This window comes from Malurus melanocephalus, unplaced genomic scaffold (genome assembly GCF_030028575.1).
Source record: "Malurus melanocephalus ecotype Western Australia unplaced genomic scaffold, MMel_1.1 scaffold_839, whole genome shotgun sequence".
NCBI lineage: Eukaryota > Metazoa > Chordata > Aves > Passeriformes > Maluridae > Malurus > Malurus melanocephalus.
Window position 1 is genome coordinate 118,922 of NW_026624071.1, and position 69,890 is coordinate 188,811.

General features: G+C 40.0%; 3 protein-coding genes across 11 annotated transcripts in view; 1 reads left to right on the forward strand and 2 right to left on the reverse strand.

The window, feature by feature from the left end:
• MC5R (melanocortin 5 receptor) overlaps window positions 1-826 on the reverse strand; it is a 4,511-nt gene extending 3,685 nt beyond the window's left edge. Inside the window, exon 1 of one of the 2 annotated variants that reach the window (XM_057385540.1) lies at window positions 578-826. The gene's annotated coding sequence lies outside the window, so the exon portion shown is untranslated. Of the gene's footprint in view, window positions 1-569 lie in introns of both variants that reach the window. The other variant, XM_057385538.1, reaches the window with a different exon arrangement.
• A 22,832-nt stretch (window positions 827-23,658) lies between these two features.
• Window positions 23,659-37,955, reverse strand: RNMT (RNA guanine-7 methyltransferase). Its single transcript, XM_057385551.1, has 11 exons — window positions 37,689-37,955; window positions 37,596-37,598; window positions 35,433-35,565; window positions 33,848-33,970; window positions 32,695-32,810; window positions 30,907-31,088; window positions 30,168-30,332; window positions 28,925-29,042; window positions 27,961-28,062; window positions 26,665-26,698; window positions 23,659-25,454 (listed from the first exon to the last, which is right to left on the reverse strand). Exons 1-11 carry the CDS (start codon window positions 37,953-37,955, stop codon window positions 25,417-25,419), a joined length of 1,281 nt encoding a protein of 426 aa, XP_057241534.1. The 3' UTR covers window positions 23,659-25,416.
• A 1,929-nt stretch (window positions 37,956-39,884) lies between these two features.
• Window positions 39,885-59,187, forward strand: LOC130585170 (protein FAM210A). 8 transcript variants are annotated; one of them, XM_057385545.1, is made up of 7 exons: window positions 39,939-40,067; window positions 44,444-44,581; window positions 45,077-45,264; window positions 52,289-52,394; window positions 53,572-54,041; window positions 56,158-56,269; window positions 57,287-59,187. In XM_057385545.1, exons 5-7 carry the CDS (start codon window positions 53,593-53,595, stop codon window positions 57,551-57,553), a joined length of 828 nt encoding a protein of 275 aa, XP_057241528.1. In that variant the 5' UTR covers window positions 39,939-40,067; window positions 44,444-44,581; window positions 45,077-45,264; window positions 52,289-52,394; window positions 53,572-53,592; the 3' UTR covers window positions 57,554-59,187. The 8 variants fall into 8 exon arrangements, with proteins under 8 accessions (XP_057241533.1, XP_057241531.1, XP_057241528.1 ...); XM_057385544.1 differs by lacking the exon at window positions 45,077-45,264; XM_057385546.1 differs by lacking the exon at window positions 45,077-45,264 and having other exon boundaries at window positions 52,292-52,394.
• The last annotated feature ends 10,703 nt before the right edge of the window (window positions 59,188-69,890 follow it).

Genomic DNA, 69,890 nt, shown 5'->3' on the forward strand with positions numbered 1-69,890 from the left:
CTTCCCCAGAATGTCCTGGAAATTCTGCTGAAAAACAAACAATAAACAGTTTCCCCAGTYCCAGCTCTCAGACCCCAGAAGTGCAGGAGGATGTAGTATTAGGTCCTGCAAAAGCTGCTCACTTGAATGAAATATAAAGAAGTTTCTGTTATTGACACAATAAAGAATTGAACATTTTCAGCAAAAGATTTAAATGCTTTCCTGACCTTTGTACATTTAAGTTGGCATSAACTGTATTATAAGCAGCTTATCTGTGCAATACGAACATGCTCATTTAAAAGCATGGTATTAAACACTTAACCAAGGCAAATCCATATATTAAAGTTACAGAATTGGTCTAGGTAGAATTCTATTATAAAATAAGTTTTCCAGATCAAGAATATTTTATTCAGTGGCTTTCTGGTAGTAGCAATATTGAGGGAAAGTTGTAAGCCATTGGGTTTTTAACAAAGGGAACACTTAGAGCTGATTGTCAGTGACTTGTTGCAAATAAAATCCAAAGCACATCATGCTAAACAATTTCCAGTTCTAAAAAGTGGCTTTTTATTTGCAAACAAGAATAACTGTACCTATTTACCAGAGCTGCTCCTTCAGCTGTTCTTCCTCTTCATCGTCTGCAACCTCTCCTCCAGAGCGCTGAAGTTTCAGCCCCCCTGACGTCTGGGGCTGGGGACTCCTTGGTGGGCAAAGATGATAAAAAATAGAGGGAAAGGAATTAGCAAATCCATGGAGCCAAAGCTGACCACGTATAAATTACTTACTGTGCAACTGCCTTTTTATAGACTCCAAGCAATAATGACTTCAGTACTCAAACTGTGGCTCCTCCTCCCCTTCTTTGCCCCTCTGGACTTGTCTTTCCACAGATCTCGTAGCTAAAGGCTTGGGTTTTTACCACCATCTAGTGGCCTTCCCCTGTCTTTCTAACTGAACAGCGATTCTCATCTGAAATTTATTAGGAGCTTTCCATAATATTAACGGGGGAAAGGTACGAAACATACTCCTTTCCTTTTTTTTTGTTTGTTTTCTTTGCTGCTTCTAGTACACTTACAATAAGTTCATGCTGCAACAGTACTCCAAAAGAGGAGAGAAAACTGTTATTGAAATGAGTGGCTTATTACTGTTATAAACATTTTTCTTATACTCAGCTTTGTTGGGTTTTTTTTAAGAAATAAGAACCCCACTGTTACAAAACTCAGAGAACATACAGCCGAAACCACCACTCCACTAAGAAAAGATATATTGAAATATTTTGTATTTAAAAGATGGAACAAATAAACAGGTGTGTTCTGTCCCCCTTGGTAAAGTAGAGATTTCAGTGTAGAAATGGAAGCAGCAGATTTTACCATCCCAGGAGCCCGGGCTCCCCAAGATGGATGTGAATTCCCCCAGGGGCCTAGGAGCTGTTTAARTCAGTGCTCACTATTCCAGTGGCTGAACTTACTCTGTGTGTAGTTGATGTTCCTTCTGGGCCTTACCCAAACGGTGACAAAATCAGTCCAAGTCTTTAACAAATGGTCTCTGCTTGCAGGTGCAGACTGGGGAATGCAAAGCACACACCCTCCTTACTGACTGCCTTTATCAGCTGCTAACCAGACACTCAAATACCATGCAGGATTTGAAGTTAACTTGGTGCAGGAAGTCCCGGCTTCTCCAAATCACCACTTTTCCAATAATTGGTGGGTTGAAGTTTTTTTTGCAGTATATAACAGTTTCAAATGCTTATTTTTTACCTACAGCAGTTTTCTTAAGAATCACCACCAACAAACACTTTATTGTTATATCCTGTGCCACTTTTGTGTTTTCAGTGTTCAGCTAAGGTTTATCATTGAAAAGCAGATAAATCCCWATTTGTAATTACTGTATTCCACAGGAGGTTTCTCTATTGTTACCACTGGCCTCACTCTAATCCTTCACTCCAGGGATGCAGAAACAYCTGGGCCATTGTGTGAAATATTTTTATATACAGTCTCTGTACCAAGGGTGACAGGGRAAAACATTTTTTATTATTTTGAGTAAAATGGCTCTTTTAGCATTACACAGTTGTTTCCAGGAGATGAACTTTGCCTATYCCTTCTCCCCCACACTGGAAAGAGAATTTAGATTATCACAAACCAGAGATCACAAACTATGCGCAAGTGCAGCTGTTAACTCTGAGTATATAATGCCAGCTAGTGACCACACACATATTCCCTGCTGAATCTCACCTGTCTCTGTGCCAATTCTGCGTTCATAGGTTTTTGCTGTGCACTAAAGAAAAGACTTGAGAAAGATCATCTTCAGTTCTCTTTCTGTTCTTTAAAGCATGTGTTTAGTTTACTTACCTTAGTTATCTTTGGTTATCTTTTGCACAGCTTTTAATTTTTCTTTTGCAGATCCTGGAAATCAGATACCTAAGAGTAAAACTGTTGTACATGTTTCAGTGTTGTTATATCTAGCAAGAACTGTGCAGACRTGGTGCCTTTCTACTTCCAATTTCTTCTCTTGCAGTATCCCACTTGCTTTTTGTTGCTTATCACATTCTCTTGTAAAATTCTSTTCTTTCAATTTACAGATTCCTCTGTAGGTTCAGTTTAACAAAGATTTTCGCAGATCATCTTAGCAACAAAAGTTTTCACTGTACCTGGTAGGGCTCAGTAAACCAGCCAATTACAAGAAATAAATCACACATCAGACTGGATGGTTTGGCTGTTATTCCTTAGAGCAATGCCAAGTTTTTTATATATAAATTATGAACCAGCATTTGTATTCTTGTTCCACAAGCCAGACACTTCTGGTGTACAGCTTGGTGCAAGTGCCTATGCTTCACAAAAAAAAAAAAAAAAAACCCTCCCTTATTTACAAAGCTTGCGGAAAAATTGCCTGCCTGGAAACCAGGTAGAGGTATAGAGGTATAGATGTATTTTTTTAATGTTAGAAGATTACATGGAAAAATGCTTCCCTCGCTGCTCCTTACCCCCCAAAAAAGAGAGTTTTATAATTATATTGCTGCAGTAAGCAGGTCTTTAGTGTTACAGCTTGACAAGCAAGTCACTGAAGGGGCACCCAAACAGCAGTGAGAGGAGGCAGGCAAGTGAGTTACAAAGGTTTGAAGTAAAGGGGTATGGGAGCAGACCTTTGGATTTTCTTGGGAAGAATCCAAGAACAGCTTCCCAGCTGGAGGATTCCTGAATAAATAGTCTTGCCTTTCAGGTGTTCATGATCTCAATGTTCAGAGAATTTCTTTGGATTCCAGGAAAAGAGATTGAAAATGCTACAGAAAGATATCAGTGAATAGAAGAAAGAAGCAAAATAGGATTCCAGCAGAAAAAGAAGCGTCAGGGCCAATCTCTGTCCCATGCCATTCTTTTCAATTGTGAAGYGGTGAGAGGGAGCAGAAGCCACTCCAGACATGTGTCTGCCTCTCAGGCTTCATCAGTGACCAGACTGGGAGCTGTGACAATGTCACTGGCAGGAACAGCCGGGCTCTGCCTGCCATCAGCACCACCAGCAATCCCTGCCAGAGCTCCCCTTCACCCTGCACATCCACTGGAACTACASTGACACAAGTTAAATCATGTTAAAACAAGCAAGGAATTGCATGCCACGTTCATGACAGCAAGATACTGAGTTTATCAGTAAATGGAGAAATTAAGCCAATGGAAGAGTGTGCCCACAATGTTTCTGTAGAAGAGCCAGTTACACTCAGATGCATTCTGATATTAATCTGTGCTAATCTTAACAGGTYCAGAGAAAAGTGTTGGTGGTGTTAATAAAAATCTACCAATCTTGTCTAGTGTTAGGACATTTAAGCAATTCAATTCCAATGTCCTTCTGTAGCTCTTTTTATGTGTTTGATGAAAATATGTTTGTTCTTTATAAGGTAGCTTAGACTGGTGATCTTGGCCTATTTACAAAATCCCTCTTCTGTCTAATTCTTGCCTCTGCTGTTATTAGCATAATATTTCAAAGCCACAGAGGATCCTTCCAGACTGCTCTAAAAGATAACCTGTGGATGAACCAAAAGGGAAGATCATGGCCTTCTCTGCATTCAAAATCACRTAACAAATGTGTCTCAGACTGAGAAAACTATTTGTCTTGGCTCCTGTGCTGAGTAGCCTTGTGGGAGCCCCATCAAGGTCCTCAGCATTACAGCCAGTTAGCCTTTAGTAAAGACAGTCAATTAATAGAGATTTTTTCTTAAATGGCATCATTACTTCTTGTCCTTAAAAAACAGTTGGATGAAGTGATGATTGAGTGTTGGTTTTTCAATCCCTTGGCCTGTGCAGAGGATGTCTGAAAGCTTTAAAGTCAGGCTTTGCAGTAAGCAGAGGCATAATGAATACATCATGGCCCTAATCCTCAAATTAACATCTGATTATTTTTTTTTTCAGAAAGAAAAGGARGACTGAAAAAAGGGCATCAAAATATCAAGCAATATGTGCGCTGTTAAAGGGTAGAATCAGCCATATTTATTCTGAATGCACTAGCACTTTTGACCATCAGCTCTTCCATCTGAGTCCTTCAAAATGGTTTGAGATAGTCTCTGGCCACTCCCAGTACCTGTAAGTGGTGCTTCTTGCATCAGAGTAGAAAGCTGAGAAAGAAGCAGTACAGTGCAAAAGGTGTTTAAGAAAGGTATATCCTAATAAACWATAAAGGATGATGTGGTAACCAGCCTCTTAAACTGTAAAAGAGTAGTAAGTGGTGTAGTARCCCTCATTTTTATGTGCCCCTAACTGGAGCCAATTCCAGTAATGAATCAACCCCTGGCAGTTTGTCAGAGGATGGGTCAGCAGGGCAGACCTGGTCAATCACACAGAAGTGTCAGCTGCAGTCTCCACAAGGCAGGAGACTAGGAACTTTCTGACAGAAAAGAGGAAATTCAATAATCTTCAAACAGACTGGGATAAAAAAAAATAAATAAATAAAATTAAAAAAAACCAAACAAACCACTTGGCAGCTGCTGAATTGATAATTCTTTCTGGGAGGACTGGTTGATACCCCAGAGTAATGTGAAAATCTTTAAAGGACCTCAATAGGCTGGAGAGATGAGCAGAGAAGAACAGCCTGAAATACAACTCAGGCAAACACAGGCTCCTGCTAGCAAAGAGCAAACCTTCCAAGTACAGTGTGCTGTGCTTAGATCATCCTTCACACTTTGTTTAGTGCCAAGTATAAGCTCAAATCTACTTTATTTGAGTATAAAGACGCATGCATTCCTCAGAATGAGTGACAAAATTCTAATTTTTTGTAAACTACTGGTCTAAAGAGATCCCTTGAAGAGCTGCTCATTTGCATCTTCCTTCCTGCCAGATAAGCACAGCAGCACAGCATGAACCCTCCCCTGGGAGCACTGCGCTCTCCATCCTGGCCTGGCTGCCTGGTTTGAGCAGAGAGCCTTGACAACTCAGTGTCWCTTTGTCCTGTGCTGTCTCTCTAGTCAGGTTTTGGCATTTTGGCACAGCATGAATGTGAAAAGGTAGCAAACAAGCTGAAGGAAAATCTCAAGGAGATGCAAGAGTTTAATCATCATTAATTCTCTATCGCACAAAGAGCCATTGCTTCACACAGAAAACTGCAGAGGCAGTAATGTGTGCAGTAATGTGTGCTCCTACCAAAGCAGTGCAAATATCTCTGATTCCATGCACATCATAACTAAGCATGGATACACATGCTACACAGGCAATTTTCAAGAACAAGTCTGCTGACTTTTCTCCAGAGAAYAGATTTTCAGGAAGAGCAAGTTCACAAGCTCTTCTTCAAACAACAGAACAAAGGGAGCCTCATTTCCAGCAATGAGACAGCGACTTGGTCAGTATACATCTCAATTTTATGAACAGAATTAATATTGACCTGCAGGACCAACATTATCAAGTTCAATGACACCACCGCTTCTGAAAAGCAGGAAACACAAAGTATACTTTCCAATAGAACCCGAATTCAGGCTTATCAGTAGGGCAGTTGAAGCTTTGTCTAATACGCAGTGAGAAACAAACTAGAGAAAATCAATTATCTCCTTGAGCATGTTTCGTTAATTTGAAATTTGCAACAATGTGATGTTTTGGTGCTGAGTTTAAAATAACTGCTACTAATGCATAGCCATGAGAAAACAAAATGTTATGATATTGTCTTCTTTCCAGGTTTACCAAAGACTATTTTCAGCAGACTAAGCGATACTAGGGAAAAAAAACCCGAAATGATTCTCAATTACAAATAATACAATTAATTAAAATACAAAGACAAATTAAAGTTTAATAGTACAGAATTTAAAAGAGAAACAATTTAATCAATTAATGAAATTTTCACCTCTTYRTCTTCATTARTCCTTCTAAAAGGCAGTAAATTTGCCAGTAACTAGATGTAAGAAGCGTGTCTTTAATTAAAATTATTCTGAGATTAACACAGCAGGCTCATGAAGTGCAGCAGAATAACAAGGCCATGGGATTTGCTTGAGAAGACATGCTCCTGCAAGYTGGAAGATCAGTGAGAAGAAGTTCAGGACACCTGATTCTGTGGAAGGATTATATTTTTTTATCCTGGTGGTTTGTGCTGGATTTAGCACAGAGTGTAGAGTTTATGCCCTACAGTGGGATGATCAATGCCTGACCTGACACAGAGTTGGAATGGGGCAGACAGGCAATAAGCACTGCCCTAAAGAATGACCCTGCAAAGTCAAGTTATCAAAAATGCTTAGAGAAATTTGAACCAGCTGAATGTGTCTGTATTGCATCGAGCTTTGCAGCACAGCCAGATAACTAACAGAGGATCAGAACTTTAACTTTACTGTCATTTCAAACTGCAGCTCCTACATCCTTTCCAGCTGAGATTCTTGCCAATTTTAATATTGTGGGCTAAGGTGCCAACTATTTGCAATTGTGTTAATAAGGCTTTTTCCATCTAAATATCTGTTCATGACATACATATTGTTCATTCACAGTCAGTAAAACCAAAATGCATTGGATCTTTATCTTTTAGCCCTGTCTGATTTTTTTTTTTTGACTCTGCCAGCCCATTTTTCATTTTATTCTTAACTTGTGATTATTTATGTCTCTCGAAGTTGATCYACAAAACCACTGAAATTAATTCCTTTTTCTCTCCAAAAGGCACTTCAGAATAGACTTTCATTGACAGCAGAATGATTATTACTTTTGAGATTCAGGACTCATTCCGGACTAAGTATTGTCTTAAAGGCTGACTTAACCAAAGGAAAGCTGGGCCAAACCCCAGCCCTAGACCCCAGAACTACTCTGTTACCTTAAATGTTTCTCACAGACAACTAAAACAAATACAATTTACATTACTTGTTGATGTGTTTGGTAACAAACTTCATCTGTTAGCAGTAATACAGACACTTAGCAAATGCTTTTTCTATCTACCTAAAGACAGCCCATTAATGAGGGGAACAGTTCATTCAGATTAGTTGAGGGAGCCAAATAGTAGATGCAGGCATCGAGGTGACAACCCCCTGTTAGATGAAATTCTACTATTTGCCTTCAGTCAGGAGAAAAATTTAAGCATACAAGACTGAAGTAATTTGTTACCTTGAAAAACCACTGAAATCATATTGGGATTTTACTATTAAAATCCAGTAAGAAAGAAACTATAAGATTTTAAAACAAAATTTTCTGAGCTATGGTATATAGACATAGTTCTTAATACATTTACTCTAAGTTGTAGATTAGTAGCATGTCTAGTTCAACTGTTAATGGCAGAAAAAGCAGAGTGACCTATCCCCACACACCAAAATACTGATTGATTTTAGATAAAGCAATGGAAGCTCTCAGAATATCAACAAAGCTCAGCTCTAATGAAAATTCCAGCTTTTCACAGGAGCATTCTGCCCAATCTTTAAAGCAATTATGGGAATTCTAGCCATAAGTCATTCGAAACAATTTGTTTTCTAATATGACTTTTTCTCTTCTAGGGCATTTTGACCACAGATTGGGAAATTGTAAGTTTCAAGGAGCAGATTCAAACAGATAGAAGCCAAATATTGCACTGAATAGGTTGCTGTGACTTTGAGGTCTGAATGAAACCTTGTCCAGAGATTAAACCCCTTTGCCTGTCCCTCTTTCTTGGCTATTATTAAAGGTTACCACAGCAGTATTTTACCCACAGAAGTTACTGGAAGTTACCTTGGAAAACAGTTGTGGAAAGTTGCTCAAAACCACATTGAAGTTTTAAGTAAAGTYTGATATCCTTGAGTGCATGTGGCTGCCATTATTACAGTGTAGAACTGTACARTCAGATATTCTCTTCAGTAGTTGTTTGTTTTACTGGTTTCTTTTACTTGAAGAGCTAATACAGATCTTCTTCCTCATCTCCATTTTAGATTATATAATTTTGGGGGTTTAACCCCAGCTGGAAACTCAGCATCACACAGCTGCTTGCTCCCRATAGGACAGGGGAGAGAATCAAGAGATTAGAAATGAGAAATCTCATKAGTTGAGATARAGWCAGTTTAATAGGGAAAGCGAAAGCCACATGCACAGGGAACTCAATTCACCAGTTCCCAGGGTCATTCACCCCATCCCTTTGGTCAGCTGGGGTCAGCTTTCACAAGTCCTTTTCCCCCACCCTCCTGCTGGCAAGGGGGTAGGAGAAGCAGAGGAGGCCTTGACACGGTGCAAGTGTTCAGCAATAACGAAAATGTCCCTGAGCTATCAAACTGTTGCAACACACATTCAAAACATGTCCCCATACCTGCTGCTRTGAAGAGAATTAACTCTATCCCAGCCAAAACCAGCACAATAATCCACTGATTTTCTTCTCAGCAACTTCTAGTGAATAAATAAATGTAAAACAAAAAAATAATTGGCTGCTTTTGGTTTTTGGTTTTGTTTTTTTTTTTTCTCTTAGTTGTCCTTCTTTCTTTCTGTACATGTAAAAAAAGCTGATCCCAGCCTGGCCTAAAACTGCTTCTTCCAAAGTCAGCAGCAGAAAAAAAAAAAAATACATCTTTTCCTGAAGTTGGAATAGTAATGAGTAAAGAGGTATCAAGGACATATTTACTACAAAACTGCCTGTACCACTGAAGTTAGCATGGGACCCGCGTTACCAAGCTGACAAAAAAAACCCATCTAGGTTCTTCTCCAAGCATATCAAAGGCAAGAAACTAATTGGTACATTTCAAACAGCTACAGTAATTAGCACCTTTCCCATCCCCTGTTAATTTCCTCCACAAAAACAAGAGTCATAATCACGCTGCACTCCAACTTGTCACTTCGTTACACTAATTGCAATGCCACCAAATTTTGAAACTTGAAGTAATGAACTGATAAACAGAATCTTCACTATATGGCACAAGTGTTTAATTGGGTGTCAAAGAGGCAAAAACTTAAGCTGTGTAGCTGTGATGAAGGGGATCACTGTAATGACTACACGTACTAGAGAGGAGACACGCCTGCAGAAGCTGAGAAAAATCACGTATTWCTAGTCAGTGAGTAGAGCACAAATATGTAATATAAAGAAAGTCACCAGCAATAATCTTGTTTTCAGCTTTGCAACTAATAGACTTCCAAACTTGYTCATCTTGCTGTCATGTTACTCTTGTTTTGTGGTACACGGTGCTGTTCAAATATCCATGCCCACAAATAAGTTTAGCAGCTAATGGAAGTGGATTTCTATAGTCATTTTTACTTGCAAGATTTTAATAGGGATACAATTTTCAAGGACTGCCAAACAGGTCATCTTTAAAAATCCAGACCTGTTAATATTATTTGTAATAAGGTATCTTAAAACATGATTGCTAAAATCGGCAACTTTTAAAAATTCAGTTTTGCTGTACTCTGGTGGTTTGGCCCTGACTAGCCAAACCAAAAATCCAGCCTGATAYATGCACTACTCCCCTTTGCTGTGGTGTCTGGAGAAAATAACAGGAAGGTTAAAAGATTAATGGAGCAGGATAATGACAGTTTAATCTGAAAAGCAAGGCAAAGTAAAAAGATTCATTGACTGTTCCCACTGGCAGCCAGATGGTCAGCCTCTTACAGGAAAGGTGGGTCCCAGCATCCTCAAAGATTATTTGGGAAGACAAGCACCATAACAATCAGGACAACCACAAATATCATACTTTCTTCCTCTTTCCCTCAGCTCTTACTGTTCAGCCTGATGACAYATGGCATGGGACATTTCTTTGGTCAGATGGGTTCAACTGTCCCAGCTGYRTCCCCTCACACCTCTTGTCTGCCCCACCCTCTTTGGCCTTTGCAGGAGTGGTTTGGAAAGAAAGTCTGGGTGTTGTGATAGCAGTGGCCAAAACAATGGTGTGTTATCAACCCCATTTTTTGGTTTTTGTCACAAACACAAAGCACAGCATCAAATGGACGATATGAACTCCACCCCAGTGTGATAACAAGACTGATAACAATATGAGTGTGTTATTGTTTATGCTACACACACACACACCCCTTGCTGTCTCTGATGGGCAGTCTGATTCATCCTAAGATAAGGACATCAGGTGGGAATTGCCGAAGGAATGATCTGGATGATTGCACAATGAATATTTTCCAGAGGTGGGAGAGCTGAGATGATTGGCACACAACTGCCTGCAAAAGGTTACTGAAGTGTTACTGGACTTGGGGATAACTGGGCAAACTGGTTTCCYGAGGTTACAGGCACCTTCTGGTGGATATTCCCCTTGGCTGGGATGTCTGCAGGACACATCCAGCCTGAAGATGGGGAACAATCAGTTTTAGATGGGTGAGTAAAAGTTCTGAGATCTGATCACATGTGGAAATAAAATCCAAAAATAGTTTCACAGGTGCTTTGTTTGTGCATTATGCAAGGCCAAAGACTGTAAAATAGTACATTTCTACCTGAATCTGCTTTGATTATAATTCTCTAGACCTGCTTATATTAGAYGCTGCACTGGCAATATTTAGAACCTGTATTAGGAATAAAACAAATCATAAYCATCCATGTAATCTGTGTCATACTTCTCACAAGTGACCAAGACTCTTTCTTCTTTCTACCAGTCTGTAACACCCAGCAAGACCCTGCACAAATACTTTCCATAGTTGATTTCTCTAAAATTCCTRTAGACTTTGGCAATTCTGATTTATCTAGGTACACTTTGTACTATCCCATCTATTATTTTGTCATGTATGCTGATTGCAAGCCCAATGGGCAATGCARTTAACTCTTTTCTAATAAATAGGAAGTTAATGCCCTCAGAGTTCAGCCTATGTAGAAGAGGGATTATATTAAARTGATTTTGAATGCTTAATGCATTCCTTTGTACTTGGAAAATACCCTCATCCAAATCTAGAATATGTATTATAATGCTTTAGTACCACAGCCTAATTGTGTAACCAAACGCTGGATTTTTTTCTTTTAAGAGAAACCTAAATTATTATAGGTTTTAGTGCACTTTGATATTATTAATCCTTTGTCCACCTTTCTCTATCACCATTTGGGCTGATAAGAACTCTACCCCAGCCAGAACCCCTACCAGCACTTTCTTCTCTCAGGTAGCAAGGGACAGCACTACTTCAGTTTTAAAACTGACACTGCAGATGTCCAAAACTCTTCATTTGATTATGTAGTCACCATCATAAAACACACACCTTTAAAAAAAAAACAATAAAAACATTAATTTGTGTGAATAATAAAGTGCTTAAATCTTACTAGGAGGAGCATTACCACCTCACAAGGCTTAACACAGGTCACAAAGCACTTTTTCTCCCTCATTTAATAAACAATCATCTGTTAGTGCTCTGTRTTGCTCGGGGGTTTTTGTCAGGGTGACCTGGAGATCAGGAAAAAATTACCCTCTCCTAGGACAATGTAGCCTTGGGTCTTGGGCAGGGTAGAACTCTGATGCAAACCTGCTGTAAGGAAACCTGGCCCTGGTCTTGGGCTGACAAAGAAGGGATTGAATATAAAGAATTAATTCTGTCCTGGTGTCCTCAAGTTAATCACCTCTGGTTTTATCTTCACACGTGTGATACCACTCAGCAAAGGGACAAAGACAAGTGCCAAAACAGGACAAATCATGTGCTCAACGCTCACATCTGCAACCAGGCTCCTCAGAATTAATGTGATCACATGATGAGCCCGCATTCTGATCACATCCCATCTGTGCAAAATCAACACCAAGGAACAAGTTGAACTGTGAACTAGCTTGAGAGAATAATTGTGCAGGCTGATGAAAAAAAAAGAACAAAACCATAGCTAAAAACCACTTCCTTCAATTGTGAATTTCCCTCCTGGAAGAAGGTGTAGCAGCTCCACTAACAAGCCAAACACACTGAGAGTAGCAAAAATAGGCCACCTCCAGCACAAGAAATCTTGATTGCATCAGTATTTCACACGTATTTGTTTGGTAGCATCAAAAACAGGGAAGGACACTGACACCTTCAAACACAGAACACAAAGAGTCCCAATTGTCACCTACTCCTGCTTCCCAAAAGTACAACAAAACTTTATTATTTTTGCAGTATTTTCCACCCTGGACCCTACTGAAAACAGAATCTTAAAAGGAACCTAGAAAGGCTAGGGATGAAAAAATCATCATTTCTTTTGAACCAAAGGCACACCCTAGCCTCCCTGGAAATTCCCAGTCCCTCCTATTTGGGGAGATGAAGAGAGATATTACAGAAAATGGAGGATTCTTGCCTTAAAGAGTCTTTATGTTATTACATTCAAAATTCTGTACTTACAGTACAACAGAATAGACACACACARCCTAAATATCCAGTACTTACAGTGCTGCTGTTGCTATGAAAGGAAAAGGGACAACTCCAAATGTGATACTCTGAAGCCTTTTGAGCTAAATATCCTCCAGAACAGAAGCGATATGATACATGGACCACCCTGAGGATTTACACTTGAAAAATGGTCAAAGGTTTTCAGGTAATGAGTACCCCCAAAAGTAATTGTATCACCAGATGTGAATGGTGAATGCAAAAAGCGGAATTTAAAGATATATTGAACATGCTTTTAACAGCTGCAACAATCAAATATGTCTTCTACTAATAAAACCTATTACCAGATTGCTATTGTACCTTTCCAGGAACATCAATGTTCTGATATGATTAAGGAAATATCTGTTATTTTATGCTTGACTCATTTTCCTCTGTCAGACTGTAATTTGTCTGTATCACTAATGGGTTTGTGAATTACAGCTCCTGGCAAATTCTGCTTCTGAATTTGCCTGAAATTCCCACGTGATTTACGAAAACAGTTTCCAAGCGTTAAGGCATCATCTGGTTTCTAGCAACGGCAAGGAAAGGTAATGCCGAAATCAGCAAGGTGAGGGACCAGCTCACTTCTAAAAGTAGACAGCTAACAGTACAAAATGAACTTTCCAAAGTGTATGTTTTCAGTTTGGAATCAGGCACAACGAGCCCAATGTGGATATATCCAGGTTCTCCTGCACAGCAAAAGAGGGGCAAGTTACAAAATKTCTTTGGAAAACTCCCTCTGCCTGCAGTAGAGGTCAGACTGAAGCTTCCTCTTTGTCTCATGTGACTCTTCATCCCAATAGTATGTGCTAGATAAAGGTTTTCAGCAAGTTTGAGACGTAAGAATAAACAGGCTTAGAAGTTTCAGAAAAGCAAGTTGTTCACAGATGTCATACTTTCAGAACTGAACATTTTGGGACAGATCTGAGCAAAAATCAGAGTGTAAGATCAGGCTTACACTCTTTCCCTCAATAAAACTGTAGCTTGACCATAATTCTCCACGGTGCTGAGTACCAGGCACAACTCTGACACATTTATTTTGGCTCCACACCACTCTCATGGTTGTCACTACTTGGCACGGGGAACACTGCCTTCAAGCCTGCAACTACAGAAAAAGCCACACGCCAAATATCAAGGAAACATCCTCTCCCCTCTCTTCAACATGATCCTGCTGCCTTCACTTCTGCCATTTGAGGGTGTCTTGACTAAACGAGGGATTGTTTTTCCAAGCCAGAGGAGACTGCCCTGCTGCATTTACTCCACTTTTCTGTAACAAGCTGGAGATCTGCATATAAGCTTCAGCTGCACATAAAGTAGCTTGTGCTCCCTGAATCACCTCTCCTAGATTTATTTTTTTTCCCAAGCAAAGTAAAATTATAACTACCTTATGTCCTTCATTTAATAAAATGTTCATCAACTAAATAGATTAATGGTTCATAATTCATTACAAAATGTCTTTTAAAACTACTGATCATTTCCTCTTTACTTTTCTGGCTTCTGGAAACAAATGAAAGGACTAAAGAGGAAGCTTGGAAATAAAATTTTGTGAAAGCATGAAATAAATTTTTGGTGACTTCATTTTTTCCCTTTCCTACCCTGCTCTTATTCTGACTATCAAGACAGAACATGGTTTGCTAGCACTTTTTAGTGCAGATTTGAGCAAGAAAGACCCTGCTCAAAGGCTGCAATATTTCTGCTGAAAAATGGCTCTCTTGGCCTGACTCTCTGTCCAGGCATTGTCCAAAGAACAAAGTCAGAGACCTATGGCTTTGGGAAAATGAGAACAAAGGTATGTTGCAATTATATTCCATGGACAACTGGTTCTTTGAGAAACTCATTTTAGCAAAGAAGAGGAAATTTAGAGAAACACTATCAGTACTATATACTGCAGATGAATGCAATTGATGCATAGGAATAGGGCAGAAAGACAAGAACCAACCTGGATTTAGCAATGAGACAGTAATGGCTACAGGCAGAAAAAAATGTTATGTTATAAAAAAATGTTTTGTACTTTATGGTACAGGCAGAAAAAGAGTGTTAGATATGCATAAAAGCCAACAACCAGCAGTTAAAGCTGAATCAAATGGCTTTTAAATTATTCTCTGGCAGTGCTAAAACTCTACAGAGTAGCCCTGTTGCTTTCTACAAACTCATTTCTGGCTAAATCAGTCATCTTGACAGGAGAGCAGAAATATTTTTGTGTGSAACACAACACAGAGCCTTTGCTGAGTCACTCTTTTCTGTCTCTATCAGCATATCAATAGATATCAGAATTCAATTACTTATTCACGTAGTTGTATTAGCTCAGGATTTCCCAGACTCCTGAGCTCTTGCTGGTGGTCTGTGTGTCCACCCTGCATTCATGCTGCTGCCTACCATACCTCATTTTACCAACTGGCATAATTGCCCAGCAGAGCACTGCCTGGCATGTCTCATTAGCATTCTTTAATTACAGCAGGACTGAATGGCATCTCATTTACTTGTAAAAACTATTCACTGTATAATACAAAAGCTTAGAGATTATATGGTAATCTCTAAGCTCTGGCTTCAACTTGGACCTGACATTTTTATAGGCATCTAYACCTCATTCTGGTAGTTCATGACAGCACATCCCCATAACAAAGTTGTTGCCTGTTAATAAGCAATTTGCTCTAATTCGTTATCTCACACTTTATTAAGCATAGGTAAACAAGCAACTGGGAAATTCTTTTATTGCTTATTTGACTAGTTACTTAATGTTCATACCAATTTGAGCTACTTTCTCTGCTCCTCCTTTCTGATTCCAGTGACTCAAAGGAAATTTGTGTTTCAGCTGGAGTTATGCAAATTTTGTAGTACAAATACAAACTAACATGTTCTGCCTCAGTGTCGGTCCCTTCACCCGGGCTCTCTTGCTGTCTCTTCCCCTTGCAGAAAGTGATGACAATTAATCAACTCTGAAAAAAAATACTCTTTTAGACTATGCTTATTCTGTCCAACATAGTCTGAGTAAACACACTGGACTACGGTTCTGAAGAAGTCAGACACAGAAGAGGTAAAATTTGGGGCAAGCAAGAAAAACAGGACAGTTTGAGAAGAGGAGGAGGATTCTGTAAGAATTTGGAGTCTGCTGACCAGGCATGTAAGAATCATAATTTCAAATCCAAATGCTTAAAACTCCTCCTCAGTCCAGTTTCAGAAATTGAAATCCTCTGCATTACCAGCCATATTTATAATCCAGTGCCAAGCCAGCCAGTTAACAAGAACAAAGTTTTGCTTCACAGCACAAGGTTAAGTTGCAGAAAGTCTCAGTGATTGATTTACAAGCACCCCTGYCATTGCTGTCCACATGAATGTCACCACCTTAGTTGATCAAAGCAAATTATGTTTTTAGATCTAACATGCTGAAGTCTAAAAAGAGTTTCAAGGTGACAGAAGTAAAATAAATATTTTACTGTKCAAGTGCAAAGTCAAGATTAGCCAGGTTGGTTAGTTACTGAAAGAAAGAAAAATTACTACATCCTCTAGGGAATAAATGCCATTTTCTATTTACGCTGAGGAGAAATGTGGTTAGCCCCACTAGCTGAATAGAGAAATCCAGACTGTGAATTAGTTTTTCTCCACCACACTGAGCACAGCCATCTTTATACTGGACGAAGTGGGCAATATTAACACCCTCAATCAATCAGGATTTGGTTTCATGCCCACATGGAGGATTCYGCACACCAAGGGACTGAAAAGTGACCTTGTGAAAGATTCATTTTTCTTTTATAAGATATGCTTATAAGTGTCTAACTGCTAGATTGGTTCTAGAAAGGGCAGCTGTTAGAAGGAAAAACATGATAAGTAAAACCACAGATACTGTCTGGAGGCAAATGCATCATCAAGAAGGGAGGATAGACAATATTCACCTGATTTAAGACATTAATTTAAAGTGGAAATTGCTATTCAAAGTACAATGAGGTAATGTTCTCTGTGCCATTAAAGGCCTCTGGCCTTGAATCTGCAAGCAGAATGCAATCTTTTTCCCACTGTGGACAATTCATGGAAAATTCATTGCCTGCTAGACCCAGAATATTTACGTTGCTTCGTAATGCACATTTCCATAAAAATCTTACTTGTACTGGAGGATTCATGGTATTTTCCCACATGAAATGGATGTGTTTCATACAATAGGAATTGATTATTTTAGGCAGTGACCAGCAAAGGCTGAAATTCATTTCAAATAAAACAGAGGAAAGGGCACGGTTATTCTGCACCACAATTTGAAGGAACTGCCAAGCTGAAAAATGCATTTTATCAATAAATGTTCTTCTCTTCAAAATATTTTTACTGTAAAACTCTTAGTTACAATAATGGAACCGATCAACTCACAAAAGAAACTTGAAAGACATTATGCCATATGCGAAGCATTTGATAGAGGAATAGGGAACAATGGGGGAAAAGTAAACACAAAAAAAATTTAAACATATTCCTTTTTTTCTGTTTATTGAGAGGTGTACTGCCCTAGACTGTACAAAACATTATAAGGCAAAACCTAATTAAATTCGTTGCTGAGACAAAAAAATTCTACAGCAGGCTCCAACTGTGACTCATGCACAGGTGCACAGGCACTGCAGATGATCTTCATCAGTTCACTTAAGTTATACTTGAAGTTAGCACAAGTTGACAGCAGCAATGATGACTAAAATTAAAAGTTGTAAAAGTAAAGTTAGAATAAAGAAAATCAGATTAAGACCCTAATTTCTTCTTTCAGGCTGGCTATAGATGAAAGTGCCATGGTTTTAGTGCCATGGTTTTACTTAGTCCAATTTTTGGTGGTGGGGGGATGGGACTAAGAAACCACAAAGATGGCTCCTAGGAGGAAGTTCTAGAAACTTTCTCCTTCTTCTTCTTCTCCAGCAAAAGGAGCCCTACCCCCTKTGTTTTAGAGYSAATCCATTATGGCTCTGAGGTTGATGGACAGGCTGCCCATCAGGCCTGGGCCAATTGCACTGGTTGGTTACACCTCTGTGATGACGTATTGTCTTGTACTTAAGAAAGAATTCAGAACAAGATAGGCACGGCCACCATGTAGTTCTTAGGTTGTTAGCACGTAGTTTAATTTCGTGCACCGGGGAAAAAACAGACCAGGAGGGTGAGGAGATGTAAGAAGAAAAATGGAGACCCAAAGATCACAGTAAGGAGGAGATRGTAATGGCTTGCTGTGCTGTTGCTGTGGTTCTCGAGCATGGAGAAAATAAGTTGTTTTCGAAAGGACTATTTTCATCGATGAGAGACCTGTATAGAAAAGAGAGTGACCTTGCTCTGAGGAAAAAAAAAAACCTGGCCTTTGAGTACTGGACTTGAGAACTTAGCAGGAGCCAAAAAGGGGGAAGAGGCTTGGCCCACMCCCATGACGTTTGAAGCGAGTTGATGCTGTGAAGAAATTGTGTTCTGCGAGGAGGTGGAGATGCCCCYGCCCTACGTCTGAAGTAAGTGGATGCTTAGAAGAAGCTGTGCTCTGCCAGGAGGGTTGTGATAGTGGTCTTACGCCGCTGAAACAATGCAGTTTGGCCTTGAAAGACATTCTTTCTTTTCTCCTACGAGGTAAAGAAAATATTTCCTCGCCATCAGCAGTTATACACTGACTGTCTCTTGGGAAGAGAACTTCCACAGCTTGGAGCTGTAAGAACGCTTCTCCTATGATGCTGGACGACAACTGTAATGAGTRGTTTGATCTGTGTTAGACTTTCATTCCTGTCCCCTGTGTGTGCGGGAAAACATGGGGGGTGGAGAGGGAGGACCTGGGAAAGAAACGGGTCCTGGAAARGATAACAGGTGTCTTAAAATGTCCGTTTTTATTTTTCTTCTCCTTGTAAACTTGTCCCTAATCTTTGTTCCCCTCCCCAGTGCCGTAGTATTCCTAGTAGTTTGTAGTAATAAATCTATTTTGCAACWTAAGTTATTCAGCCTGTCTGACCATTCTCTGGAGCACATACTTATCTTTCTCTCAATTATGTTATGTTATCTGAAAGCCATAAATTTTTGTGTTAATTGGGCTTTTGCTCTCCCTTCTTCCTCTTCGGTGGGGGGAGGGKAGAGAAYGTCATGGGTGCAGTGCTTTTGGCTTTCAGCACAGTCTAAACCACAACAGAAAGTCAATTAAGAAAGCAACATTTTAGACAGTCTTTTAAAAGTGGCATTGCTATAAAACTCCATTTTGTCTTGAGATTACTAAACAATGCCGCAAGAACGACAAGTTACAAYGCTGCAGAATTAATGGACTTCTACCAGCGGGACATTCATCACTCTCTTCCCTACTCCTTATAAAAAAGGAGCACAATTTTGCTTGGCATATGAAAATAGTGAAGTCAGTGGCCAAATTGCACATTTCATTCCCATTTATCTCAGGAGTAGACAGAGACCTCTGAAAAAGGAACAACAGAAAACTTGCTTTTATGCCTTTTTTTCTAATATGTTGCTAGGGATTGGCAAAACACAATCCCATCTTCATCAGCAGTATAATTTAATAAAGCAAAAGTAATTTTACAATATGTRTTTCCACATATTCCAATTCTCCTTCTTCCTGTACTGCTTGAGAGGAGGAAGTATTCAGGTGTGATGTTGAGCCCAGGAAGAAAGAAGACATGGGGGGAAGCTATTGAAAGATTAAAKTTTTCTCATTATCTGATTGATTTCATTGGTAATAAATTCAATTAAGTTCCTCAAATCAAATCTGGTTTTGCCATGATGGTGACTGATCTCTCCCTGCTCTTTTCTTGACTCACAAGTCCTTCACTGTGTTTTCTCTCCCCCACCCAGCTGAGGAGGAAAACAATAGAGAGGCTTTGGTGGCCACCTGGCACCCGTCAGGATGAACTCACCACAAACATTCGATAAAATACTGTTGATTTGCTTGAARTCCTTTAGCCTGGARAAGGCTCCAGGGAGACATTATTAGGTCTTTCAGTACTCAAAGAGGGGTAATAAATAGGTGGAATGAGTTTTTTATCAAGGCCTATAGTGAAAGGACAAGGTATAAAGGTTTCAACCTAAAAGAGGGTAGATTTGAAATAGGTATGAGGAAGAAATTTTTTACTGTGAGGATGGTGAGGCTGGAAAAGGTTGTCCAGAGTAGTTGTGGATCTCTGGGAGTACTCAAGACCTGGCTGGATGGGGCTCTGAGCAACCTGGTTAAGTGGAAGTTTTTCCTGCCCACAACAGGGGAGTTGGACTAGATTACATTTATTGGTCCCTTCTAACATGAACCAACCTACGTATTTATTAAACAGCCAAAATATTCTTACAGAATTAAAATAAAACATAAATTCATCTTTATTCAGGCACAAAATCATAGTGCTAGTGAAGGCAATGTCCGTCCATGTAGTGCAACATAAAAAGAACATCTTCTGATTTAAAAAYTGGTCTTCAGAGGATAATCCATTCTTCTACCTGTCTGTACAGCACCAAACATGCAAGTGCTACCACACGTCAAGCTAGTGATACAACCCCCAAGCAAAAAAAGCATATTTAATTTCATCATTGAGAGGTATGTGTTTGGGGCCTGTTWCAACCATCTTCTCAATTTGTGCTATATTTTTTATAAACTTTACCTTAAAAGGGGATTAGACAAACTGTGTAATCAGCCCCTTGATTATCACAGTTGSGGTTCTGTGGTTTTGCTTAGAAGCCTCCCGTGGGCTCAGACTTTCAGCAGCCAGCCTGGATCCTACGGGATCCAACCATACACCATTATACTGAGTGCAGGGTGCCCTACACACTCATACAGCACCCCATTTCTTCCATGAGGCTGTTGTTWAGAGGAAGCAGTGATTTTGCTTCCAGCTGAAGAAATACCTAATTAAATCTTTTATAAATTATACAAGGAAGCCAACAATTTCCAACCCTGTAATTATTGTTATTTGTTCAGCTCACAGCTCTTTCATAAAGAAGCAGGCTTCAGTTCCAGCTGTCTGTTGCAGAGATGTTCACTGCAGGTGTCGAAGTGAACTAAAGAAAGAAAAGGACTACTTGAACCAAAGAATTCAGAATAATTCTGCTACCAGAAAATTACTGCTCCACAGAGAAKTTTCCTTGGACTATAAATTTAGAGACTTAAAAGCTGTATTTTATATATATAAACCAAGGCTTTCTTTATGTTTRTTGTTTCTTGCAGTTTTCTGTAATTTGAAACCTACAAAGACTAGTCTTGTGTCTTAAGTCAGAACAATTCCATCACTGCCCAGTTAGAAGTGAGTGCAAACTGAGAAGGAAGCTGTTACTTGGGAGCTAGTAAGTCACCAGCTGAGTTGTTTTATGCTGAGACTATAAAAAAGACAAAAGTTAAGAAGAGCCAAGTGAGAAAGTGTTACTTCAGTAATATGAACATAGTTACTTAAAATCCCATGATCCCATTAAATGGTGATGTTCCTGCCATTGCTAAGCAAAATTTCAGTTTAATCACAGTTAGTGATTAAAGCAGACTGTCAGAAACACAGCTTCAGTGAATTCACACAACACTGTGAGATGCAGAGCCCAACCCTTATGAAACTGTCCATTGAAATAATGTGGCATATGAACCAAAAATATATCCTTTCCTCAGCCTTCATCATGAACAGCACAGATCAGTCAGACCTTGAATGTTCAAACCCTTATCCTGCAAATGGACCTCAGTTGCTGGGAGACACATTAACCCAAATAAAAAGGTAGCAATGCTGAGAACCAGCTTTAATGAAATGAAGAAAGGATGACAGCTTGCATTAAGATGACATTGGAAAACCTTTAACTTAGCAAAACCTAATTGATGAAATTAAYTTTGTTCTGCCTGACCTGTTCTCTAAGTAACAGAAACATTCAAGGCAGTACRCAAATTTACAATGGGATATGCTGTMAGGGAGGTTAAGGGAAAGCCATTTCACTAGTACTAGTATATCCATGTAAAATGAAGCTGCAAAAAAATAAACTATAGTGACAGTTGTTGGTTTGGTACACAGCATTCATAATGTCATCAGCACAAGATTTCAGACTTTTTTTCTTTCAATTTCAACCTCAAACACTTGTCTTCATGTCTTTTGGCACTTAAGTGACTTGATTTTTGTACTTCAAACTTCTGAAAAATCAGGATGCTTATTTGCATTCACATGTAATATAGATGTCCATTTCCTCACTTCCATAGAAACAGAGGTTCTAATTTGTGGCATACAAGGAGCAYCAGGGACTGAGATTACAAGGTTACTGTTACTCTTGCTTAATATTAGATCCTGTTTCCTACAGAAGCATTATTACTTTGGCAATAAGTGGATTGCAAGAGTGGATTTATTATTAGCCCCTTCATTAGCYTGCAGATGTTTTTAACTTGTTGCTCTCCAGCCTAATGCTCCYGAAATTAACGGTTTTCAAAGTCTTTAAAAACAGTTTAGCAATTAGTATACAACATATAATTACTTTTTCATAAAAATAGATATTATCCAAGAGAGTGCTTCATTAAATAGACTATGACTCAAAAGGCAAACACTCATAGTCAAAGGACTGAGATGTTCATTATGTAAATTAAACTATTCAAGTGTTGTAACAGGAGAATRTGTAAGATTTGCCACACACCTGAAGGRTGGGATGCCATCCAGACAAACCTGGACAAGCTTGAGAAGTGGACCCATGAGAATCTCCTGAAGTTCAAGACCCAGTGCAAGATCCTGCACCTGGGTCAGGACAACCCCCAGTGTCAATACAGACTGAGGGATGAACAGAMCAAGAGCAGCCCTGCCAAGGACTCGGGGATTCTGCCAGATGAGGGGCTGGACATGAGCTGTCAATGTGTGCTTGCAGCCCAGAAAGCYAACYGTGTCCTGGGCTGCGTCCAAAACAGTGTGACCAGCAGRGTGAGGATTCTATCCTTCTGCTCGGCTCTGGTGAAATCCCACCTGCAGGGCTGCATCAGCTCTGGGGTCCCAGAACAGGAAAGATACTGAGCTGTAGGAGTAAGTCCAGAGGAGGCCACAAAGATCATCACAGGGTGGAGCAGCTCTCACATGAGGAAAGTCTGAGAGAATCGGGATTGTTCAGCCTGGAAAACAGGCTTCGGTGTGACCTTAGAGCAGCCTTCCAGTACCCAAAGGGAGCCTACAAGGAACATGGAGAAGGACTTTTCTACAAGGGTGTGTGGTGACAGAACAMGGGGAATGCTCAGTGCATACAAATACCCAAAGGGAGCATTCAAAGATGGGACCAGGTTTTCTGTGTGCCCAGCAACAGGGCCAGAGGCAATGGATACGCACTGAAACAGGAGGTTCCCTCTGAACATCAGGAAATTTCTACTGTAAGAGTGACCAAGCACAGGCACAGGCTGCCCAATGAGGCTGATGCCTGATGATTTTTTGCCTTTTTATATAGCCTTTTATATATTTTATATACCCTTTTAGATTTTCTGTACATTTAGCCTATGTGCTTGTAATTCTTGTAGCCTGGTACTCTAACTTAGTTTTGGAGTTCTGCTAGGCAGAAGACCAAACATCCTCAGTAGGAAGCTGGTGAGCCCAATGTTATCCCAAACTCAAGGCATCAACCTTGGTTGAAGCCTTCTCTCTAAAACATATTGTGTAAACTGASCTCTAGCCTCATCTGGGGGGATTCTTTAGAATGGGGGGACATTACTTTGTTAAGTTTCTTATTGGGGAATTCTAGATAGATAAAATAATTTGTGAAGTCTATACAATTGTATACATGTCACACACAGGGTGCATTTTCCACCTACTAAAATACCGAGGTAAAGCCCTTCTATCCCTTAACTGTTTTTGCCCCATAATTTTAAAATCAGCCATAAGGCAACAAGGCTGTGGAGTCCCCACCATTGGAGCTGTTCAAAAAGCTGTCTGGACATGATCCTGGGCAACCAGCCCTGGGTGAAAATGCTTGGGCAGGGATGGGGGTTGGACCAAATGATGTCCAGAGGCCCCTTCCAAACTCAACCAATATGTGATTATGTGTTTGGTATGTAAAGATTAACTTAAAAGAGGAAAGACACTGCACCGTATTTCCCTCTTTTTATTATATTTATTTCTTCCAAAAATAGCATAACAATGTATTTCCAAATGAAATGAAATACATATTTCCAAGAAATCTAACAAAAYTAGCTTTGATGCACACAAATTTAAAAGAAACATTTCAGCATTTCTAAAGTGTCATCATTTTTAGCTAGTTTCATGAGTACTAATTCTAGAAGATAAGAATATCTTGTTTTCTTAATTTCAGCAGCAGAACTGACAGATTCCACTGCRTCGGTGAAGGTTACAGGTGTTCTAGACAATAAAAAACAATGGGAGTCATGGAGGAAAGAGTATGACCTAATTACAGGGGGAAAGCAATACAACTACAAACTCATAATTTGAACATTTAACAGAAATGTTCTCTTCTAGGTTTACTACAACTTTTCAAAATACTCATGTACCATCATMATTTAATCTCTACGTAAACTCTATTAGCCAACAGCAGCCATTAGCTACAGTTAGCCCAAGAATGGAGAGAAAAAACATGAAGTATTCAGGCCTTCTCAGTAATGGGTAGCTATAAGCACGTGGAAAGTTGAGCAMACACTCCCAGAAATCCCTAAGCCAGCTCTAAGATACTAACAAGCAGTTATGATGATAGYTAGGCACAGTACTGCCTACTGGTATCATTTGATTACATTCCCAAAATATTCGGCTCTAATTTGGGGATTGTTGCCCATAGGTACAAGGGAGTGTATGGATATGCACAGCCTTCCCTTCCCAAGGGAACTGCTGGTATCCTCAAATGTTACACAGGCTCCCCTTTTGGCTCACGATCCATGACGTGACCATTTTTTTAGCCTTAAGGACTGCATTGAGGTCCCCATCACCACCAACAGCTCATCCTGTCACTGAGCCAATTTGGAATTTTATGAAATGAGAAAGAAAGGCATCCTAAGATCTGTCTAATAAGTTTCAAGAAACACTAAAACTATTGAAAAGTCAGGATAGTCTTTAATACAATAAAAAATGTTCAGTAATCTATGTGAAGCAGCTGTTACTGATTACCGTATAACCATACTTGGAAAACAAAGCAGAGATTTAAAACATTAGAAATTGAGTACTTTCAGAGCAGTTTTGTACAGAACAAACTCATTTAATCTGGAAAGCATCATGAAGTGACACTACATATCAGCAAGCAGGAAAAACAAGAATACTGTGAGATTTTACCATGTAAATTATGGTATGAAGACCACTAAGGTAGATTTACACTGCAGGCTTGAGCATAGCACAGAGGTTCTCAAACTGACTCAGGTATTTTTTGCTCTGCATGCAATGTAGACATACCCTCTATGTCTGAATAGATCTAATAATTAATTAAGTGAGTTCTGCAGAACAGTATTTAGGCCCTCATTCTGCATTATCAAAGTCGACAGCCATTCTTCCATCAACTTCAGGAAGTGCAGGATCAGGCTTGCAATCACAAACATACTTCTACTAACAAAACATTTGTTTCTAACATRAAGTTGTGTCAGTTCAAACACAGGTTTTGAGAGCATGCAGATTGCTTACAAATGCTTAAAAAGATTGGTTCAGAATCTTTCTTAAATATACACACGCAAGTCCATCTGTCACAGACAGGCAATGTAACTCTGAATCACGAGCTTGCTCTAGTTTTTGGTAGTGTCCTGCACACATCTGATAATTAAAAAATAAAAAATAAAAAAATAGTTGCCACAATGGATTTCTGAYCATTCCAGTTTGCACATGGACATGATCTCTTCTAGCTGCATCCAGTATGYGAAGTTTCACAGTTGCTTCTCAAATGCAAACACCAAGTAAATACCTAAAAGAGAAAACAGAAGTTTTTGAAGTTCCAGCTCTCTTGCTGACTCAATTAAGTTTTCAAAATGTAACCAGGTTGATATTATAACCAAACAACCAGTTRGCAAATTACTGAAATTACAAAAGATCTTACTGTTTTCCAGTGAGTAACTCTACAYTCCACTCCAGCATATTTTACATGTTTTCACAGTAGAGGTCAGAAATATGAATGAAATTCATAAATAAATGTGCCATTCTATACAAAATGAACATTCACTAGCACATRAAAAATCATATGCAGGTTAAGTTTAAAGGCCCCTTCATACATGCWGTAATGGACAATCAGGGTTGAAATTATTAACTACATTTTCAATTAAAAAGTGAATGAATTTGTGACACATATTATCAATTTCGCTCTTTTAAATTTTGACAGACTAAGAAGAAATTACAGCATTTTTTCAAGTCCAGAACAGTATGATTCTATTAATAGATACCCATGCAGTCTACACTAGCACCCTTGGAAAACTCGTAGTTGGCACATCATCAATGCTATCTTTGTCAGATGCTCCTAAGCTCCAGACAGATATGTTAAACCAGTTAGGGCAAGATCATGGGTCTAATTAAACATTTATGGATTTCCACTTGAATTCAACTTTTATGTTAATGAATGAGGTGCCATAGCTACTTGCAAATCTTCCAAGATAAGCCCATCAGATATTCCTCAGAAACAATGAAAAGTTCCTGTGCTTATCAGAAGGTCTGTACTCCAAACCTTTCTGGAAAAAGAAACTACTTAGGAAACAAAGTAATCGTTGGACTTTTAAAGATATAAAAWGCCCCTCTCAAATAGATAATTCTGATAATACTYCTACATTGCTGGAATTGATGTCTAYCTTATAATTCATACGYTCAAAAATTAGGTAATAWTTTAAAGAAAGCAGAGTGAAGATTCTTCTGACATGTGAAGTAAACAGCATTTTTGTTTGTTTTTAAACTACTAAAACAATCAGCAAAATGGCCTGCAAAAATGCAAGTTGGCTGCACTTACACMTTTCTCTCCAAATTTCTTGAGATGTGCACACTACATAATCTATAGAGACACATCTGAATCACACAAGTAACAACTTCTTACCATATTTAAAATTTGGATTTTCTTACACATCTAACAGGYCATTTTACATACTTTTCAAAGCAGTAATTCAGTAAATACTCTTTTCAAAACCATTACTTACTTGTTGCTTCCCACTCAGATTTACTCAATGTTCCCTAGAAGGAGACAAAAAACACCAGTTTCAACCAAAAAAGGAAACAATAAAGCACTGTTAACTCAGGATAATCAGCCTTTCAGTGACCAACTTCTAACCCCCACACTGATTGGCTATTTAGGGGCAAGAAGAGCATCATTGTAGACCACAGATACTTGTAACTCTGCTAACTATAATAGTAGGGAGTTGGAAGGCCCCAGATAATGGAACACACCTAAATAAGTACAGGAAAATGGGCTGACAATCTGCTGGTGCAGAACATGCCTCAGACCATTAGCACACATCAGTGTAACTATTTGCAAGAAATTAACTCTCAACCTGACTCACYCATTCTGGAAAAACAGTCTGCCTTCCAGTCTAGGAAACTCCCAGCTCAGCTGATCAAATAAAAGCAGGCCAAGTCCACAAGTAAAAAGTTGCTGCCATTTACCCACCAATTAAGAAACATAAGGGAACAAGAAGCTAATTTTTTTGCTCTGCCACTCCAGCCCCTTCCAAGAAGTCCTCAGGGGGGCCATGAATTAATTCATATGCTACCCACTGATCAAACCTGACCAAATGGTTCATCTTTTAAAACAGCACTTGACAATAGAGATCCTTGGTCTGACTTGGTCATTATCATGTTCTTAAGCCTATTTCTTAAAACAAGTACTTTTCATTCTATTTTTTTTTTTTTAATTTCAAAGTGGAGAGGAGGTTTCTTTTCCCTCTTGATGTAGGATTTTTATATAKACAGTAAAAGGACTACATCTTCAAGAATTCAGAACGCGAACAGTAGATAAATCAATGATTTAAAAAAACAAAAGAAAAACTTGAAGTGGATCACCCTYATGCTGTACTGATGATAATGAAAAGAATTAATTCACATGTATAGTGTTATGAAGAAAGTTTTGAACTCTCCCATCAAAGGATTGGAGCTAAAACTTTAAATCAGTAGTGTGAAGACCCCGAAACATAGGAAGATTCTTCAAATTAAGAACAGTTAAAAAGAACAGCTGTCCAGTAAGACAGAAAAAATATCCTTTCCCTTCTACATTATTACAGATTTCTTAATAGCCACCAAATTAAATAAATTTGATTGTTTCTAGTATGGGATATAGACTATGTAAGCCCCTCAGCCCTGCAGCTCTACAACTTTCCACATGCAATGAGACAATCATACAAATTTCACTGCAKTTGAAATGAAGAAGGCACCAGAGTTTAAAAGATCAGAGCCTSAATTTTAGGACACCATTTGCTCTAGTGAAGTATGAAGGAACTTACCAGTGGTAACTTTGCTTTGCCATCTTTGATAAACTCTTTTGCATGCTCATAATCATCAGGTTTATCAGAAACAAGCCTGGAATCACCAGAGGTAGAATATGGCTGGAGAACATAGAAAGAAAAAAAAAAACATTGACTAGTGAGATACATTAACCACGTCAGTAAAGGGTTTGTTGCAAAACAGTCCAGAACAGAGGTCAGTAATTCTGAAGAGGATTTTAAATTTTGGTCTCTCCTTTATAGCATCGTTTTGCTCCATGGCAGGGAACCCAATCAAAGCAGATTTTMCAGCAGTAGCTGCACTCCCATAAGGAACCAGCTCATGCTGAGTAGTCTGCTGCTGAAGGACTGTACCCCACAGAGAGAATGTATGCCAGATTGGTTTCTGAGGACTATATCCCATTGCAAGGACCCATGCTGGACCAAGGGAAGAGTGTGAAAAGGAAGGAGAGGCAGAGACAAACTGTTATCAGACTGACCATAACCCCCATTTTCCTGCATTGCAAGGCAGGGAGAGGAGGTGGAAAAGTCAGTGAACGAGTGAAGCTGAGCCTGGGTACAAGCAGTGGGTGGGACAAAGGTGTTTTTATATTTGTCTGTGTTCCTCATCGTTCTACTATGGGGTTTTTTTGTTTTTTTTACAATAAATCAAATTAACCTTCTCCAAGTTCACTGTTTTGTCTGTGACAGTAATTGCTAAGCGATCTCCTTGATTTCACCTTGACCCACAAGTTTTTTTCTTTTTTCCCCCCATCCTGTTGGGAAGAGGGAACAAGAAGGGTGTCTGGCAGTCAGTCAAGGTTAACACAACAGAGTCACACTGTCAGSCCCAGAAACTAAATATTTTCTACTGGTAGCCCTTAATTTACTGCAAAATGTTCACAGTGGGAATTTCAATTATTGCACACATAATTAACAAATGGCAAAATGCTATTAAAATCAAATAAGTCAAATTCAAATTTACCTCCAAGGCCTGCATTCTCCTTAAGAGCATTTTATGCTCATCRTTCTTGATTTTTTCTTCATAGAATTCCCGAAATGTCATTTTGTAGACTAATTTCATACCATGCTTCTTTGCCATCCTGTAAAAATAATAAGCTTAATTAGGGAAGCCCCAAAATCATCATAGCTTTATGTTCAAAGGAACAATTATAAACCGCAGTGACATCTTCTGGTATTCACTTGGATTACACTTTTTTTAGATTTTTTTTTCCTTAGTAAAGACATTTAGATGAAAAAAGTTGCAGTAACACCACAAACTGTAATTGTTTTTTTTTTAAATTAGGACAACAAAAACCTACCTGGAAGTAACTTGCAAACATTTTAATAAAAAAATGTCCCTTCTCCCAAAACACATAAGTTCCATGTGAACTTCCAGACAGACTACACCCTTTTCCTTGCAGTATCTGTCATAGCAGATATTATAAATAGAGAACTTCTTTCTATTGTATTTAGTGCCTTAAATCTCAATTATATGTAGCCACTGTGGATATGGAACACTGAAGCTACAGCTGTCAGTGACAGAGCCATTACTTTTCATAGATAATTACAAATGAAGTTCTTGAACAGGCTTGAAGGGAAAGCTTAATACTGTTCAACCATACTGAACTTGAATAGCAGGGAAAAAAACAGTACGTTGGGAAATATTTGTCTGTACCTCAGGATACAGCTGGGAACGACAAATCTGAGGTCACATAGAGATAACAGTAAAATGTATGCTTAYAGATGAAGATCATTTAGAGGAAGAAAAAAAACTAGATATAGCAAAAATCCTATCAACATCTAAAGAAACTTGGAAAAGCCAAGGAAAGAGGCACTATAATGAAGAAGATACACAAGAAAGCCTGCTGAAAACTAAAACAAATTAGAAAGAAACCCATCAAAAAGTTATGATTAAAGAAAAGAAAGCTGACAGTACTAAAAACTTGCTAACAGATCCAGCATATCAGATACAGATGTACTCTTGTGAGACATGGTCACAGCTTCTGACCAAAACCACCATCAAATGAGTGCAAYGGGGAGATTACAGCTGTGGATGGAAATGCAAGAAACTTCTCCATTTGAAACAGCAAAAAATTAAGAACTGAAAAATATAATAAAGCCAAAATATAATTTTCTGCAAGTATTAAGCAATGACACATAGACAAAACAAATGCTTAATATCTTTCACAGCTTTTACTGTATAATGAATTCAAAACTTAACTTACTCTTCCAACAATGGAAAGTAAACCAAAAACTCAGGGACATCAACCACTTCTTCCAAGTGAAAATCATACTTGCAGCCAAATAAGGGATAGTCTCCCTTCTTTTCAAATTTTACGTTGTATACGTCATTCCCAAAGGAATTTGTTTCTGAAGCTTCAAGCCTCTTTCTATAAAATGAGACATAAACAAACATTTATTAACCAGTATTTAACACAGAGAAAACACACATAGAGGCCTGAAAGTATTTCTCCCAGTATTAGAGTTTTCAGTGACCTCTCTAGTTTCCCACCTCCCTTATCTAAAAAGRTAATGAAACAATGAAATGAAGCAGCATGCTGGGTTTTAACAGTTTATCATTCCTGTACAACATACCAAGGATTAAATGGACCTAAAAGATGAACCTTTAGCCCAGACACATGCACCACAAAACCAGTTTTTCCCAAGGCTGTGGCCCTTTTGCCACTATTTAAATTGTGAATTTAAATTGAAGTATATGAAGACCTATAATCTATACTAGAAGAGCCATGGGAGAAGAGACGAGGGCTAATATTGATTTACCTGTTTGAGTCAAGTTCATAAATGAGATTTTTTTTTTTTACTATAAACCAAAAGTGTTGCAAAAAACTTGCTTTTGTTTGTACAAATATATTGGAGTACTGCAAGAACAACTATCACTTAACAATACCTAACAATCACTTAACAAGTATTTTGGAAGACTAATAAAACATTAAAAGTACTTACACAAGTTCAAAGCTATTTGGAGTTGTGCCAATGAAATAACCTCCAGGAGAGAGGTTCCCACAAGCATTTTTAAGCATCATGTCAGCCTGCTCATACGTCTCAAATGAATAGTGGTAAACAAATTGACAGCTGCAAATGTCAAAGCGCATATYTGGATCACTGTACTTGGAAGACAAGAGATCCTGCAAACATAAAAAAGAAACAAAAGCTACAGAAACAAACGTGATTCACTTATATCTTCTAACAAATGCACTATTTCCATAACACTTTGAATTCTCTGAAGTTTCTCGTTTCAGGTCCGTTCCTCAACAACATAAACAAAGACAAGATGAAAAAGGTAAGAAAGTAAGAAAAAGTTCTCTCCTACATAGAAAACCAAACACAACATTTGGAAACAACAAGAATACACAAACATTTCAAAGTCATAATGTCCTCAAATTCTTTTCATGTCATCAAGTAACATTGCTACACCTGAAAGACCAAAATCCAAGGTTAGTTAACTTATGGTTTCCAGAATAATGTTGGGGGGTTACAACTGGCCACCATTTAGCTGGAAAAAAAATACTTTTATCAGTTTACTAAATCTCTAAGTAATGAGAATTGAACCATTAAACATGTACTTGAGAGGAGAAGGGATTGTTTTAAATATGGTAGTTTGCCCGGCCCAATGAGTTGWATTTGTATTCTCACCCATGTTTATCACCAATGTACTCCTCCCCATTCCAGACCAAGTAACTAAAATCTGAAGAACTCGGAGTCCTTGAATTTTGTCAGGTTAAAACTTGCTTTGACCCTGTACTTAGCAGGTATAGAGAAAGACACAGGAAAGTGAGAAACAGAGGTGGAGAGAATTGAACAAACTGTGAGAATCAGATTTTGCAAGATAGACAACATTCATGACAGAGATCCAAAGCCAGGAAAATTAACTTTTGTGTGCAAGGACAAACAGAAGAAAGCATGCAACAGAAAAAGCATATACTTCTAAGAGTGAGATGTAATAGCAACATGAAAATATCCCTTTCTTTCCTGGCAAGCCCGACTGTACACTTGAGTCAAGAGAGATGACATAAACCTGCAACAGACTATTTCTCAGAAGAAGGAAAGGCAACCAAGAATTCAAGCAAACAACCCCTCATGCAAGGCTGAGAACAGGTTCAGCTTTTCCACAGACACACTGCAACCAGGTAAGTTCTGTCTCTCAGCCTCCAGCTGGGCACTCTCAGCCTGCACTTCTAAGAAGCAAAAGCAGCTCTGGTTACAAGACTGTTTCCTAAGCCTCAGCCACGCATTCACCACTGCCTCCAGACAGTCCAAGAAACCTGGTCTAACTCCCAAGTTTTAAAGGCTTATATTATAGTAAACAAAATGCCACTAGAAAGAAAAAATTGTAAGTAAAGCACACAAGTCAAATTAGAAAAGGTCTCTCATTTGTTCCAGGATTTGCCAAGATAGTTTCCAACATCCCATACTGTCTCACATAACTCCAACGGTAAAAAGTCATTCCATTTCCCTTGTCAAGTAAAAGACACTGAAAGTACGAGATTTATTACCTGGAAAACACATTCAGGCTTCAGGAATGTTGCAGTAAACAACAGCAGCAAAATGCATCTAAGCACATCTTAACCAGTACCTTCCAGTAACCCCTACAGATAATGATTCTGGCAGTACAATAATCTGACCTTAAAAATACATTTACCCAAAATATTACAGCACTTCTATCAACCTCCTAMACTTGCTTAACAAAAGAATGTTAAATCTCAAAAATATTATACAGCATAAGAAGTGTACCTTGGTACTATCTGCTTGTATGAATTCTGCATCAAAAATATGTTCATTATACCGACATCGAGATTTCATTTCTTCATAGCGGTGCTTGCATTGTTGCACAGAAATGTCAGCAATGTCTACATAAGGAAAGATAATAAAAATAAAAATATTTAAGTTTTTAAAAGTGTGTAAACTGCTCCCCAGACAAGAAAACTGGAATGATTACTGGAACACAGATGGTACAATATGGCAAGTTAAAAAACTGGTCTTCATTTACATTAAAACAGCTCAGCTCCCTGTGACTCTTAATAGTCTTAAAAATACAAAACATGTTGAAATGCAATTATTTCTGATATGTTACAACATRGGAATTTTTTTAAACTCTAAGACTGCTTCCTTCTCTCATCACGTTTCGGACATTATGCAATAAATTTACGAGGAACTTTGGAAGTAAATGAATTAACTATATTTGAATACTACCCATTAACAATGCAAGAAAGAAAAGTAATACGTACAGTATCTAAAATATTTCCCACTGAAAGAATTTTAGGGAATTTTAGTATCTAATTAAATTTGGAATTAAGCAATACTTCCACTGCTTATTCTTAAAATACTTTTTGAAAAAAGGCAAGATAGAATCTCCCTCCCAAATTCTAAGCCAATTATTTGAACAAGATTTTTTTTTAATCAGCTTTCAGCTCTTCCCCTTACTAAGTCTGAAAATCTTTAGTCAATTATAACACCTGAGACCATTTTTTGTCACAGCATCAGGGGTTTTATTCAGTCTTTTAAATGCAACTCTTCTGTACGCGTTTTCAGAATAATCAAAAATACTACAAGATCCTAGCTGTTTTAGAAAAGACATAAAATACAAAACGTCATTCTTTTCCCCAGGGCCACTTTTGCCTAAGGCAATCTGTGGCAATGGCGTTTTTCTTTAGTGATACCAGTTTTTAYTTAGGAGCTGAACTGAAAGCTAAATACACAGAAAACCAATGATTCTTATACTTTTTGCTGGCAATCAAATAATATCTTCAGGTTAAAAGACAAAATAAAACCTATTGCACAAAAGGTGTTCATTACATTCTTTGATAAAAAAAAAATACTGTAGATGTACTTAGTTTCCCATAAAGAACTGATGTACTTTCCAGAAAAAGTTATCATGTCTTCTTACCAGTACAGACGAGTTTTTTAATTCTGCCTTTCTTCCATTTCAGCAAGTCACCACCTTTGCCACATCCTAGATCCAAAACAGTTATATCACTCTTTTTCTGTCGTACCCGGTCTATAAATTCACCTAGAAAAATTTTAAAAAAGCAAGCATATATAAACATCTCTGCATTTCACTTGTATTGTACATAAAAGCCTAAAGAACAAAAAGGTTTTGAGAATTTTAAAACAACTCAGACTTTAGTTTGCCTCTAAATCTTCTTAGTGTTCAGACTTCAATCTATTTTTTTAAAATGATGAAAATAACCCCAAACTTTTAAARCTATGGAGAAGATTATTATTTTCTGTACTTAATGTGCTCTGCATGTAAGTTGACTGAAGCTCTGAACTGTTTCCCTGGCTAAGGTAAAACTGCACATGGCTAAMCAACCACCCTGTACATGAGGAAGGAAACAGGGTTTCCTTTCATTACCATTATAATGAAGGTAGACGTTATTTGAAAGTATGGGAAAGCCTTTTGCAGAAGAGTAAAAGCCAATTAGATGCACCAGCCACAACATCTCCTCCAGGTCACATTACAAAAACGCATAATGTTTTCCACTCACTCCCCCAGGCCTTGCAATAATAGTAGCTACTCATTTGCTGTCTTTCTACCCTACATTCACCAGTTACTTTTTTTTTCTCTCTCTCCACCCTGTCTACATTCTCTCTGCTCTGACTGATGTTGGCATATTATGTAAAACATTTCAGCATACTAGCAACTTTTCTTCACAGTAGGAGACATGAAATATGTTTTGATACAACTGCTATAAAGCCACATTGCTGAAATTCTTTATGACAGAAAGGCTTCAACACAGCCTTCAGGAACAGCTTTATAGAAATCTAAATATTGCTTCTAAATGCTCTGATACAACACAACAAAAAGCAGCATGATAAGACAAATGGTGCCAACATCTCCTGGCACAGATCCCTCTTCATGAACCTGTGGTGCTGTGCTGTTGATTCTTTTCTTTGTTGGCAGACATCTGATGATTTTGCTTCCTCACTTTGGATTTAATTTGTGGAACACAAGACTTTGCCTTTTAATAAAAACCTGCTGCTCCTTAAAGAACTACCTCCTTTAGCTTTCCATCTTTTAAATCATTGACTATGGCTAATACAGAAAGTATTTATAAGCCTCCTGCAGAATTGCTTAATCAGGATCTGAGCACAGATTCCTTTGGGAAAATGCCTAAGAAATAATTGAGATAGATTGAGCTGCTCTTGTTTAAACCTAAGAACACCTAAGATTCTTTCTTATTTACAGCTGTACTTTTCTCTTTAAAAAAGTCACGAAGAACAGTTTCCAGTACGAATTTTTCAAGTCAGCTGATTTTTAAAACTTAAGCATACAACTAGGCACTCCAACAATACAAAGTAGTATCACAGAGATTCAAATTAAAAATAGACATTTTATTGCAACTGGAAAACTTACTAGGTATTATGAGACAAAGTGTCATTCTTAACATCAGAAAACAGGAGAAATTAGATTTTGATACAAAAATGAGTTATATTTTCATCACACTAAGGATTCAATTAAGRAATCTTACCAATGAGGACACTCTTTGTCCAATTATTAAAGTTTCGGAGGTAGAATATGCGAGACTGGCTACGTTTTTCCAATCCAACTTCTTGAAGTTCATTATAATGTGCAGCTACWGCTTGCCCGTGGCCAATCACATGCTGCAGAAACAATGAAAGGAACAGGCTCAAGCAGTGAATTCTTGTTACGACTTTTTCAATTAATCAAAAGACATACACTTCAAGGATTTAAGAAAGCAAACAAGCAATACTACGAAAAGCACCATCATTATAAAGATATTTCCCCTATCTGTCCTGGTACTGGTGTCAGTATTTCAATTAGCACAGCAACACTCACAAATTTAATCCCCTTTTTAGTTGATTCAAGCAATTGCTGGAGAATGGATATTGCCCAGCATCTTTTCTTCACAAAAAAACTTACCTTTCAGTTCTCTAATGCTCTCACCACTCTCAAAGAACATGTTTCATTCCTCTTAAGCCTGGGACWGAAGAAGAGGATGTTCCTTCCCAAGGAACTTTAAGCCTCTTCAAAGAGCTTGTTTCAGAAATTCAGTGTTTTCATCTGACAGAAKTGTATAAACTGCCACTTTAACCAAAATGCCAACTGATGTCACATAAACACCCAAGCGGATGACCCCACTGCCAGAGCTTTAAACAGACCATGGTAAAGGAATGAGAAGAATCATTTGACAACAAATYCCAAGTAATGCTCACAAGTTAGCTGTAGAAATGTCTCTGATTGAGCCTTAATTCAAAATAACTCCAAGAGATTTCTGTCCAGCCTTAGCTTTAAATATTRTAAGACATTTCTGTCCCATGTAACACAGTCTACATCCAGATATTATTCTCCCAACATCTCTTCAACTTGACAATAATCTTCAACTATATACATGATGTGAAAATAAATTAYWAATAAAATCCAAAGTAACAGAACASAGACAACCAACATCAATTCTGGGAGGTACAAAAGCATTTGAAATAACAATACAAACCTGAATTAAGCCATTAAAAGCATTCCCAACAGCTCATWACARAAGTCAATATCCCARCATCTTACTATTCAAACTGCAGCTCCTCAAGGAAAGAGAAGGTCTGGCTGACTAAAATAACATGTGAATTCTTCAGTGTTTCATATACTTTTGGTAACSTTCAGAATGAACACTGACTTTCTTGTCTGAAATCTCCATAATGCCATTATCTGTTTATTGCCACACTGGGCTGACTGATACTAACAAATATTTAGACCAGTTCTATTTTTTTTCAGAGTAAGCACAGATGGCTCCMTGAATGCCCACTGAAGTTGACAGAAGCTAGAACAGCTGACTCAGAGGGTGTGGGGGTCATACTCATACAAACCATTAACATCTCAGCTGCAAACAGCCATCAGCAACATCTAAATGCTGGTAGCTACGTTCAATCACCTCTCTACACCCTTAGGCTACACAAACCCCATGTGGTTCTGGTTCATTTAAGCCTTATCCCATCTAATTAAAAAGATGAAAGGGTTAAAAATGTTTCTGCCACAACAAAGGGCGTCCTTTATTTTGCCAAACTGCTAAGCACTAAATTGACATCCTGGGAAAATTCTAGGCAGAGAAACAAAGCATTAGGTCACACATTTTCAAATTATACATAATAGCCCAAAAGGATAAATTAGACAATAAAGGACAACATCATGTAAAGCATTATCCTTTTCACCCTCCCAGGTGGACATATAAAAGGACATATATTTTCTGCTACTTTTGTAGTCTTAAAATATTTAAAAACCCCATAAATCTTTCACTACTTCCCTTTGCCAACAAATCATACTGAAATTATAACACAGAGGATGCAGTCTGTAGAGTTTTGTAAACCATACTATACCTTACTGGAGAAATGAAAGGACAAAATTACTTTATRGAAAAACTTCCCAAGCACAGGTAACTATGCTAACACACAACAACATATATGAGATCTGAGTTCAAGGTATGGGACTTAGACTAATGCCCGTAAACCCTACACTACACTACTAAATTTCTACCACGTGGATGATGGAACAGCCTTAGAATTAGACTAAGTATGTGCTGAGATTATCATTCTAATTATCARCCCTGTTTTTCCTCTCTGAAGCCAACATCATTTGTGCACCCGTTACTTCCCTAGGAAACATTTCAATACTTGGTGTTTTGTACTGGCTCACATATAGCATAAATATTTTCAATCTTTTTTTGAGCAGAGGCATTGAAACAAGGATTTGAAAATGGCTCAAAATAAATGATACTCACTACTTTCTTAGAAGGTTCATCTTCAGAATCTAAATTCTTCCTCTTTGCTCTGCCATCCTGATCACCACTATCAACTTGTTTTTCATTTTCAGTAGACTGCTCTGTACCTGAAGCGGAGCTATTGCCTTCACACCCGAGACCTGAATCTGACTCTGAAGTATGAGGTGTTTTCTCCACTTCTTCATCCAAAGTATTAGGTGTTTTCTCCACTTCTTTATCCAAACTCTTCTCTACTTGTTGTTCTTCTGCCTTAGTTATATCAGCCATTTTGAATGGTCCTCTGATCAGAATGGAAATCTACAGAGGGGAAAGAAACAAACCACCAACAATTTTCAGTGTTGAATTTCATTTAGTCACAGTTATGATCATGATTTTGTAACATAACACTAGCRTTTCACCCTAAACATACAGATTCCAAGTTTAACCAGTTATATAATAAAGACAGCACAATAAAATCTATGGAACTTGAAATTACTCATTAAATAAGACCGAATTAAGATAGTTATCATTTTTCATTTTAGATTTGTCCCTACATATCTTTATTGATTCAACTGCCACACATTTATTGTTTTTTAGACTGTAATCTCCCTCTTTTCCTCCCCATAAGAGAAAACGTACAAATCACTTTATGTTTAGAAACAGAGGTTCTCTCAAGTTAGTAAATTCATAATTTAAACTGATATGCTTTGAAATGGATGTTTTCAAATAAAAGATCAAGATGAGTTTTTATGAGCAAATTTTCTTTTCAGCTGTGGMTTTCCAGTTTGCCAAGAATATCCACTATGCTCCAAGCTTAACTAATATGTGGAATATCCAGCTGCACTTGCATTTCCACTTCTCCACAAATCTCCACACAGCCTGCAGGACTGCAAACCACTGCACAAAGCTCACTTGGTCTCCAGCACATCCCAGCCTTCTTTACATCACCATTGGRAAGCAAGGCACCTACTTTTTAATAAGACACATGAGAGAGCAATTTGGCAACTCCTTTTCTGAAACAATGGCCTAAATCAGCCAAAAAAAAAAAAAACCAACAAAAAAACCATTCAAAAATCATATCCAAGTCCACCGTATCAGGCTCACCTCCCAGTAAGAGCCAGAACACATCCACTAAGTGGGCCACTACACAGAGACACCAGAGAAGCTTTCCTCAAAACAAATGGCCTCAAAGAACAACTTACCACACTCTTCCTTATCTTCACCCTGCTATTTTTTGAAGGCCTRAACTGTGAAACGATCCGACTCTCGCAACTACCGATGGCAACCAAGTGCCCAGAGGGAGCAGCAGCTCCTTCAGCCGGGAAGTGCAAAATGCCTGGAGCGAGGGGGGAACGGGCCCGCCGYCCTCAGGACGCGCCCTCCCCCTCCTTCCCTCCTTCCCTCCCTCGCCCCTTGCCGCGGCCGGGAGGCCTCAGCGCCTTCTCTCCCGTTAACGGGGCGGCGGTGCCCGTGGCTTCTCTGCGTTCCCCCGTCCGACGAGGCCGAGGACTCCGGGCCCCTCCGCCGCCGCCCGGACGGAGAGAGGAGAACCCAGCAGTGCCCCGGCCCGGCACTCACCCGGCTCAGCGCTCCGCCATCCCTGTTTGCGGAACTGACGAACCGCCACCGGCGGCCGTCACATCCTGGGGAGGGACCCAAAGGAAAGGGAGGCAGCGGGAAACGCGCGCGGTGACTTGTGAGGGAAACAAATGTTGTGAGGGATGGCTGAGGGAATGGGGATTGTTTAGCCTGCAGGAGAGGAGGCTCGGGGGGACCTCATCGCTCTCTGCAACTGCCTGACAGGAGGCTGTAGTGAGCTGGGACCAGTCTCCTACCGTGCCCGCAGTGAGAGGACCGGAGGAAATAGCCTTACCCTGAGACGGGGGAGAGTCAGATTAGATACTAGAAAAACTTTTTACCTGTTAGGATGGTCAGGCGTTGGAATAGGTTTTCCAGRGAGGTGGTGAGATGGTCAGGCTGAATCCACCCAGGGAGGTGGTGGATTCAGTCTCCCTGGAGGTRTTTAAGAGACGTCTGGATCTGGCGCTGGGTGATTTGGTTTAGGAGTCACAGAGGTAGTGCAGGACGGATGGTTGGACTGGGTGGTCTCAAAGGTCGCTTGGTTCTGTGAAAAGCGGCGAACTCCGCGCTGGGGAAAAGGACTACCGGTCCCAGGGTGCYGTGCGGGAAGGGGGCGGGGCTCGCGCCTGCGCAGTTGGAGGGCACGGCCGGGCCTGAAGGTGATGGTGGGGACGGGCTCCGCCGCACGTTGCGCGGGGCGGGCCGGGGGCAGCGGGGCGGGTGTGACCGGAGCGGGTGTGACCGGAGCGGCCGTTGGTGACATCGGCGGGTGCCCGGGGCGCGCAGGGCCCCTAAGGAGCGGTGCGGGCCAGGCACGAGGTACCCGCGCGGCGGGGGCGGGAGCGGGGCCGGGAGCGGGTGGGGAGCGAGCGGTGGGATTGGGCCGGATCCCCCGCAGCCCCGGTCTGTGGGGAATTGGGCTGCCCGCACCTTCCTCCCGGCTGCTTTCCCTTTGCCGAGTTCGTCTCGTCCGACGTTGAAGGATGTCGGCCGCGGCACAAGAAAGTGGGGTGGGAGATTTGTTTCTTGGTAGGACGATGAAGTGGATGGGCCTGGGTGTTCCGTGGTGGGCTGTTGCTGCAGCATCTCCATGGAGAGGAAGGGATTTGAGGATGGGATCTCAGGCTGTGACTTCCTCACGAAGGGCAGCGCCGATCCCGGCTCTCTGGTGCACAGTGACAAGACCCAAGGGAGCGGCATGAAGCTGCGTCCAAGGAAGTTTAGGCTGAATGTTAGGAAAAGGTTCTTCACCCAGAGGGTGGTTGGGTACTGGAACAGRCTCCYYAGGGAASTGGTCATAGCCCCAAGGCTGATAGAGTTCAAGAAGCGTTTGGCAATACTCTCAATCACAAGGTGCAATTCTTGGGGTGTCCTGTGCAGGACCAGGGGTTGGACTCCATGATCCTGATGGATCCCTTCCAAGTCAGCATGTTCCATGGTTCTGTGTTACCACTGAAGGACCGCGGATGGCTTATGCCCCTTAGAGGGGGGGTCTCTCCCAAGACCTGCCTATGTCTTTTTCATCACTTTTAAAAATGCTTGAAGTGGCTGTACAAATGTTTTACTGTCTATGTTTCACATTAGTAATCTGCTAGTTAAGTTARTTAAGTATATCAAGGGAGTCAGAGAAGTCGTGATAATTTTTGTTAAGGATGTTAAGTGAAACATGGCTCTGTGTCATTTATTACAAACTATAGTTCAGCCTCACAAATGTCCATTTCTGAAATGCCCTCTACAAACTGTTCCAAAAGAGAAAACATTACTTTTGGACAGTAGTACATGAAGTGCACTAGAATTCCTTACCAAAGCCAGTTGTTAAACTGAAAGTGTTCCTCAGTTTRGTTAATCCCAAGATTTCATTGCTGTTACAAGTAACACAATTTGCCAAAGTTTTGCTGCTTTGGGAAGAGATAGGGAGTGAGTTCCACATTTGGAACGTGTTTTGCTGTCTGTGCTTATATGACTTGCAGCTGCTTCAGTGTGGGAATTGCATGCACGTAGGATAGTATGTCCCTATCATCCATCTCCTGTGGGGGTAACAGCAGGTGTTTATCTCCTTTTCTGTTTAGGGGGTGTTTGAAGTAGAAAGGGTATGACTGACCTCTGTGGCAGCATTGCTGAATTGCACTTACTGCCTAAGAGGCTCTTCGATCAGGGAATGAAAAAAAGAATCATTTGATGATTTGGGTAGGTGGATATCAGGTGGCTTGCACATGGCAAAAACTGAATAGGTAAATTCAGACTGTTAAGTAGYATGTAAGGAATATAAGAAGTTGAAGATTTGTCTAGTGTGACTACAGGTCTGCTTCACAGGCTATAGCAGCTATAAGAAAAGGTTTGGTCTGCTTTGGCTTTTAGAAGATTCCATGTAATTCTCCTGCTGTAGCTGATCTTTTGTCCAGGTAAACTGACCCAGCTCTATGTATCTCCTCATAGGTATCACTTAGAAACTGAAGTCTGTTTTTGCAAGACAGAGTTGTTGCTGTCTCCTAATCTCAGATAGGGGGGAGAGACCTCAGTTTGCATGCTGGCACATTTCTGGCTCTGAAGGGAGTTTTGTCTGGTCTTGAAGACAAGGGCATGAGAAATTCAACAACAAGAGCAGGAACAACACTGATTTTTAAAAACTTAAAACTGCTAGTTGAATCCAGCAAATTCCTTGTAGACAGTTTAGTCCTGCAGATTGGAAAAACAATCCAACATAGTTCTTCTTGGTGTTAAATCCAGATAGTTGAAGATGAACATATTGAAAATTAGATGCTGAAGGAAATTCATCATCATTAATATTTCGRTATTAGGAATGGAATAAAATCACTGAAGGGACCAAGATCTGGGCTCAAAACCTGATTGAAATCTTCCTGGTCAGCTGGGTGTCATCAGAATAGTTCATAAGGATTTTACCTTAATGTTCTGATAGGTAACTGCCTAGTTTCCATCACTTTAGATCAAGGATCAAACTCGGGGTCAGAGATACTTAAAGRCTATTATGTACCCCTAGTAGATGTTTTGCCTTGAGATGAATGGATTATGTGGTATGACAGCAACAACAACAAAAGAGCTGCTCAAGTTACAGAACTTTTACTTAATTTTTAAGTCTTGAATCATGACACTTCTAAAAAATAGATTATTCTTCATGTCCCTGCTGCAATCATAAAATTCCAGTAAGAGTAAAATGTTATTATTCGGTTAAAAAATCCTTTTGATCTATTGTGAGTCTACTTTCCTAAATTTAGTTGAGTATTGAAGGTACTAGTACAGGTATGTTAAGTCCAACACATTTTGTCCATATTAAGTCAAGAATGTATCATATCAAGCTRTCCAGAAAATTATGATTTAAATAGTTGCTGGCAGGCCAGAGTGGTGTGCCACCAAAATGTAGGACATTTAGTCTGTTAAGGACAGAAACCACATCTTCTTTTAGACATTGAGGTTATACAACAGGRTACACTCTGGTTGGAACTTTGTGCTTCCTCTAAATTTCCAATCCTTTGTAGCCCAGTGCCTTCCATCCCTCAGTTTTCCCCTCATCCTCTTCTAACAAGCCACATATTTTGTTATTTTTCCAGACATGACACTGCCTTTTCTAAACAAATTCATTGGAATGGTAAAACTCTGGGCATTTCAGAACATTGAAGTGACACTTAGTTGGGCTATAAATTTTGATTCTCTGGATCTACTGTTTTATCTCATCAGAGGAACCGACCTTGACCCTGTGTAACAGTTTTTGTGTAAACAAAAGAAGTTGTGGCTGTGTTTCATGGCTTTGTAGAATATTGCAGCAGATGATCCCCTGCTGCAAGCTCTTTAGAACTTGCCTGGTTTATCCTTGAGAAGGGGGATGGTTGAAGGAAATGGTGGTTAATGCAGGTGCTCATGAACAAATTACAGAAATCAGCAACATTTTTTCCAAGGGATGAATTTTGTTGGTTGTAAATAAAAACACATGAGTGGCTTCATGAGAGTTCAGTGAGTCTCTTCCAAAAGTGGCTGATGAAAGATTTAAGTAAAACATGACAGCACTTACCTTTTAAGTGCAGTGGTGGTGCTTACCCCCAGCATGTGCCAGGCAGTTAACTATTCACTCTTGGTATTTTGTGGATTAAAAACTGTCTTTGCTGATGTTAAAATTAGATGGCATCTTTTGCTGCCTGCTGTCTCAGGCCMTAGGATAGTACTTTCTGATGAGGGCTGTTTCTTTGTTGAACCATAAGCCTTGGGACTTGTTGGTGACATCTGGCAAAATGCCATGTGCTTCCAAAGGTTGCAGTGTTGCAGTCACAGGATTCCTTTCAAGTCTCAATACAGCAGTGTTGTAAATCTGCTGCTTCAGACTGTGATGTTATTAAGATCCTAATACTGAAGTCTCATCAGAGCACCTTCCGGTGTAAAGACACAGCTCTGAATCCACTGCACTTTAAGACACTTGTAGATGCTTTGATTTTGTTGTTCGCATGTCGTCTGCAAAAGACATCATGCAAAAGAAGCTGTGTGAGGCAGTAAATTGAATAGTGGGCAAGAAGGTTTAGACACTCAGGTCTCAAGACCTTAATAAAAATAATATTTCTTTCATAAGAGCTTTTCTCATTCATTTGYAGAGATGTTGGGAATAGCATTTACTGAAAATTAGATGAAGAGTGTGGTTTTGAGTGTGTGTGTGTGCGTTCTGTAAATGTTATGATCAGCCTCTTCACACATAATTTTTCAAGATAGTCTGATTGATACTGCACATATTTCCCCATATGGAGAAATTTGAATTCACAACAGAGAATTCAACACTTACTTTGAATATTTAGAAAAGATTTATACTGAAAGTGAATGTCTGCCAACAGTAATTCTGCTGAAAGATGAACGTTCTGTATTTTTTGCTGGGAAAAATGACAGCTTTTCAGTGTTTGAAAATGTGAAATAAATGTGGTGAGAGAATAAAAGAAAAAAATCTTGAACCCAGTGCTTCCACTTTGAATTCTGTTCTTRTGGAAGCTGGGATGTTTTTTTCAGTTTCACGCTGGTTTACTTTTATTCCTGCTTTGTTTCTGATTGTAAGGCTTCAGAGTTCTTCCTTGAGAATGTTTTTTTTTGACATCTTACAAGCATTTTGGGTGGACTTGATGAGTAAAAGACTTGGGACTTCAAGGTTTTTGTTTTGAGGGTTTTATAAAATTATTACATAATATAATGTGCACTTATTATTACAGACGGCACTGTTGATTGCTGTTGGGTTATGGAGAGAAGAAACAGACAATGAGAGAAGACCTGTAAAGATCCAAGGTGGCAAAAATGGCATTTATCAAGCAAGGCTAGAAAGGAAGCAGGTTTGATAGTCGCTGTGAAAGGTGAGGCAGAAGGCTCTACAAAGCTGATTCTGTGATCCAAGTTTAAGCATATTCCTAACAAATGCCTTTTATAATTAGTCAAGATAAAGTATTTGAATACATAAGCTCTTACTCTGTGGTTTGGTTGTGGTAGTTTGGCTGGATGTCAGGTGCCCACCAAAAGTGCTCTGTYCTTCCCCTCCACTGCTGGTCAGGGGAGAGAAAATCCAATGAAAGGCTCCTGAGTTGAGGTAAGGGCAGGGAGAGATGTCACTGATTGCCATCATGGGCAAAACAGACTCAGTGTGGGGAAATTAATTGAATTAGTTACCAATCAAATAAGTGTACAAAAATGAGTGGYAAAACAAATCTTAAAAACATCTTCCTCACACTTCTCCCTCCTTACCAGGCTTAACTTTGCTCTCAGTTCTTTACCTACTTTTCCCCTCAGTGGACACGGAATAGGGGTTACAGTCAGTTCATCACACATTGTCTCTGCCGCTGCTTCCTCCACAGGGGGAGAGCTCCTTCTCCTGCTGCAGCATGGGGTCCCTCCCATGGGAGACAGTCTTCCACAAACTTCTGCAACATGAATCATTCCCATGAGCTGCAGTTCTTCATGAGCTGCTCCAGTGTGGGACCTTTTCCACTGAGTGCAGTCCTTCAGGAACAGCCTGCTCCAGCATGGACTCCTCTGGCCCAAGGTCTGTACAGGACCTTCTCTAGTCTGGGCTTCCCACAATCCTCTCTCCAGCMCCCTCCTGCTCCAGTCTGAGGTCCTCCACAGGCTGCAGGTGGATCTCTGTTCCTCCGTGGACCTCTGGGCTGCAGGGGCACAGCTGCCTCACCATGGTCAGCACCCCATTTTAAAATCTGGGTTACCTCAGCCCTGGTACCTGAAGCAGCTCCTGCCCCTCCTTCACTCACCTTGGTGTCTGAAGGGCTGTTCCTCTCACATATTCTCACTCCTCTCTTCCCTGGCCCCAATTACATCTGTGCAACAGCTTTTTTTCCTTCTTTACCATGTTATTCCGGAGGCATTACTGCCATTATGGGCTCGATGTTGGCCAGTGGTGAGTCTTTCTTGGAGCCAGTTGGCATTGGCTCTGTTAAATATTGGGGGAAGCTTCTGGCAGCTTCTCAAAGAAACCACCCCTGTAGCCCACCCTCCACCAGGACCTTGCTGTGCAAACCCAGTAAATCTGGGCAAAAAGGCTGACCTTTATTTGGGTTAGCACCATTCATTTTGGTAAAAGTCACTGTATTTGCAGTGTGCCTTAAACTGTTTCATTACATTTTTCCTGAATAAATACTATAATTCAGAAGCTGTTTAATTATTATCATTCAAATTGTCTATATCAGGGAAGTGCCGAGTGACCAGAAAAATTATTAATTAAAAATGAGCTTGGCTACTAGAATCCAAGTTGTGAGTAGCAGGAAGTCTCAAGCAAGAGTTCAGTTTTTGGCAGCAACCYTTTGACTATTATTCATGGCTGTGTTTGTGAAAAGAGATGTGCACTGCAGCTCTGAACTTTACAGTACTAGAAATATCTGAACTCTAAACATAGACCTAATAATCATGTTTCTCATGCATTTTAGCATGTGTTAAAGTATAGAGTCAGAACTCTCRAGATGCCCGGTCTTGAGGTCAAAGCTGAAAGGGGTGAGGAATTTGTCAAATAAAATTCAGTGTGCTATTGAGAGGGAAGATCCTATTAGATTCTCAAACAATGTTTTGGTGAAGTGTAGAAAGCTGATCTGTGTATTTTAGCATCTAACCCCTCATCAGTTCAGTTGTGGATAGTCTTTTTTTCTGCGGGAATTCAGACCCATATCTAGGAAACTGCAGATCTGAGGCTTGCTTATGGCCTCCCGTCCCAGCCCCTTTTAGTTATTCAGTGGAAACTTTCCACTGCTTTGGAAACCACACCACTACACACATACCCCCACAACCCCACACCTGCATGTCAAGGGCCCTGTGATTAAAAACCCTCTGAAAGAAAAACACAAGTGTTTTGGGAGGAATGAACTAGTGATACCTTGGGAGATAAAAGGACAAAGGAAGCTGTTAGGATTCAGAAAGTTATTAACTACATGGAATAGAAAGAGAATARGATGTCATTTTGATCATTAGCCTAAGGTAGAAGGTAGTGTGAAGAAGGAGATGAATATAGTCCMTGCTGTGAATTAACATAACGCTTTTTTGATCCTTTTTAATATATATATGCCTATTTTTAAGCTTGGTTAAAGTCTAATAGGGATAACTTCCCTACCTTATTACAGATGTGTCTATAGAGTGACAAATAGACAAAGAAAATCAAACTGTATAGCATTTTTAAAACCTATAATCTGAGAGGCTCTGGAACCACCACAGAAGATGTTCCAGCAACACTTGTTGGAAGGAATCAAGAGACCTTTTGTAGTACTAGGATGAGTTGTACTTACATAAAAATTCGGTAGAGGGCAGAACGAAACTTGTGAAAGAAGGAACAGTGTTGACGAATAGTACCAGTTATTAAAAACAGTTCYGAAGAGCAGAAAGCACTACAACTGATAGTGAACCTTTCTTTTAGAAGCATTTGAGAGAGAACATTCATATTTTTATATAATGCACARCTACATGCAATCTTAAGATCCATTACAGAGGAAAACAGAGTTACCATGGGCATATTGACTCTGTGCAGATCAGCTCTTAAGGCTCCTGTTTAACATTCCAGATGTATAATTCAACACACAGGCATTGCATTACRTTCTCCTGCTTTATTTGTCTTCTGAATCCAGTGTTCAGACTTTATACATGTCTACAAGGTCTTTTATTCTTCCTAAAGCTACTTCTTGTTGTCCTTTTTAATATTTGAGTATCAGAAGATTGTAGTAGTGAAGATTGCTTGGTGTGTAAAAACCCTGTGAAAGTGTATTTTACTTTCTTGATTTTGCTCAGGGTGTTTTAGCAAGAACAAGAGTAGTTTAGATAAAATAAAAGTAACAAAGTTGTTGGCTTATCYTCACTTACCAGCATTGAATTGTAATAATATGATCAATTTAAAAAATTACAGCGTAGCATTTACTAAGTGAAGATAGTATAGAGGTGGGTGGGGCTTATGTTTTAAGATCATTTGTCTGCAAGGGTTTCATCTTTCACTTGTTTTAACATGATTTTACCAAGTTTTAAATAAATTCCACCATGGTTTACTTTGCATTATTCTCTTTAACGTGAAATGTGGTATTATATTTTTAGACAGTTCTGAATGGTAGACAAAACTACATAGCTAATGATGCCCAAACTTCAAATTATAAGCAAGTTTCTTAGTTCAGAATGAATAAGAGACATTATGAGTGACACTGCAAAAGTAGTAGAGGTTGAAATACAAATTCTGAATGTTCACTTGTACTCAAAGCATAAAAAGTACCTATGAACTGTCATTTTCCCATCTCTGGTTAGTGACTCCATGCTGTGCCAACCCTTTGCAGTTACAAGAGGTTTACGTTTTTATTTTACATTGAATTTAAGAAAAACAATGCTTTGCATGTATTGCACTAGTGTTACAATGATTTCAAAATATGTTCCCMGAGTTTTAGGCAACCCATATATGTTTTCAGTTCAGTTGCAGTTTTCTTGTTTTGATTTATAAGCTTGGCAAAATCCTTATTTTTTTTAATACACTGTCAATGAGTTCTTTAAAAGAACAATTATATCTGAAAACAAGCTTCGGTGGTTTTTTATTATATTTAGTAAAAATGCAAGCAACATGGTGGGATTATTCATTAAACTGAGCTGCTTGSATGCAATCTCCATATTTGCTTTTTATGCAGTCGAAAGATGAGTTGAAAAGGATTTCTGAAAACTTGGTTTGTTTCCTTTCAAAATTCTTCTCTGTCTGCCACACAGAAGCSTCAAAGTTTTCTTGATTTTACACTAAATATGACAAGAATGTAAATTAATTCTATATTTTCATAGAAAGGTGCCTTGGGAGTGGAAAAAGCTCATGGATTTTCATTGGGAACTCTCCTGTGGTATAATTAATGTTCTTTTTTAAACAGTGAAAATGCTTTAAAGTCATCCATATTTACATATTGTGTCCAGAGTGTTTCTGATATAACTGAGAAAATAAATCAGTGCTCTCTACATATGTTATACCCTCRGTTCCCTCGGATGCTTTCTGACCTCTTTTACGAAAGAACTTAACATTAAAGTTTTTGCCTTATCTTAAGACAGAAGTTTTTGCCATCTTATATCTCCCCCCCTCATATTTTAATTTCTCTGGTAACTCAAAAAACACTAATTATAACATGGTAACCATTTTTATACAAATTATCCTGGTGTAAGTTTCATCAGACAGCATCGTTGGCATGTTCTCTTTCCAACAGCAAATACCTACAGCAGCTTTTGCTGTACCTATATTGGCCAGACTTGTTACTTCTGTGTTTTCCAAAGATCTCCTGGGTTTTTTTGGCATAGAATGTTAGCACACACCCAAAGCCAGTGACTTTATGGTAGTCACATAGACCAACTCTGTGACATTAAAAAWTCCTGAACTTTTGTTGTCCTCAGGAACAAAAAGCAAGTCTAGTATCTACTTCCCTATTATCCCTGGAAAGCAGAGTAAATGCAAGAGCCAGGATGTTCCTGCAGATTTATGCCAAAGCTGATCTGAATTATAACACAAGTACAGAAGTTTCCTAAACAAAACCTCCAGCACTGTTAGAGAAACTGATCTATACTTAAGAGGCCTTTGGAGCACTCCCGCTATGTCAGAGGCCTTGTTAACAGCTCACCATGAGACAGAGTGCCTTCAGTAACTAAGAATGTCCAAGAATCCCAACCAGGAGTTTGTCCTGAACAGCCAAGATCTCTGCAGTTCCATTTACAGTCAGCTGGAGATACTACTAAATAGCTGGGATGTGACAGTGCTGAAGAGGAGACCTTATCACAAGTGTTYGTATAGCATTTCATGGTTTGTGTAACTAGTATCTGTTCAGTCACTGATCACATGAGATTCTTGGAGCAGAGAACAGCTAGATTTGTCTTAAACTTTCTTTTTTTCTGTGTCATTTTTAAGACGGAACTAATATAGAAATCTAAGATACTTTAAAACACCTTTTCCCCTGCCCCCACCCTAGAGACAACTGGTTTCCCATTCCTTGGTATGTGGACCTTCTACCTTCTGTCCTTTCCYGTACCTTTGCAGCATGATGCAGTGGTGTTAAATTAAACACATTAAAAAAGAAGAAGCAACTTTTGAAAGTCACTAAGTGCARTTGTGGGGAACATTCAGGTTACTGTCCTGACTTCCTTAGAATCTTTAACAACCTAAAGTTACAGGGCCAATTGGATAGCTTGTAGAACTCGAGTAATTTCTTTGAGAGGTATTATGCCTAGAAAAGAAAATAGTGTCTCAAATCCGTAAGTTGACGCACTTCCTGCTGCCTGTTGAGTGCACAGGTACTAGGAATTTCACAAATTGTTAAAGGACAAATTTCTCTGTATTCATCTCTTGTCGAGGGGTTCATATTTACTTGGATCTCAGCCATAATTATCATGTATTTTATCTGTCCCATTAAAGATTTGTTTGCAGTGTTGAGCCAAGTAATTAAAGTGCTACAACTGAGCAGCTTCACCCATCACCCCTTTAAAAGTATTTGTTTCTTTAAAATGAATTTAWAAAGTATATGTAAATATATAAATATATAAATATAAATGAATTTACAAAGTAAATGCTGTATTGATCTGTTACTTTATTCATGTGCCTTTCTTACATCATGCTATAACCATTATAATACTTCCCTCATCCTAGTGCTTCTGGATAACAGTGTTATCCTCAATGTAGCTTCAAAAGGTCTCTCCTTTGTTCATTTAGATAAGCAAAGCATGAGTACATGCTGTACATGAGTRCCTGTGAAACACAATAAGGTCATCAGGAAAATTTTAACCTTGTTTCAAAATACTTTTTTATTTTATTTTCTCAGACATAAGCACTTCTATGTCGTAGCCTTTCCTTATATATCAAACTTGTGCTGCTCCACATTTTTAAAGYGGTGAAACAAAAAGTAAGCGGTTGTGTAGAATATTAGCTAGAACTATGCTATTTGCTTACAAAGTGCAGAACTTTTTCAGGATCTACTGTAGATGGTTAGAGAACATTCYTTTTGACCTGCCAGGTCATGCATCATGGAGAAAAAGGCCTTTAATTAATGACTTTCAAGTCTTTCTGAGGATAAAGGAACAAAAAGTGGCACAACAAGTCTTGTAATAGCCCCAGAACTTTCTCTCCTTTGAAACCATTGGTGACGTTCTATTTTTAAGTCTTGCACAGTGCACGTAACTTGGTGAGCAAAGGCCTTGAAACTCATTTACTGATCACAGCAGTGTTATGTGCTGCCCCATGAGCATTGGACACAATGGTGACCCACACTCAGGAGAATGGAGTCATTTCCTATCCCAGTGCTCTGCAGCTACTGCAGTGGGTCAGAGGTGTTTGGACAGTGCTGGAATGTAAAACCARTAAATGGTGCTCTGAGAAGTGCTGCTGTATTTCCACTACACGGAATGGAAAAACACAGAAATGCTTATTCAGCTTCTTAGTCCTGTACCAAAGAATGATCTCCTTGCAAGGCTGCTGRAATGCAGTGTCCTTTTAATAACATTAGTGACTCAAAATCGCATTGGCATGGTTTCCCCCATGCTGAATGGTGACAGTTTGCAAAGCTAGTTTGGAACAGGTATTTTTCAATAGGATACTGGTGAACAGTAGAAGTCTGACTCAAGAGCTCCCAGATTCCCATAGACGGATGCCTTTTGCTGAGTCTGCTGGCTGGATATTGAGAAAATTTGCATAGGGCAGATGCTCARTGTTGTGCACAATTAATGAGAGGGGAAAACAGTTTTCTGTGGAGATTGTTATCCCTCAGGAAAGAACTGTAAGTGGCAATAGGCAAGGAATGCAGGTGTCATGTTCCAAGTTTGTTGTTACAATTTCTATAAATCAGTTAAGTAGTTGGCACGTGACAGAGTGCCATCTGAACACTTGAGTTTTGCTGAGTGCTTTCACTGTTTCTTGTTTTGAGAAGCAATTGCATTTGGATTTCAGAAGTCAGCAAGAATCTCTCCTGCTTGTAAAACTTAGAGACACCACAAGCAATTGCTGCTTCCAGTGAAGTCTTACAGAAATCTGAGCCATGGAGAGCCMGTACCTGTAGCTGATTAGCTGCTCCATGAGCAGCAGCAGCACTTCTTGACTCCCACAAAGCTCATAACTCAACAGGACAGAGTAACTGCTTCCTTATATAGAGACACAAGTTCCCTTTTTTCCTGTTGATGCAGTACCTCCTGTTAGTAGCTGTTCAACAAAAGTGTGTGTCTGTGCTTMACAAACAATGTAGAAGTTCCCAGGGAGTTTGAAACCATTCCTCTTCTCTCCACATCAAACATTGTCATTCTWGTAATTGCCATTAATTCAAGCACAACACCTAGAAAATATACAGGAAGGAATGTTCCAGTGGATGCATTTGGATTATGAGATTTTCCTCTCTTGGAAGAGAACAGTAATTCACTGTTGAGGAACTTCTAAAATTACACAGAAAAAATCTCCAATTAGCATGTCAGTATTCAAAGGGGAATTTATGCCAATAACTTCTTCAGTAAACAAGGTTTCAAGCTGACCAAAAAGCTTCATAGGATTAGTTTGTTGTTGTTGCTATTTCTCTAAGTGTCCCATTTTTTCACTTCAGCAGTCATCAATGTGTTCAAGAGGTATATTTGAAAGGTGGGGAACCAGTGGAAGAGTTGCAGATTTTTGAAGATACAAACCTTACCATACCTAGAAAGTAATAAAGGGTATGTATGGTTTCACTTTTTTCCTTTTAGCTTTTGCCTATGTTAGGCAGTATTGATAATTTTCTGCAGCCTAGATAAATTCCCTACTAAAGCACCTGACTGAAATATATCTAAGGCTACACATGAAAGGAAAACAGATACGAAGTTTTGAGTAAATTTGAATGATTTCTAGTTTGGATAAAGAATTGTTTGACAATTAAAAATGGAAAAGCATTAGGAATATACAATACTTGTAACTAACTTAAATGGCATTTGTTRCATTAATTAGCATCACCTTTTCTTYTTGGAGGGAWGGAATGTTCTATTACTTGCAGTCRTTGAATAAAGGMAAGGAGAGAATATTTCATTCACAATTTCAAAGCATRCTTTTTGGGGGAAAATYATTTCTTGATGTCTATGCRTGCCAAACAAAATTCYTTTCTTCTTTATGGGGAAGCTCTGAATAGTTATTTCAGACTTTCAGTAGTAACTGGTAAGTATTCAAAATCAAAGTTAACTGGGTTGTCCMCAGTCTTTAAGTATTCATTGCATTGCAATATTTGGAAAACTTAGTTYAGTTTTGCTCATTTTAATGCATGACATTCAACAGTACTTTCCCCCTTCCTGCCTTCTGGCAGGCTGTTACAGTTAGTTTTCTTACTATTTAGGCTATTGGTTGATTATCAATAATTATTTCTATTGTTTTTTTTTTTAACTGTATAAACTTTTACTCAAAATAGTAAGGAACATGATAAATTTTACCAAAACTAAGAATGCATTGACACCAAAAATTAAGTTTAATTGCACTTGGGTGAATTTATGCTGCATTTGTGTAGGCTCAAAGTATTACTCAAGCTATCAGTTGATACTGTTAGTGAAGTTTAAGGGTAGCTTTTCAATAGCTGTGCCAGGATATATAGATAAAAGCAGTAGTTATTACTAAACTCCTAAGAATGTTTTTAGAGTGATCATTTTAGTAATGAGGAGCAGAGTATGTTAAGTGAAGTGGCTATTTTAATTAAGAATGCTGGCGAAATTAGATGTAAAATTATTTCCTTAATTCTAGAAGGTAACAATTTCGGCAAAGAAAGATAAGGAAAACCTTTTAAAAATAGAATAGAAAGTCATTTAAAATCTGGAGCAAGTAGAAATCACATAATTGAAATGCAGTTTGTTTATTCTTGTTTCTTCTCTATAGAAACTTCATCCACACTTCAAAATGCAGCGGAGTCTGTTACATTCTGCATCTCAGCTGGCACACGGGACATGTTGGTTCTTCCCTCGCACTGGTGCCTTTCAGTGCTTAAAAGGACAGTCTGTGTTGTCTAATGTGGGATGCAAAGTGATTCTGGCACTGGACCCTCCTAAACGATGTCTTCATGCAGGGGCAGCTCACTTTGCCTCAAAGAAAACTGCTTTTTCATCACAGCCAGCAGACTCTTCTCACAAAGTACCAGGAGAGAGAAGTCCTTTGCCTTCGGCCACTGATGCACCCAAGCAGAGCCCTGCAGATTCGGATTCTTYAGAACCTGATCCATTACAAGACACATCAATTAGTCTCGTTCAGAGATTCAAGAAAACTTTTAAGCAATATGGAAAAGTCATGATTCCAGTGCACCTTGTGACTTCCACTGTATGGTTTGGATCCTTTTACTATGCAGCCATGAAGTAAGTTGGTATTTTGTTGCAGTGCCCAGTACTGTGGTTGAATTGAAGCTGACTTTCACAAGCGAAAGGACATATAAATTGTTACTGCATGTTGAAAAGTGCCTTTATGTGTAAAAGAGAAATRTGGCTACATTTTTAACTAAAGCATAAGATTAATTTTGAAAGTGTATAGGATTCATGAGAGTGTCAGTACATWCTGTTACCATGCAGCTATTGCTGTGTATCAGGTATATTGCTAACATTTAAAGGAACGCTCATCTCCCCAAAAGGATGCATGGATGTAAACAGCATTGAAATTATTAGGAACCTCTTAAAACGTAAAGACGGGGATTTGGAATCCTGATTATGAAYGGTTAGGTGAGATCTTTATAGATCTTTTCTTTTTTTGCTTTTGGACTTCAAGGCATTTTACTACTTCCTCCCTGCTTCATCCCCAGTCCTCCCTCATAACTGAATTTTCATTTCATGGATTTACCTCACTTAGCTGTTCACAACCCATGTGTATCCCTTCCTTTTTTGTTTCTGTTTCCTGTCTTTCCTGCCATCCACTGAAAAAATTGCTACTGTAGGTCATACTTTTCAGTTGGAAATTAAATATTTGTGTGGTTAAAAAAAAGAGATAAACTAAGTATTCTAATTTTAGTTTCTTTTAGTCATAGCATGTGGTAGATGCTGCTCTGGAAAATGGCATTTGTTAGAAAAAAACTACATCAATTATGAGCTGCTAGTTTGCTAGTTCAGATGAAAGGGTTTTATTTATCTGCARATAGTTTGATAAATATGAGCAAATGTTTATCTCTGGACTGCTGGTGTTGTATATTTAATAATAGAAAGCATGAAACAACAGCGGTTTGTGGTGGCAAGGATGAGACTGACATCAGAATGCCTTACTGCACAAGTGTTTGTTTTAGTTACTCTAACCAGCTGGCATAATTGCCCTTTCTGGGAGCTATAGATCCAAATGTCATTCTAAATTTAGCTCATGTCAGAGGAATAAAGGTCTTGAGYTATAAAAATATTTTGCTTTGGATGAATTCAGGTTGATGCTTAAATYCAGACATTTCAGATTGAGTGAGGATTACTTTTCTTGAAACTCTAAAGCCTGCTACTAAAGCAGGTATTTGGCAGATGAAAACAACTGRAATATTCAACCAGAAACTAATTATAACAAAGCTTCAGTTTGTTATGCCACAGGAGCAGCACCCTGTTGAAGTGGAAAARTAACTTTCAGAATGACTGCTCATATGAGACTAAACAGTGGTGGTTTCTGAAATGGCACAGTTAGTGCTGTCTTTCAGATCTTACTAGGTCTCCATTTCCTACTCTGGGAATGGGCCTTCAGACTGCARGTTCTAGTAACTGTTGGTAAATTACTGTCTGTTACTGGTCCTGATGCTAAAGTGATTGCATGCTCAGAAAAATGCTTAAAATATTAGATAGAAATGAATAATGATACTAACAATTCAACGTCTGTAAATATTGGAAGCTTAGGTCTTTATAACTGTGTGTTGCTTTCTTCTGTAATATAAAGATGAGCTTKCTTTTCTCCATTTGTGCTTTCCTGGATTTCAAATAGAAAGAAATTGTGACAGGAGCTCTCTCCACCCTTCTTGATACTTTATATTGACAAGGTAGAACAACTGAGCATAAAGCCCCTGAAGTCTTGTCCATATAACATGTTGCTTCCTTTTGCTACATCCCATTGTTTGATATATTTAGAAGTGAATGGATAACATTGTCTGAAATTTTAAAATGGAAAAAGGTAATGTTAGGCAAAACAGAAATGGAATGTGCACAGCTGGAGCCTGAGTAGCTGTCTCACCACCATTACATCTACTTACCTTCTAACATAAACTAGGACACAGGTAAGTTAGAAGCTGTTCAACACAACAGGGATAATATAAATGGATCACCTTTTGAAATGCTGAAAAGAACATTAATTTTCCTGTGGCCAGAAAAATAAATGCTGTAAGTATATTGCTTAGCTAAAAAAAAAACATGTTGTTGTCAAATTACAACGTTTGTGTATAAGAGTTAAAGAATAAAAATAGTACTCTATATGCATGTTCAGGTTTCAAATTCCAATTGAAGTTACCAGTGTTTTTCTCTTTTATAGTGGGGTGAATGTTGTTCCATTCCTAGAGGTGATTGGCTTACCAGACAGTGTAGTAGACATCCTGAAAAATTCCCAGAGTGGAAATGCACTAACTGCATATGCATTGTATAAAGTAAGTATAATTATAGTTTGTAAATAAGCACTAAATCTTCCCTGGTGTACTAAACAGGGTTTACTTGTTTACAGCAGAAAGAATTAGTTAACTTTCTTTGACAGTTACTTGAGCATTCATTTTTGTAGTAAAAATGGTCCCATGCAAGTTGATATGTGTTCTGTGTTCTTTCAGGGAGTCTGCCTGCATTTCTAAAATAGCTTCTTTACTCCAGAACTATTGCAGCCCTCTGAGATTTAATGACAATTAAGTTATTAAGTTATTCTTCTGTATCCCTGACGTAATTATCAGGGACAAAGGGGTAAAGTCTAAACACTTCATTGAATTCCAGATAAAACTACAGTTATTTTAATCCTAGATGATTTTTTGTCTTTCTACCTTAGTTGTCCATCACTCTCAAGTATTTTCACTGTCCATTTGAATAAATTACTTACACTCAGGTTTGGCTTTCCTTTTATTGCTTTATATGTGCAAAGTCTGTGTTTTGGAAACTTGAAACATGTCAGACCATGCACAAACAAGAACGAGTGTTGGCTGTGCGTGCCACTCATTTGTTTTGTTTACAAATGTGATGTGCCTCTTGCCTGTTATTCAAAGAGGTTATTTTCCCCAACAAAATATGAAAGTACCACTCTTTCCGATTTTTCCTGTGCCTAAAAGAGACCAATAAATTAAATATATTGTTATAGCTGGGAGATCTGGAGTGTTGGAAGAAACTCAGTATTCACATGCTTTCTGTTGTGATGCCGAATGCTTGTCCTACAAGCTGCACAGGGAGGGTTTGTGTGTTGTTTAGTTTTTTTAAGGGAAGTCTAATGCCCTTGCTGACTCTGACAAAATGATACTTTCAGTAAAAGGTATGCATTTCTAGGAGATGCACTGTAAACTGGTTTATAAATTGAAGATATCTTTAGAATCTAACACTGTTCAAAATAAATTTTGAACATAAAAAAATACCTTTTGGTGGATGTTATTGTCTCGTTTTATTTATGTGGTGTGTTCTCTGGTTTCTTTAAGATTGCAACTCCTGCCAGATACACTGTGACTTTGGGAGGAACATCCATCACTGTTAAATATCTGCGTAAGCATGGCTACATGTCCACACCACCACCAGTAAAGGAATATATACAAGACAGGATGGAGGAAACAAAGGATAAAATTACGGAGAAGATGGAGGAAACAAAAGATAAAATTACAGAGAAGATGGAGGAAACAAAGGATAAAATTACAGAGAAGATACAAGAAACCAAAGATAAAGTTTCATTTAAAAAAATAAAGGAGTAGGAGAGATGCCTAATTTTTGGATATATCAAACTTAGCACTTTAACCCTTTGTGAGGCAGGATATGCAAAGTGCACTTCTGGGCTTTTTTTTTCCTTTTCCCCCCTTATCTGGAGACTACAATTGGAGAGTGGATCTAAAGGTTAAAGTTACCTGAGGGAGAGGTTTTGACAAAATTTCAATTTACAGAAGCAAAAGTGAATCTCAGATTAGAAGTTAACATGTCCCTTGGTAATAATGTTAACAGTTACTCTTCCCTCTTTTTTCCTCATACCCTCCTCCTCAAAATGAAGGTGATTTCTGCCAAAAGCCACTACTTTATTCTTCTTCCATTATAGTGCACAGCCATTGTTCCACTAGACCGAGCCCTCCATTAAATGAGAATGAAGATTTCTCTGTTGGGAAGGGCAACATGTTTAGGTTTTTAGAGTATGTGGACCCAAGCCTCTTCAATCGTGATCATCTCTCAACTTGGAGCAGACCATTGTCACTGATACTGCACATGAAGGAATTAATAGATCAGCTATTCAGCAGGAATTAATTACAGTGGCTTCCTTGGCTTCAGGCAGGCTGCAGTGGTTTACAGGTTGAGACTATGAATCATTCTTGGACAGTGCATCTCTTCAGAAATCTCAACTGAAAGCTCTAGGAAGGTGAATTAATCACAGTAGCCACACTGTCAAGTATACTTTGTTTCCTGAAGTTGATTTGCAGTAGAAAGTCATTAAATGAAATTAATCAATAATTGTATATTAAACGCTAGGATTTGTTTATTGTGTTAAAGTTTACAAACCTGGTCTATTTCATTTTTGAGACAAAAAATAAAATTGAAAGAGAAGTTTGTTGGAGAAATTGCTATATTAAGGGGCTTTTTAAACACATGAAAAGTTGGAGTTAATCCCCAAAGTTCATCCTGCTTCAGAAATCCATCAGACTTCAGTTAGAACAATTTGACTAAAACAAGCATGATTTCTGAGACAGTGATCACAGTCTACCAAACTTTTTTACCCCTAGGTTTCTTAAGTCAAGCAAACACTTATTCGTACCTGAAGGCTGAAATGCTGTCTCAGATGTCATAAAGGACTAAAGTTGAAACTGTTCTATTTGACTGGGCAGGCAAACTTCTCTCAGTCTTATTCAAATGTCAGCTAAACTGAAGTGTGTTTTTCCTATTTCTACTACAAATCTCACTTGGTAGCAACTGTGCATGCTTAAGTTGCTTAACAAAAGTGGGTTTTTTTTTGAAGGGGGATATGGGGAGGCAACAGAGTTGGACCCCGAGCACTGCAAATTACTGGAGTGAAAGAATATAGCTGATGAAGTATCAGCACTGCCCCACTGTCCTGTTTCCATTCAAATCACTGAGGGCCTCTCCGTGTTTGAGTTGAACTTCATTAACTTAATTGTGCAGGATTGATTACATACTCCTCTGCCTCTGTCCACATGTGAAATAGTAACTGCAATCTAATGCCTACCTCACAGGGATGTTGTGAGGAATAATCATTGTATATTCAGTGACCTGAAGATGTAAAGTGCCATGTTTCTGATAAATATTAAAAAAATATTTCTGTGAATTCTTAAACTGCTAAGCACTCTTGTAGGACTGGACTTAATAGATGCTATTTTGTTTTTCTGTTTTAGTGTGCTTTTCCTTACTGTTCCCATGCTCACATTCTTCTGATGCTGGCATTTGTTCTGGTTTTCCACTTTTGGGGGCAGTGTTACCCATGTACCCTGCAAAACCCAGAGTGTGCCCCAGTAAATACTGCAAGGTCACTCTCAATCTGGGGCCACATGTGAGAACCTTGTCATTGCAACTTACAGGATCCATCTCTTCTTTACACATGGGAGGGATTGCACAGGGGGCACCTTGGTGTCCTAGGATGAGTTTTATCCCTTAGACATGTTAGAACTTGTTCATTACACTTCTTCTTGCCCTTCCCCTTGTTCAGCTGGCCTGTGACCATTCCAGTGTTCATGTGATCCATCTCTACTAATGCGAAGTACAAAAGCTGTTTGACTTGGAGTTGGCTGTTCTGTGTGTGATCATTTCTGTAGCTGCAGGAACAGTTCATAGTGACTCTTGGCAAGTGTCTCCTCTGGTCAATTTTACAGCACGGAGAAGCTTGAGGAGTTTCTGGGACAGCCACAACCTCTACCCAGCATGTCAGTTACAAAGCACACAGTTACCTACATCGATTTATACAAAGCAAGAGGGGAAATCTTCAAGACTTTGGAATTTTCAAGACGAGAGCTTTTTGACTTCAGCAAGTCATATGCTTGGTTGTACTGGTGACCTTGTCTCAAACTGGCCTCATATGGAATCAGGGCATTGCCTCCTAAGTGCAGAGACCATGTGGGGAGTTTCCTGCGCCTCCCAGGAATGAATGTAAGTCCACTGGGTGCCCAGGAGGTACCCAGCTATGCTGCAGTTTTAGCTAGGCTAAAGTTGACTTTCATTCTTTGTCTCACTTATAAATTATATTCCATAGCTCTTGCCATGATACTAAGTGTTCGTGACGGTCAGCATGAGTCTGCATGGCTGGAAGCTAGGGGCCACCACTCTTCGGGGAGGCAGTGTGCCCACACTGTGCTGGCAAGCTGGGGCAAGGAAGGGGCACCTGGGGGCAGCACAGGGTCTCCTGGTGCTCAGACCAGCACACTTGGCACTCTCATGTGGCAGCAGTATCCCTTAAGGTGGAGCAGCATCAGTAGTGCCTTCAGTGGTAGAGAAGGAGCAGGGAAGCAGGTGCCAGGGCCAGGGAAAACAGATGATTTGGCTGCAGCAACAAGAGCAGGCCCTGAGGCAGCCCACAAGTGACCCAAGCAACGCAGTGCCCAGCAAGTGCCCAGAGGTCTTGATGAGGTGAAAAGCCCAGACAGAAACCCAGGAGCACCTTCCATTGCCTGCAGGACCAATCAGTGCTAACCGGGCTTGCCTTTTTTCCCCCTGGCAGCTCAGCATCCTTGTGGGAAAGGGCTGTCCCTTCAGGCCCTAGAGGCTGGATGCGGGCATGGGTCTCTCCACCTCAGTAAAACTTCAGAAATCTGGTGAGACACTGTCTGTCACTATGTGCACAGCAGGAGAATGGCAACTTTTCGCACCTCTGTCTGCTCCCTGCAYCACATGTAAYGCCRCAGCACRGCATCACCTTGTCTGCCTCTGYTCTAGGCACAGGCACAGAGGCACTGAGTCCCTGCCAGAGAAGCTGAAAACAAAGGCACAGTCCAAGTAGAAGCTGAATTAGTACCCAAGCAGGACTTGCAACCAAAGTTAGAGCCTGAGAGTTGACCAAGTCACAGTGTGCGATGGGGCTGGACCTGAAGCTGGTACAGTGCTCAGCTGCAAGCCTGAGCAGGCTGGGCCCACCATTGGGCAGCCCAGGATGAGTCCAGAGTATATGCTGCGATCAAAGCAGGGAATCCGTGTCAAAACTGGGGCACCAGGATGGAAATGATGTAGATGTTACAATCCAAGCAGGGGTCAGATCTGAAATCACGTCCCAAACCGGTACTGGAGCTGAAGTTGCAAACCAATGCAAAGCCAGAGCCAACATCACAACTTGCTACTTTGCTGGAGCCTAAGTTGTGGCTCAAGATGGAAAAGAGACAAAATCACAGCCCAAGCACTGTTCAGAGCCAAAATTGCAGCTGAAGTTGGGCCCAGAGTCAAGGTAACATCCCTACAGGAGCTGGAACAAAAATCATGGCCCAGTATCAGGCCAAAACAGCAGTCACCAGCTGAGGGAGTGGCCAGAGCCACTGGCCTTTTGGCCAGAGCCAAAAGATGCATAACCCAAGACAGGCTGGAGCCAAAGCCATGGCCAGAGACAGGGGCCAGAGGCTACACTGCTGAGCACACTGCTGTGGCTCTCACTGCCTGAGCATGGACCAGAGCCAAATTTGAGTTGGAGGCAAGTAATGGCCCAAGACAGGGCAGGAACTGGGGTCACAGCCAAGTATTGGGCCAGAGCTGGAATCATGCTCAGAAATACCATGGAGATGGAGCTACAGACCGGCACGGGACTACAGGCACAGCCAAAATCTGCTATCCAGTCCTACCCATAGTCACAGACCAAATAGGTACTGAAGCTGAAGTGGTGACCCAGTATTAGGGCAGACCTGTCTCAGAGGCCCAAGATGTGTCTGGAGCTGAAATCATGACCTGAAACTGCAATGGAGCTAGGGTCACATCTAGAGATGGGCCCAGAGCTGAAGCCATGGCCCAAGACTTCCCCTAGAGGCAAAGTGACAGCCCCAGGATATGACAAGGGACAAATTAGCAATCTAAAGAGAGGCCAGAGCCACAGACATGGTCTGAGATTGAGCCAGAGCCAAAGATGCAGCAAAATGGCACCGCCACAGATGTTACAGCTCAGAATGGAGTTGGAGCTGAAATCATAGCCTGATACGGGGCTGGAGTCAAACTTGTGCCTTGAAATGGGGCCAGAGCCAAAGTCACAGCTCAATATGGGACTGGAGCTGAAGTCGTGATCCTCAGGGCCTAGAGCAGGGACCAGAGTTGAAGCCCTGAACCAAAAACTGATCCAAAGTCATGGCCTCACATTGGACAGGAGCTGAAGACGTGGCTCAAAAATAGCCACTGCAGGCTGAACAGGGAACAGGGCTGAATTCACTACCCAAGAAGCAAAAGCTGCAGCCTGAAATGGGCTGAAGCGAAAGTCATGAATCAAGCAGGCACCTAAGCCAAAGTTGCAACTGAGTATCAAAGCAGAGATGCGCATGGTGGGGTAGCCAGTCAAAGTCACAGCTTGACACAGGGCTGAACCTGAAGTAGCAGCCAAAATGAGAGCTGTAATAGCCTCCCAAGCAGGGCAGAGCCAAAGCTGTGATCGACCATCAAGCCCTTGGCAAAGCATCTGGCCAGAGATTAAGTCACAGCCCAATACCAATCCAGAACCAAAATTGCAATTGGAGATCAGGCTGGAGCCAAAGTGGGAGACCAAGTTGGAAATTAAGCCAATTTTGTGGCCTGAGCAATATCTAGAGCCAAAGTTGCAGATGAAGATGTTGCTGGAGACAAAGTCACAAACCAAGACAGGGCCAGGGCCAGAGCCAAAGCTGTGGCCCAAACAGCAGCCAAGTCACAGCAGCCTCCTGAGGAGGGGTCAGACCCAAAGCCTGGGCAGACCCAAAGAAGCCTCCTGAGCAATGGCCAGAGCCAAAGTTATGGCCAAAGATGGGGTTGAAGCCAAATTTCAGTCCAAGATGGGGCCAAGCAAAACTCCTGGCCCAATATCGAGCCAGAGCTGCAGTAGCAGCCTGAGGTGAGCCAGCGCTTAAACTGCTGCCATAGATGGGGCAGGAGACAAAGTCTCACTCCAATAGCTCTACAAAGCAGAGGTCAACAGCTCAATCTGGCAGCAGTGCTGAAGTCACAGCCCAAGCAGGAAACAGAGCCAAAGCTGCTGCTCAATATCAGGCAGGACCCAAAGTCACAGACCGTGAAGGGCAGAGCAGAGTCAAAGCAGAGGCAGAGTAGTCATGGGGGCTTCAAGTCAGAGCTGGGGACAAGCTCATGAGCCCAGGTGGGCCCAGAATCAAAGCTGTGGCTCAAGATGGGTCCTGGAGCTGCAGTCTTTGCCAAAGATGGGGCTGGAGACATGACAGAGGCCCAAGATGGCTCCTGATCTCTACTCACAGCCAGAACAGAGGTCAGACCTGCAGTCACCGTCTGAGATGGGACCAGAACTAAATCACAGCCCAGCCAGGAGCCAGAGCTAAAGTAACAGCCTGATACCAAGTTGGAGCTGAAGAGAAAGGACCAAGGAGTAGGGGCTGGAGCTCAACTCAAGGAGTGATACACAGCCAGAGCCAAACCTGTGACCAGGAACTGGGAGGAGAAAAGTTGCAGACCAGATGGAGTTGAGCAGAAACAGCAGCTCAATACTGGGCCAAAGCTAAATTTTCAACCTGAGCAGGACCCAGAGTCAAAATCACACCTCAAGATGGGCCCAGAACAAAAGTCAGAGCCTGACAGGGGAAACACTGAAGTCTTAGCCCAAGAGGAGCTGTAATCTTGGCCTGAGCAATGGCTGGAGCTGAAGCAATCGTGAAAATGGGACCAGAATAACATCCTGAACAAGGACCAGAGCCAGTCACAGCTGAAATTAGTGCCCAAGCTGAAGGCACAGCTGAGCCATTTGAGCAGGGTTGGAGCCAAAGCTGTGACCTGCTAACAGGCCAGAGTGAAAACAGAGACCCAAGATGGGGCTGTAGCCAAAGTTGAAATAAATTGCTCTGATTGTGTCCCCTTCAGGATGTCATCTTAGGGCATTGCACCACATTTATCCTTGTTCATCACTTACCATCAGCAACAATAATAATTAGAGAATTGTAATTATCCCCTGGCAATTAGCTGCCTATTTATATGATCTTCTTAAGCAGAAGGAATACGTCTTGATTTCAAAAGCCTGCAGGGCAACATGTAGTGTTAAGTTTGGGCTTGAGTTTGATGAATTGATTGGACAATCACAGGGGAGGATATTTAGGCTTGTTTAGGAATACTGGAAAAAAAAAAAAAACAGGAAAAAAAAACCAACCCAGACTTAATACAACAGGGGATCACTTTCATAAAGAGATGTAATTAAAGAAAGATTTCTAGCTGCTTTTTGGTCTGATAGTGGCCAGATATTAAGCTGCAAGCAGAGACTCTACCTCAGTTAAGTTCTCCAGCACTGTTTCTAAAATGTTTTTTGTTTGGTTTGTGGGGGCTTTTTTAAGAAAAAAAAAAAAGTCTGAACATCTGCTACTTTGTGCAGAACTGATATAACTGAAACTTCTCTGTCTTCTCTGTCTTTGCAGCTGCCAGATGGAGAAGGGAGACATCCTCATGATGTGGGTCATGAGCTCCTCTGAGCACCGTGAGTGCTCAGAGACAAACTGCTCCTCACAGACACAGCAGCAAGTGAAGCTCTCGCTGCCCAAGGACAGCAGTGGTTGTGACAATGCCCACTGCTGAAAGGGTTAATAGTTGGACATGATGACTCTAGAGGTCTGTTCCAAACTAAAGGATTCCACAGTTCCAGGAGTAACTCAGAAATGTGCAGCGGTACAGCTGTGTTGGGTGGCTGGGGGAGCTGAAGAGCTAGACTGCTGCCAAATCCTGTCTTGATAATATTGGTTCTTCAGTGTGTAAATGCAGGTTCAGATCCTTAGTACCAGATTACTCATGCCCTGGCTTCCTAACCTGGGTGATGGAGTATGGCCTCATAACAGGCTACAGTTCTTGAGTCAACTCCACTGTCAGTCTGACTCGCTGCAGTATCGAATAGTCTGTGTCCTCCTCTCAGCTCATGCTGAATCAAGAATCTTGTGTACTCTAGCAATCAGAATAAAGTCATAAAACTGCAGTAATTTCCACCTGAGATGCTGTGCTGAAGCCATCAGAAAAGCAGTTCTAAATCCTACATATAATATGAATCAAAAGTGTATTGCTGGAGGGCTGGTAGTGGAATGGATCCAGCCCTGGCCAATTCAACAGGCTGCCTCGGCAGTCTCTTTGACCTAAAGCAGGCATGAGAGACAGCACAGGCTCCTTGTGAGCTCTGCCTTGGCCTGGCCCTTGTGCTTACCGATGACTGAGGTCACAAAGCAGGTGACCATTAGGTTCTAAATACACAAGCTCCACCATTAGGTTCTAAATACACAAGCTGCAGGTTTTACCACGCATCTCTTTTTTAATAACTGTTTCATATGGATTTGTTCATAAGGGCCAAAAGAGTTGCCAGACCTCATAAGGGGATATGAGAGAACAGGAGAAAGTTAGAGATGAGCAGTGATGCTGTACTTGCCCTTCAGCTGAACAGACTCTGCAGTAAGTGGTGCTGAGTACCCTCAGCTGGCACTCACAAGCACTTCCCACTTTGAATGCACTCTTTATCCAGGCACTGCCTGAGAGCTGCCTTGGAGCACCTTTCCCCCAAAAGCAGGTGCCTGCACGCAGTTGCGTGGTTCCAGCCACCTCCCAGATGTGATGGCTGTCTTTTAATGTGGAAGGAGACTTTTGGATGATTTGCAGTGAAGGAAGGTAAATTTCTCAGCCTGGGCTTGGCTGATTGATGACTAATGACATGGTTAGCCAAATACCAGAATTTAGTTTTTATCCTGGATTAGATTAGAAAAGCTGTGAAAATAAAGATAAAACAGTGTAATCTTACACAAGGAGTACTCAAAGTTCTACCTACTGTCAGTAACATTTTCTGTTGTTGTATCACTGTGCACTAACCCTCTATTTAGGCAGTTTGCACCCTCTTACAGCATGTACCCACATACCAACAATCCCCTTCAAAAAAAACTCAAAGTGGCAGTGCACAAGCAGCACTCAAACTGGAGCTGGAGAGTTTACTCTCAAGTACAGTTTTACCACAGACAGGCACTTTACTTCTGTGTCACTGTGGGACAGTGATTTTAGTGTACCTGATGCCATTTCCCTGACAGAGCACAATTTTACAGTAAAGTGCGTGTTTGCCCTAGCATATGGCTGGAGATAGCATGCATATGATCTTATCTATAGTTATAATATACAGCATGATTGTAGAAGGTGAGAGGGCTTGCATGCTGAGTGGTTAATGTAGTTATCACTCAGCCACAGGGCTTTTCACGTTTGCCAATGCACCTCTCGATGAAAAGCTGACACCCAGTACTGCAGTAACTTCCCAAAACAAACACTGTCGAGTCACTATCAGCACCTTTGATCTGGAGAAGGGGGGGCAAAGGAACCAGACTGACTCTGCAGTGCCTCAGTCAAGCCTTACCTGTTAGGCTTTTCCTGACAATACATTAGTAGAAGTTACCAGCTCATCAGCTTTTTCCCCAACAGCCATAAAATTTGCAGCATAAGCAAATTTTATAGCACTTACTACCCTAACCCCATTATCAGGAAAGAACTAGCTCCTGTCCTTTTTGCTGTTGCCATAAACCCTGCTGAATGGCTATGCAAGCACATTTGTGCTTTTATATTTGACTTACACATCTTCTTCACCAAGAAAAGCCAACGAGGGCAAACTTGGCTCAGCTCATGAAATATTCACAGCACTGTAACACAATTACATGTGTATGCATATACACAGGGACGTGTAATAAGTGGGAATGTTCACACTGCTTTGAGATGAAAATGACTTTTTTTTTTCTTTTCCCCTAAGAGTTTCTTGCTGCCCAGGGTTAAATGTAGGTCAAGCTGTCTGAGCCCATGTCTGTGGCACACAGAGCAGGATTAAACTGGAATTTTCCACTCAACTCTACTGTCAATCACTGTAATGTCTGCAAATGTTAAATTAAGCTGGAGTGATCTGGTGTTGGCATTGATGGGAGTTTCTGGGACTCAAGGGTGGCATTTTGGCCTCCATGAAAAAGATGCCCTCTTTCTCTGAACAAGGGGTGGCTATGTCCTGGCTGCTTGCTCAAAGCTCTGCCAAACACATAAAAATAGCTCTGTACAAGACACTGGGATGTGTTGGAAGTGAGCAGAGGGAAACTGTACCTGACAAATGGAGCGACTGGGAATGGTGGCAATGGAAAGGTTATTCCCAACTTTGCCACAAACTGCGCTGAGACCTGGCATGCACTTCTTCATGTGTGTTTCTTCATCTTTAAAATAGTTTTTGCACCTTTCTGCTGCTGTTCTGCAACACACTTCATAGAGGAAACCATTAGAGGATACAGAATATTTTATCTGGTTTAAAGATTAGCCCTTTATTAAGAAGAGCCAGCCTTCAAATGTACCCCTCAAGCCATAGCACAGCATCCGCTGTGCATGTGGTGTGTATCCCAGGGATGGATCATGCAGTCCTGCCAAAATAAATTATGTATTTAAGGCAACTTGGAAAACCTAAGGCAAGCAGAAATTTACAGTCAAATAGCAGCAACTACAGCATATAGTTTCCCCCTTATGTTTTGGAAYATTCTGGGGACAAGTAGGGTTACTGATTATACAGGACACTGAGAAACTCAGCTCATCAATTTTACCACATGCAAAGAATTCAGTGTTTCAGCTCTAATCCCCATTCTCAGGCTCTCAGGAGCAATCATTTGGCAGCCAGTCTGAAAAAAAAATGCAGAAAACAAGCAAAAAACAAAATCATGCAAGTTTTTATCTTAGTCAATGCTAGACTTCTGCAAAAGCAGCACAATGCACACTGCACAAAAAGCAGGGCATCGCCGCAGTAGAAGCAAGCTATTAGAAGAGGATTCAGCAGTAAGGTTTTTAAAATGTGCATTTTAATTAGAACTCATTTAAAGCACAACCGATCAAAACAGTGATAATGAGAGAAGCCTAATTAATTTTTGTCTAAGTAACGAAGTCTCATTACAGAGGGGTCTTTGGAAGAAAAGGGTTTGGGATGTTAAAAACAGGGTGTTTGTAATGAGACACAATACTGCTGGGAGCCTGGAAGCCAGACCTAGAGGTTTCACAGGACTGCAGCAGCCACTATATTAATCTTTTAGCAGAAAAAAAGTAACCCTACTGAGATGAGACATCCCATTTATAGCTGAGCTCTGAGTTGCAACCATTGGCAGAGATATTAAAACACAATCAAACAGAATGGCATATTATAAACCAAATATAAATACAATTAAAACCAGATTAAGTAAAAGATCAAAGCAGGCTCAAAAAATGCAGTTTCCAGAGAGTTCAGGGTTCAGACAGTAGAGGAGGAGCAGGAGCTTGGAGATTTGGAGTGCTTCTAAGGACTAAGGAATGAGCAATTTTCTAAATACTAAAGAATTAAAATGCTGTAGAAGGAGGAGAGCGAACTCGGGGTGGTTATAGGAAAAGAATATGGTTTGACCCCAAAATAAGCACTGTAACATTTAAAGAATTAAGGCATTTGAAAAGAACAGCAGCAAGGGGAGCCCCCCTGGTTCCTATCTGAGTGGAATATTTAGGCAGCTCCACAGCAGGGTTATCAGAAATGGGCTGGAGCATGGCTCCCACAGCAGACCTCTTCCTGGAAACAGACCTGAAAGAAAGCCCCAGGTGTGAACAGCAACACAGACATCAAACTCCAGCAAGCACAGGTATTAAATATAAACCAAGTTAACTATGTTATTAATAATCGTGCTAAATAAAGCATCACTTTGCACTTATCAACAGAAATTACCTGCTCTTTCCCAGTTTTGTTAAGTTTTGTTATGGCAAAGTGGCAGGTACCAGTCAGGGATAATTTGATCTACCTTGCAAAGATTTGTATTACCAAAGACAAGTCTTTGGGTGTTACATGGGACCCTTTTATCTGGTTTCTTACTGTATCATCCTTCTCTTCACCCCATTACTGGACCACAACTGCTCCTATTTTAAGCACTGGCCAAAGCATGTCCCAGCTTTCTTAAACCAGGTTGTGAATGCCCCTCCTACAAGCAGTGTTTTGCATCTTTAATTTTTAATGAATTTCTGCAACTCGGTGCTTTGGAGCAGCCACTTATCCCCCAGGTGGTCAGCCAACACTGCTAAACCACAGTCACCAACAGCCAGGGCTTCAATGAGATTGAGGTGGGGTGGTTATCTTAAAGGAATTGAAATCAGGAGCTGGCTTAGATTAAGTGCCTAGATTTAACTTCAGCGGGTGACAGGGTGTCTCCTGCTACAGCCCATCCTATGGCAGAGGCAGGGCAGCAACGCCCGAAACCATCCCAGCGTTCATCACCAGAGTGTGAGAGCGCTGCTGTTAAATCCTCATCAGACATCCACTTCCCGGGGCCCTCACATAATGCTTCAAGGACTGAGTCCTCTCTGATTCCTTAACGATCCTAATACTACCTGGTTGCCAGCAGCAAACCGGGAAGGTGAAAAAACACGTACTTATTTTACCAAGGCCACTCTAGAGTTTCAACCTTTTTGTTCTTTCACTTCAAAGGGAAAATAAATTCAACAGGAGACAAGTGCATTTAATAATTTTTAATAATTTTGTGCCATGGTTTAACCACAGCATATTAAGAACAAGCATAAAATCTGTATTTAAAACTAACAACAGCACTTAGAGCAACATCTTCCTTTAAAAGTATTGCAATAAACAGACCTTAGGTCTAAAAACTAGGACATCACCATTTGCTCAATTAAAAGAGTCAGATACACAACAGTTGAAATCTTTTTCTGTATATAACTGGGAGTTACGGTGGAAAATAAGCAACAAATTAATTGTGTTAAACAGAAAACAAAATTTTAAAAAAAAAATAAAAAACAAAGCAAGCCAGATTTGTCATAGCATCACATGAACAGCAATTGAGAAATTCCAATACAGTTGTAAAAAGACTTACTGTTTTTAATAGCTTTGTTTTACAACAATAAATTTTAAAAGAAAGATTAAATATTGTTGATAGT